Source organism: Crinia signifera, chromosome 3 (assembly GCF_055691185.1).
Source record: "Crinia signifera chromosome 3, ASM5569118v1, whole genome shotgun sequence".
Taxonomy (NCBI): domain Eukaryota; kingdom Metazoa; phylum Chordata; class Amphibia; order Anura; family Myobatrachidae; genus Crinia; species Crinia signifera.
This window is the reverse complement of record NC_139219.1, coordinates 87,826,630-87,898,718: the sequence shown is the minus strand read 5'-3', so window position 1 is coordinate 87,898,718 and position 72,089 is coordinate 87,826,630. Positions and strand designations below refer to the sequence as shown.

At 46.7% G+C, this 72,089-nt stretch overlaps 2 protein-coding genes across 3 annotated transcripts in view; one reads left to right on the top strand and one right to left on the bottom strand.

Moving 5' to 3' along the window:
• The first annotated feature begins 12,502 nt into the window (after positions 1-12,502).
• On the top strand, positions 12,503-40,245 carry LOC146062885 (sulfotransferase 6B1-like). Its single transcript, XM_083174891.1, has 7 exons — positions 12,503-12,704; positions 23,016-23,131; positions 24,509-24,595; positions 31,139-31,265; positions 32,410-32,504; positions 37,408-37,549; positions 40,064-40,245. Exons 1-7 carry the CDS (start codon positions 12,503-12,505, stop codon positions 40,243-40,245), a joined length of 951 nt encoding a protein of 316 aa, XP_083031017.1.
• Positions 40,246-59,609: 19,364 nt separating this feature from the next.
• LOC146063616 (sulfotransferase 6B1-like) overlaps positions 59,610-72,089 on the bottom strand; it is a 41,221-nt gene continuing 28,741 nt past the window's right edge. For both annotated transcript variants that reach the window (XM_083176172.1, XM_083176171.1), the window contains exons 6-8: positions 68,616-68,710; positions 65,004-65,160; positions 59,610-59,809 (exon numbers count right to left, since the gene is read on the bottom strand). In XM_083176172.1, the coding sequence (XP_083032298.1) occupies positions 59,679-59,809; positions 65,004-65,160; positions 68,616-68,710 (383 nt within the window). In that variant the 3' untranslated portion in view covers positions 59,610-59,678. The remainder of the gene's footprint in view (positions 59,810-65,003; positions 65,161-68,615; positions 68,711-72,089) is intronic.

The window sequence follows — 72,089 nt, the reverse complement described above, 5'->3', positions numbered from 1 at the left end:
TTTATATACTCGTTGGCAGATTGCTCTGCCTCCTGAACTCTGATCCCCTAGTGCCCAATACCATTTGGTAGATGGGATTCTCTAGTTTTAATTCCATTAACATCTAAGAAATCTATTTCTGGAAACTGGAGATATCCGCAGTCAAGCAAGCTGTCCTCCCACCAGAAAATTATGAATAATTAGCCCACTCCACTATACACCCCTCCTCTGCACAGGGGCGGATCCAGGATAAAATGACAGGGGGGGGCACCATGATAAAGAGGGTTTAGGTGGGGGAGGGGCGGTGTTAGTGTTGCCAGTGTACATGCTAAGAGAGCGGCAGAGAGAGGGTGGGAATGGGATTAAAAATAGGCCCTGGCATTTAAAGTTCGCAGGCCCACCATGGTGACAAAAGTGAAGGATGTAGTTGTGCGCGCACCGAAGGCGCGCTCCGGAAAATGGGGTGTGGCCACTCAACAGGGGGCGTGTCCTTGAGTGTAGTGTACAACACCATATACAACTTCTACACATTATGCAACAAAATACTAGACCCCATTATACTTGCCCCTTACACATGATGCCAAATGGAATGAGCCAAAATTCACATACTGCAACACGGATTGTGTCAAAATTCACATAATGCCACATGGATTGTGTCAAAATTCACATCAAGCCACACGGATTGAGCCAAAATTCACATAATGTCACATGGATTGAGCCAAAATTCAAATAGTGCCACATGGATTGTGTCAAAATTCACATAATGCCACACGGATTGAGCCAAAATTCACATAATGCCACACGGATTGAGCCAGAATTCACATAATGCCACACAGATTAAGCCAAAATTCACAATACGTTTCATAAACAGGAACATTGTCCACCAAAGGCGCACATTAAACATTTACACTCATTGTCCATTACACGTTAAGTTACACGCCATTATGTCCATTATGTATTATGTCAAACACCATAATGCCTATTAAAAATTATGCTACATAAGTGCTGCTTATCTACATGCTCATTGCCAGAGGTTCCATGCTCATTGCCATGTGGGATTACATGCTCATTGCCAAGGGGAATACATGCTTGCGGTAAATGGGGGACAGCCGCCAGACAGAAGTGATAGCCACTGACAGTGGCAGAGCCTGGCTGTTTTCAGAACACTGCAGGTCCCGGCTATTTGAAATAATACCCCTTTCACACCAGAAAATGCATTCCCAGGTTGGCCCCTTTTACACCAGCCTAGTCCCTGCATTTTCTGGTGTGAGGGGGAGAGAAAACCCCCTCTTTAACCAGATAGCTTATTTAACCGGCTATATCTTCGGAACCAACTGATCCATTTACATGAGACAAGTATCATATTGAGAACTTTTGAGTGGGCTTTGAATGATTTTGGTCCAGTGAAACTGGAACATTTGGTTCCAGAGTAATCTGCTCTCAACGAACATGAACAGCCATGAAATTACATTTCAAAAATAAAAAAAATAGTTTACACGTAATATCTCTGGAACCGATTGACCGATATGGACCAGCCTGGTATCATATTAAAGGTCCAGCGATTTGGAATTGAATGAGATCAACCACAAGCTTCTGTGATGCCAGGGGGGGAACTGGAAGCTGTCGGAACCGGGTGGTGGTCGGAATTGACGGGTCCCATATTATCCTATGGGGAAAAAACGTTACAGCTTTGCCAGGCGATATCTCTGGTTCCAGGGGGGCTAGAGACACGGGGCTGGTGCCCGGGCCCCCCCCCCCTGAATCCGCCACTGCCTCTGCATATTAAACATCCTCTACCACCCTGGAAGTTATGTATCAGGGCCCCTTCATTCAGCCCAATGCCCACTTCTCCCACCCCATCTCCCACCATCTGTACAGTAAAGGGGTAATTAGTGGAAATTACTGATCCAGGCCCTACATGCTGAGCGGTTGATATAATACCCCTACCACCCGCGAGACATTAAAGCTTCCGCTCATAGCACCCCCTACCGCTGGAGGATCGGTAGGGGCCCCAATACATTGCTATGCCCAGGGGTCTACACTGCTGTTGACGCCCCTGTATGTATGTGATATATAAATATATATATATATTTTTTTTTTTTATTATTATTTATATACATTTGGTCTATCTATAATACTTTAACTGACCCGGCATTTACTGGGTCACCTAAGTGTCCATCTCCGTGCTTTGCTCCGCCCCTCTGGAAACCCCCTTCTGAAAATCCTGCGTTTGCCCCTGCGGCATCATGTGTAATGGGTACTATGGTGCGCGGCATCATGTGTAATGGGTACTATGGTGTGCGGCATCATGTGTAATGGGTACTATGGTGTGCGGCATCATGTGTAATAGGTACTATGGTGCGCGGCATCATGTGTAATGGGTACTATGGTGTGCGGCATCATGTGTAATGGGTACTATGGTGTGCTGCATCATGTGTAATGGGTACTATGGTGTGCGGCATCATGTGTAATGGGTACTATGGTGCCATCAAGCAAGTACCCCCTAGCAATGAGCACGTAGGTAAGCAGCACTTATGTGGCAAATATGTAATGGGCATTACGGTTTGTTATATAGTATGTAATGGGCATCATGATGTGTGGCGTAATGGGCATTATGGTGTGTGGCCTTATGTGTAATTGGCATTACGGCGTGTGGCTTTATGTGTAATGGGTATTACAGAGTTTGCTAAAATGTGTAATGGGCATTACTGTGTATGGTCTAAGGTGTAATACCACACCCCTTTTTGTGATGTCACACCTCCTTCCCATGAGACCACACCCCCTTTTTGCCGCGCAAAGGTCCACCTGCTATTATGTCTAGATCTGGGACCACCCATTACCATAATTCTAGATTTGCCTATGATAACAGTTGTTTACTAGAACACAAAACCAAAGGGCTCACCATGATTTAAATTAACGTTATTCCGGGACTAATTCAGCATGGATCTCTAATCAGAGAATTTGCAGTGGACTGTGAGGAGAAAGCCGCTCAGAAAGAAAAAACGCCCCTTGCAAAATGCGAACTAATTGCGAATAGACCTGTCACAACTGAAGGGCTGGATGAAGTCGTGTGGTGTGTAGCAACCGGAGGCGGACCAGAGGAGGAAGGATTAAATCGTGCAGGTTTAATAATAGAATTCATAAATGGAAAACAATGCACACTTGAATACTTTCTTTAAGTGGCAGTTAGTGGTAAATAATACTTGAGCCAGCACGGCACTTTGGAAGAAGAAAGTTTATTTAAACAATGACAGTTCAAAAGCACTGAGGACGACAGGCTGGGTCTTGAAGAATAAGAGGGTCCGGAAAGAGAATGTACTTGATGGTAAATGAAGGATCCTTGAAGACTGGAAGAAGATGAATGATGAATGAAGAATCGCTTGGAAGCAGGAGACTTGAAGAGCTAGACCAGGAAGCTCAGGGATACAGGCAGAGACCAGACTGCGGACAGGACTGGCAGCGATGGGGTTAAGCAGTAACCTAGACCAGCCACAGCGCACAGAAGCAAGGCACCAAAGTCAGGAGAGGTGAGTCAGAGAGCCGGAGTCAGCTGGGAGCTGTGAACGCCTCTGGAGACTCTTTGTACTGACACTGAACAGCCCTAGGCAGATCCCCTATATCCCTAGAGGGCGGCTGCCATTGGCTGTCAGGTCAGTATGGGCGGAAACCTCAGACCTGGGCCAATCTGTTATTTGCCCTTAACCAAGATGGCGGTGCCGGCCTCCCGGCACCACTACAGCACACACTGCTACACCTGCCGGCGTCCCACGCTGCCTGTTGCCCACCAGACTGCCGCTGCCTGCTGCCGCTGACCCGGAGACCACTACACGCTAGCCGACGGCGGGCGTGAGCGGGTGAGTAATATGCCTGCCGTGCACTGCCGCGGCTGCGTGTGACAGTACCCCCCCTTTCTGGGTGACCCCAGGGCACCTACGCACCTTGTGTGGGTTCCTTTGGATGAATTGTCTCACCAGTCGGGGAGCATGGAGATCTGCAGCATCAACCCAGGAATTCTCTTCAGGACCGAATCCAAGCCACTCTACCAGATACTGAAGATGGGTATTACGACAACGTGAGTCGATGATGCGCCTCACCTCGAACTCTGTCTCTCTCTCTGAGCCAATTTTGGGCGGTTTGGGCACCTTCTTCTGATATAACTTTAATCTCAAGGGCTTTAGAAGAGACACATGGAAAGAATTTGAGATCTTCAGGGAAGAAGGAAGCTGTAGTCTGTAGGCAACCGGGTTAATAACTTGAGTAATTGGGAACGGCCCGATGAACCAGGGAGCAAGCTTCATAGACGGTAACCGAAGGCGTATATGGCGGGTAGACAGCCACACTCGATCCCCAACCTTCAATTTAGGAGCCGCTCTTCTTTTCCTGTCCGCCATCCTTTTGTATCGAGCAGATGCTTTGAGGAGAGCGGTATGAACGTCTGACCAGATTTTTGCAAACCATTGTAGGGAAGAAGCAGCTGCAGGGACATCGGGCGGAGATAAGTCTGAGAACTCTGGAGATCGGGGATGTTTGCCAAAAACAGTAAAAAAGGGAGTGGTGCCGGAGGATGAATGATAGGAGTTATTGTGCGCAAATTCCGCCCAAGGCAGAAGGTCTACCCAGTCATCTTGAGAAGAAGATATGAATAAACGAATAAAGGCTTCCAAGTCCTGGTTGACATGTTCCGTCTGCCCGTTGGTTTGTGGATGGAAAGCAGTGGAGAACTTGAGCTTGACTTGTACAGCGGAACAGAGAGCCCTCCAAAACTTTGCAACGAACTGCACTCCACGGTCAGATATAATCTCTTTGGGCAACCCATGGAGTTTGAAGATTGTGGAAATGAAGAGCTGAGCCAAAACTGGAGCGGATGGGAGGCCTTTCAATGGGAAGAAGTGCACCATTTTTGAGAACTGGTCAACTTCCACCCAGATTACTGTATGCCCTTTGGAGGGAGGAAGTTCGCAAATAAAGTCCATAGACAAGCGGGACCATGGTTCCGTTGGTATGGCTAGAGGTAGAAGAGGACCGGCGGGAGATGTTCTGGAAGACTTGTGCTGGGCGCACTTTACACAGGAGGTGACAAAGCTGGTTACATCGCGACAAATGGTGGGCCACCAGTATGAACGTAACAGGAACATTAGGGTCTTCTGTGCACTAGTATGTCCTGCGAAACGTGTGCCCAGGACAGCACTCTCTTGCGGAGATTGAGGGGAACGAAGGTCTTGCCAGGTGGGGGTGAAGACTGGACCGTTACTTGAGCAAAGACCAGAGGATTGAGGATTGGTCGAGGAGGAGTCTCAAGGTCTGCCGGAGTCTCAAAAGAGCAGGAAAGAGCATCGGCCTTGGCATTCATCGTCCCGGGTCTGAATCTGATTTGAAATTCAAAACGTTCGAAGAACATGGCCCAGCGGGCATGATGAGCAGTAAGACATTGGGCGTGCTTAAGGAATGAGAGATTCTTAGGGTCAGAGTACACAGTGATCTTATGTCGTGCCCCGTCCAGGAGGTACCACCACTCCTCCAACGCTGACTTGACCGTTTGGAACTCCTGCTCCCCAATGGGGTAATTCTTCTCCGCTGGAAGAAACTTCTTGGAGAAGAAGGCACATGGGTGAAGTTCCTGGTCCTCCCCTCTCTGCGACAAGTTTGCCCCTACTCCCTCTGAGGATGCGTCCACCTCGAGAATGAAGGGTTTGTCAAGGTTTGGCTGAAGAAGGATTGGAGCAGAGACAAAAGCATTCTTTAGTTGTTGGAAGGCTATAGAGGCCTCGGATGACCACTGACTTGGGTCTGCTCCCTTACGGGTTAGAGCAGTAAGGGGTGCAGCAAGGGTAAAGAAGTTCTGGATGAAGCGACGATAATAATTTGAGAAGCCCAAGAACCTCTGTGTCACACCAGGGGACTCAGTCGACAAGACTGAGACCTCTGGTGGGGACCTGGACCGGTACCTGAACCGGGAAGGTTGGAGAGGACCCTTGCGCATGGAGTGCGCGACAGTGCACCCAGAGCCAATAAGCAGTCAGAGGTAAAATACAACCGGAGTTTATTTGCAGATGGTTGTAGTATAACAGACAGTAAAGCATGCAGGATAAATGACAGAGTTCATGCAGATTACAATACTTTACAGATGTGATGATATGTGGGATCGATGGTGGAACATCGGATGTGAAGACTGTGGGTCCGGAATGACGGACGGAAGACTTGAGCTTGACTGTGGGTCCGGAATGACGGACGGAAGCTTGGTTTGGAGATCCGGAATATCGGACTATCGATGATGATGTGGGAACATCGGATTCGGGTATTGGATATGGAAGGAGACTGTGGGTCCGGAATGACGGACGGGAGATGAGACTGTGGGTCCGGAATGACGGACGGAAGCAGGAGATCCGGAATATCGGACTAGCGATGAAACATTGATGGCGGATGATGCTGGAGCATCGGAAGGACCAGAGTCCAGGAGCTAGGCTTGGTCGCTGGGCTGAAGAGGCAGGATCACAGGCGATGGAATAACCTGGACTTCACAGGAGATGGTACAACCTGGAAAACACTGCAGCATGGAAGACAACACCAGCAGAGAAATACACTTGCACGGAGACAAGGACAGCTGACCATACACTGGAGACAACTGAAGCACTAGCAATGGTTCTGAGAGCTCCCAGCATACTTATCCCCACTGGGTGGCCAGGATTGGCCGAGGAAGTATGACAGGGAGACCAGAACCAACAGGATTGGACAGTACAGACATGTGACTGGGAAGAACATGGCAGCCCCCATGTCTGCTATGGCGGGAAAGTGTGTTTGTGCACACCATGCTGGATACTGGGAGCAATGGCGGCGGACAGGTGGATTGCCGTGCACTGGGGACTGTCACTGGGAGACAGGACGCTGGCAGAGATGACGTCTGGACCGCAAGCTGAACCTGCGGAGGCACTTAGCCGGTAAGAAAGTCTGTCTGACAGCTCGGATCGTGACACTCTGGATGCCTTTGAGCGTGGTGGGCGCTGTCCAGTCTAGGATGGCTCTTACTTTTTCTGGGTCCATCTCTATCCCAGTGCTGGAGAGGATGTGGCCAAGGAATGTAATGGAAGTGGCCTCGAAGACACACTTGTCTATCTTGCAGAACAATTGATTTTGCCGAAGGCGCCGCAGGACTTCAGATACTGTTTGACGATGGATATGGAGGATAGAGGAGAAAATGAGGATATCATCGAGATACACCACGATGGAATGATACAGTAAATCCCGAAATATGTCGTTTACAAATTGTTGGAAGACGGCCGGGGCATTGCAAAGGCCAAATGGCATCACCAGGTATTCGAAGTGGCCGTCTCGGGTGTTGAAAGCCGTCTTCCACTCGTCTCCGGAATGGATTCGGATCAAGTTGTACGCCCCTCTCAGATCCAATTTATTAAAAATAGAAGCCCCTCTGATCTTATTGAATAGTTCGTTGATGAGGGGTAATGGATAGCGGTTCTTGATAGTGATATCATTCAGACCCCTATAGTCGATACATGGCCGGAGAGTTCCATCTTTTTTTTTTACAAAGAAAAACCCCGCTCCGGCTGGCTAAGTTGATGGACAAATGAACCCTTTATTCAAGTTCTCACGAATGTAGTCAGACATAGCCTTGGTCTCAGGTAGAGACAAGGGGTAGATAAGACCCCGAGGTGGAAATTTCCCAGGCATCAACTCTATCGGACAGTCCCAAGGTCGATGAGGAGGCAGGGTATCGGCACCTCCTTTGCTGAAGACGTCAGAAAAAGAATATGGTGTGGGTATAGACAAGGGTGAAGCTGGTGAAGACGGAAGACTGGAACCTCCTTCTTCTTGAGGATTAGTTTGATGGAGTGGAATGATACGAGGCATGCAAGTGGTTAGACAGTTCGTACCCCAGGCTTTGATCTCCATACTGGTCCAATCAATATAAAGATTGTGTTTAGCGAGCCATGGTAGGCCCAGGACCATCTGGTTTGACGACTGAGGAAGGACCAAAAACTCTAGAGCCTTTTGATGTAAAGCACCCACAAGCACTGTCACTGGATTGGTTTGAAGGGTGATTTGCCCACTACAGATGCGACTACCATCCACTGCTGTGAGAACCAAGGGATGGACCAAAGGTTGTACTGCCAAGGTATGTTGAAAGACGAAAGAAGATGAAAGAAAGTGTCCTGCCGCTCCGGAATCCAATAGGGCCTGGATTTTGATTTTCCCCTGAGGGCACACAAGGGTAAATGGAATGGTGGAAACAGTTGAGGAGGGAGATGAAAGCAGGACTCCTAACCGGGCCTCCCTCGGGGAGGTTAGGATCGGTCGTTTCCCGGACGCAATGGACAGGAGGACAGCAAATGGGCGGAAGAACCGCAGTACATGCAAAGATTCTCTCGTCTACGGGATTTTTCTTACAAGGAGAGCCGAGAGCGGTTGATCTGCATGGGTTCATCTGGTGGTGTAGTTGTGGAAGGGCCTGGTCTAGGAACAGGAACAGCATTGGTGGTGAAATGAGGGCGGAGGCGATCGGATCGATTTTTCTCTAGTTGGTGCTCCTGCATCCGTATATCTACTTTATTGCACAAAGAGATGAGCTCAACCAAAGTAGCAGGAGAGTCACGAGTAGCTAATTCGTCCTTGATACGACCTGCCAGCCCATTCCAGAAGGTGGAGACAAGAGCCTCTTCGTTCCATTTTAATTCTGAGGCCAGGGTCTGGAACTGCACAACATATTGTACCACTGATCGGCTACCCTGGCAAATCCTCAAGATCTCAGTGGCTGCGGAAGACACTCTGCCAGGTTCGTCGAAGATGCGACGGAAAGAGGTAATGAAAGCTTCATAGTCATTGAGCAGGGGGTCAGAGCGTTCCCAGAGAGGAGACACCCAGTCCAGAGCTGGCCCTGCCAGGAGAGACACAATATATGCCACCTTTGCCTTGAAGGTTGGGAAGTGAGACGACTGCAAGGTGAAATGAACATCGCATTGGTTTAGGAACCCACGGCATCCCTTTGGCGAACCATCATATTTGCTGGGGGTTGGTAATTGCATGTGAGGAGGAACTACGGGTCCTGGTGTAGGAAGAGGGACTGGAACCTCTGGTGCTGTTGCCACAGAAACTGAGGGAGCCGCCTGGGGCGGGGACAAGGCCTGAAGAAATTGAGCCACTTGGCGTTGGGTAGTCTCCACTTGTTTGAGATGAGCCACGATGCCTTGAAATACATCCACCATGAAAGCCTGCTCTTCACCCGACTCCATCGGGTCAGTACAAACTGTCACAACTGAAGGGCTGGATGAAGTCGTGTGGTGTGTAGCAACCGGAGGTGGACCAGAGGAGGAAGGATTAAATCGTGCAGGTTTAATAATAGAATTCATAAATGTAAAACAATACACACTTGAATACTTTCTTTAAGTGGCAGTTAGTGGTAAATAATACTTGAGCCAACACGGCACTTTGGAAGAAGAAAGTTAATTTAAACAATGACAGTTCAAAAGCACTGAGGACGACAGGCTGGGGTCTTGAAGAATAAGAGGATCCGGAAAGAGAATGTACTTGATGGTAAATGAAGGATCCTTGAAGACTGGAATGAAGAATCGCTTGGAAGCAGGAGACTTGAAGAGCTAGACCAGGAAGCTCAGGGATACAGGCAGAGACCAGACTGTGGACAGGACTGGCAGCGATGGGGTTAAGCAGTAACCTAGACCAGCCACAGAGCACAGAAGCAAGGCACCAAAGTCAGGAGAGGTGAGTCAGAGAGCCGGAGTCAGCCGGGAGCTGTGAACGCCTCTGGAGACTCTTTGTACTGACACTGAACAGCCCTAGGCAGATCCCCTATATCCCTAGAGGGCGGCTGCCATTGGCTGTCAGGTCAGTATGGGCGGAAACCTCAGACCTGGGCCAATCTGCTATTTGCCCTTATCCAAGATGGCGGCGCCGGCCTCCCGGCGCCACTACAGCACACACTGCTACACCTGCCGGCGTCCCACGCTGCCTGTTGCCCACCAGACTGCCGCTGCCTGCTGCCGCTGACCCGGAGACCACTACACGCTAGCCGACGGCGGGCACGAGCGGGTGAGTAATATGCCCGCCGCGCACCGCCGCAGCTGCGTATGACAAGACCGCTAAATGCTATCCATTCACAGTTCCCCAAACATTGAAGAGACTTTGCCATCTGTTGGACAGGCTGGAAGTCATTGCTAACATTACAAACCCACCTCAAAAACACCTGTTTTTTCAGACACACCCAGAAAAGGGCAGGTTCCACCCCAAACTGAATCTCATTTGCATTTACCATCACTATTTCCTCTCACAGATGCAGGCCTTGCAACTGTTCTGATCTCTGCACAGCATCTATTCACTATGAGAGAGGGGCTGGGGCATGGCCAACAGCTATCACAGTGATTGCTATGTAACCCCACCCCCCCACCTCCTCAGCACTGAAATGGAGGAATGGCATCAAAAGCATGGCAATTTCCTTTTGCAAGCCCACACCCCCTTTATGGGAGTGCACACTGCTCCTTCTTGCGAGAGTACCACATCTGTGAGTTAAAATGTTGGGGAGGTATGCGCATGTGAGCTGCGTGAGGTAGGCGCATGTGAGCTGCGTGAGGTAGGCGCATGTGAGCTGCGTGAGGTAGGCACATGTGAGCTGCGTGAGGTAGGCGCATGTGAGCTGCGTGAGGTAGGCGCATGTGAGCTGCGTGAGGTAGGCGCATGTGAGGTGCATGAGGTAGGCGCATGTGAGGTGCGTGAGGTAGGCGCATGTGAGGTGCGTGAGGTATGCGCATGTGAGGTGCGTGAGGTAGGCGCATGTGAGCTGGGTGAGGTATGCGCATGTGAGCTGCGTGAGGTATGCGCATAAGAGCTGTGTGAGGTATGCGCATGTGAGGTGCGTGAGGTAGGCGCATGTGAGGTGCGTGAGGTAGGCGCATGTGAGGTGCGGGAGGTATGCGCATGTGAGGTGCGTGAGGTAGGCGCATGTGAGGTGCGTGAGGTAGGCGCATGTGAGGTGCGTGAGGTAGGCGCATGTGAGGTGCGTGAGGTAGGCGCATGTGAGGTGCGTGAGGTAGGCGCATGTGAGCTGCGTGAGGTAGGCGCATGTGAGCTGCGTGAGGTAGGCGCATGTGAGGTGCGTGAGGTAGGTGCATGTGAGGTGCGTGAGGTATGCGCATGTGAGGTGCGCATGTGCAGTTGTTCAATAATCCTTCGATTTGCGACTTTACTTATTAGCGATTCATGCTGAATCAGGCCCTACTTTCCCAATGGGATTCTTAAATCCTTATATGAAAGTCGGATCTGCTGCATGGGCACAACCTCTTCATGGCACCTGGGACACGGGATGATCAGGCGAGGAGAGCGGGGTAGGTCCCCCGGAGACAGTGTGACAAGAGAACAGGGCAGCACAGAGATGTGGGTGAATGGGAGAACACAGCATCTATCCCCCAGCACTGCTGTAATGCTTCTCACGCTGTGGTGAATGAACAGTGGCGGGGTCCCTGCGGTGGATGGGAACTAGTTCCCATCCACCGCAGGGCCCTCGCTGGTGACTGTCCAGCCGCCACAGGGACCCCCTGCCCACCCCACACTGCCTGGACCCCAAGGAAGAGCAGCCCAGACCCCGCTGCCTGCCACCCACCCACCACCCATCTGGAGTGTGGGGGCCCCTGATGTGTGGGGGCCCCAGGGGAACCGCCCCTAGTCGCCCCTTGGTGGATCCACCACTGATGTGACATATCGGCCAATGTGTATGGGGCTTTAGTGTATGCACAAGATGCTTTGTCTTATGGGTGTGTTATAGGAGTGTCACAGGAATGCCGGTGAAATGTTTGTGTATACAGATGCTTAGCTGCTCACATGTATATTTATTTATTTATTAATACTGTAGTTACTGTTAAGACCCTCATATTTTGGTGAGAGATGAGCAGGTTTGGTTCCGCAGTACAAGTCTTCCCAGTCTGACTAATCTTCATGGATCTTGTATGTTTTGGTTTTCATAAAAGCCCATCCCTCATGAATTAGGCGCCATTTCACACAAGATGAGTGGGACTGTTGAATCTGTATAAAAAACCCTCACACAGCACACACACACCCATGGTAGTGACCAGAGGGAAAGTATGTGGGACTGTGGGCTCTGAGGCACTAAAATATATATACAGGACACACCATCGCATCAGTGACCAGCCTAAATCATAGCTTTCTCAGATTCAAGGAATATTATGGCAAGCCTATTTTGAGGGGACGTAATCAAGCTAATTACACAGAAGTAGTAAATGCAGTTATTTATTGATTATTCATAAAACAATCAATATTTTTTTCAATGATATTGCACATAATAATAATAATAATAATAATAATAATAATAATAATAATTGCATCCCTCTGATCCATCATACACTGCTCTGCTTGTATTATGCTGCAGTAAGCATGTATTAGTCAGCATTTTCTGACAGTGGAAACGGCAACACTCAACACTCCCTCAGGAAGCCTTGTATAAAAGGAAGGTCTTGTGGAACCTGTTAGTAAAGCTCACTTCAGAAAGATGTCTGAAACACAGGATAATACACAGAAGGAGGAACTCCTTGCGGTTAAAGAAGCCAGCAAGATGTCTCCAGGGGAACTACTGTTTACTTATAAGGGGATTCTGTACCCAACTGGTCGCTGCAATGAGGCCACATTTCAGAAAATAGAGTCTTTTGAAGCCAGAGAAGATGATGTGCTGATTGTGACTTATCCCAAATGTGGTAAGTGGGGGAAAGCATTATACGGTGTAACTACCATACTGTAAGTGCAGGGGTGCTCTGGCATAGGTGCCGATTTATGTTTTTGCTGGTGGGTGCTCAAGCCAAAAATATAGGGGAGTGGCTTCACGGGGAAGGGGCGTGGCCACAAAATAATACCAAGGTTATGATGCGATGTGGGGGTGTTTGGTTTAGGCGGTGGGGTGTGGGGGTTAGATTCAGGCTCTAGAGGGGAGGGATAGGTTCAAGCTGCGTGGGGAGAAGGGTTAGGGGGATTGGGGGAGAGGGTTACCCTGAGTGTATCCCTACCGTACACACACATATATATATATATATATTCTATTCAGTGACAAAAGTAGCCAGCACTCCAAAGAGATTTATCTTAATAATAAAACTCACATCATGTTGCCTACTGGTAGTTGGTGAATATACATACTGTACACCTGTACATACATACACACATACTGTATACAGTAGCATATACTGTATACACAGTATACTTACAATTTGTATACTTTTACTTACTTACTTTTTACAATTACTTATCCAATTTAATGCCGCAGGCAAGATTTTTGTTGGTGCCCCCTAAATACCATCAAGCTTTAGTGGTTAGACACCAAAAATAACATGCTGGTTAATGACATTTTATACATGTACATACCATGGGTGGGCAATTATATCAGCTGGGGCACCACTTAACACTTCCAGCAAATATTCGAGGGGCGCACTCCAGCAATAGAAGGTGTGGTCACTCAAAAGAGTGTGCCTTTAATGTATTGTAGCACACCATATACCCCTTTTACACATCATGCAACACAATAGTAGGCCCCTTATACTTGCCCCTTACATATTATGCCGCACAGATTGAGCCAAAAGTCACATTATGCCACACTGAATGTGCTAAAGTTCATATTATGCCACATAGAATAAGCCAAAAATCCCATGGAATGAGTCAAAATTCACATTATGCCACACAAAATGATCCAAAATTCAAGTTATGGCACCCTGATTGAGCAAAAATTCACATTATAGCACAACGAATAATGCTAAATTCTGTTATGTGGTGGGAGGGGGTCTCTTCAAGTGTAAAGGCCCCATCCACTAGTGCACTTTGGAATGTTTTCATCTGATGCAGAGCAATCAAATTAAAATGTAAAATGGAGGTAAAATCTACCTCCATTTTACATCCCCTCGGCCCAGGACACAGATAGCACCATCTTCTACCACAGATACTACACACACTGGCGCTATCATTCATACATACTACACACACTGGCGCTGTCATTCATACATACTACACACACACTGCCGCTGTCATGCATACATACTACACACACTGATGCTGTCATGCATACATAGTACACACACTTGCCGCTGTCATGCATACATACTACACACACTGCCGCTGTCATTCATACATACATACTACACACACTGCCACTGTCATGCATACATACTACACACACTGCCGCTGTCATTCATACATACATACTACACACACTGGCGCTGTCATGCATACATACTACACACACTGGCGCTGTCATGCATACATACTACACACACTGGCGCTGTCATGCATACATACTACACACACTGGCGCTGTCATACATACATACTACACACTGACGCTGTCATACATACATACTACACACACTGACGCAGTCATACATACTGCACATACTGATACTCTCATTCATACATACTACACACACTGCCGCTGTCATACATACATACTACACACACTGACGCTGTCATTCATCTATACTACACACACTGCCACTGTCATACATACTACACACACTGCCACTGTCATACACATATACTACACACACTGCCGCTGTCATTCATACATACGTACTACACACACTGCCACTGTCATACACATATACTACACACACTGCCGCTGTCATTCATACATACGTACTACACACACTGCCGCTGTCATAAATACTGCACACACTGCCGCTGTCATACATATATACTACACACTGCTGCTGTCATACATACATACATACTACACACACTGCCGTTGTCATACATACATGCTACACACACTGACGCTGTCATGCATACATACTACACACACTGACGCTGTCATGCATACATATATACTACACACACTGCCACACATACATACTACACACACTGCCGCTGTCATTCATACATACTACACACACTGCCGCTGTCATGCATACATACTACACACACTGCCGCTGTCATGCATACATTACGGCAATGTGTTATAGGCACCCGGTCCCTGCAGTGGATGTGAAGTCCGCAGCGAGGTCCCTGCGGCGGATGGGGACTAGTAGTTCCCAATTCCCATCCGCCGCAGGGACCTCGCTGCTGACCTCACATCCGCCAAAGGGACCCAGCGCAGCACCGATCCCCGCAAGGTACCGCCGGGGGGGGGGGGGGGGGGGGGGGGGGCGGCGTAATCACAGGGAGAGAGCCTCTTCAGTACTGCTCCTCCCTGGTTTGCAGAGGTTGTCCTGGACACCAATAGTAAAGGACGTTGCCGCCCCTAGGGCCTTCCCTGCACACACACACACAGGAGACACACACATGCACAAACAAACTTTAGCATACATACACACAGCAGGTGCACACATCCATACACACAGCTGCAGCATAAAGACTCACACAATATACATACACTACAGTACACACAGCCGACATGTACTTTAAGCTCACCCCTCCAGGATTAAAGATGCCCGCGCTCCTCCACCACCAGCCGCTATTCAGACCAGCTGTCAGTCAGGAGGATGTCTCTACCCAGCCTGCCTCTGCCTCCGTTCAGCCCAGCTTCCTCCAGCCAGCCCGTCTCTTCCTCCAGCCAGCCCATCTCTTCCTCCAGCCAGCCCAGCTCTGCCTCCGGCGGCGTCCAGCCCCGGATCTGCTGCTAAGCCCCATGGGAAGGGAGATGATGAGAGGAGCTGCGCGCAGCAGCTCCCTCAGCCTAGACGCCAGCCCTGTACGGACTCGGGAGGAGGGCAGCACAGGGCGGGGGAGAGGGAGGGGGAGCGCGGTGTGACGCCAGCGCGTCACATCAATATGGGTGGGCTGGCTGTGCGGCCAGCCACCAGCGCGGGCGGGCCTGGTGCTGGTGGGTGCTTAAGATTTTCTGTGGGTGCTCAGGCCCCAGAGCACCCACGGAATCGGCGCCTATGTGCTCTGGGACCCCCAGTTAAAGATGTCCTACTTTCTCCATCATAGGGACTAATCTTAGTTGCCTTCCCTCCTGCATTCTGCAGGAGACTCCCTGAAACTGTAGCAATCTCCCTCTCTCCCGGAAGAGTCTAGCAATCTCCCTGATTTCACCTTACCCACATTATGCAGCATGTTAAATTTTTGGTGGAAAAACGGAAATGAAATGATTTTTCAAAAGTAGGCAAGTATTGTTAATTTGCATTTGGAGTTTATTGCATAGGGGACATAGACACACCCCCTCAATGGGGTGCCTTGTGAAATTTTACTACCCACAATAATCTCCCTGAAATTAGTTTTCAAAAGTAGGCAAATATGGGCCTAAATCAGCGTGAAATCTCTAATTAGAGAATTTGCAATCCATTCAATCATTGAATGACTGCACATGTGCATCACTTGCATTGCACATGAAGGGTCGCAATTGGCGATTAAATATCATGCATAAAATTCGCAGTTTAATTGATGGATACGATCGCTGCTCAACAGAATGTAGGTCAACATACATTAGGATGATCACTAAAGGTCGACAGGGCTTATGTTAACTCATGAAATAGGCCAACATTCCTAGGGTTGACAGGATCAGAAGGTCAACACAAGCATTAGGTCGACAATAGGAAGGTCGACAGTCAGAAGATCGACATGAGTTTTAACGGTACTTGTTTCCTAGCACGACGCCCACTAAGCTAATTGCTTAGTGGGCTATTCTGCATAGGGAAATCGCATCGCATAGCATGGGCCATTTTCGTGCCTTGCGATGCGATATTTTAATGTAATTTATTCACTGCTCTGTGTGCCCCAGGGGATCACATCGCACCTCCCGCAAAATCGCACGTACCTCCCGCAAAATCGCAATCCCGAAGCGTGGCAAGCGCAGCGAGCCCCGCGAGGGGCGGCGGAATGCGTCCTCCGACTTTTTCATACCCCCACTATCCATGTCGGCGTGGAGTTGATTTTATACAGTGTGGCGAGCGCAGCGAGCCACCGAGCCCAAAGCGTGGCGAGCGCAGCGAACCCTGCGAGGGGCCGAAGAATACATCCGCGACCCCTTGCGGGGCTCGTTGCGCTAGCCACGCTTTGGGCTCAGTGGCTCGCTGTGCTCGCTATATAAAATAAACTCCACGCTGACGTGGATAGTGGGGTTATGAAAACGTTGGAGGATGCGTACCGCCGCCCCTCGCGGGGCTTGCTGCGCTCGCCACACTTCGGCGTGGCGTGGCATGGATAGTGGGGGGGGGGGGTGCGTAAAAGATCATTGTATGTCATACAATGATATTATTGTATAGCTAATGTAATGGCATCGCACACCCTATAAAAACGAATGCGATCGCATGAGATTTTGCGGGAGGTGTGATGCTATCCCTGGGGCATACAGAGCAGTGAATAAATTACATGAAAAAAAATCTCATCGCATCGCACTAAAATGGCCCATGCGATGCGATGCGATTTCATTAACATTTATTTTTCAAAAACAGGTGGTACGGTATTTCATACCCCACCATCCACTGGGGCGTGGAGGGAGAATAGAATAGTGTGCCTGAAGCATGGTGAGTGCAGCGAGTCATGCGAGGGGACCCGGTACACTGATACGGTGTCCATGTCGACAAAAAAGCTGGAAAATTCATGTTGACCTTCTGACTGTCGACTTTCCCCTTGTCAACCCAATGCTTGTGTCTACCTTCCGACCCTGTCTGCCTTAGGCCTGTCAACCTAAGCCCTGTCAACGACCATTAGTGATCAGCTTAATGTATGTTGACCTTCATGCTGTCGACCTAGCGTCCGTATCTGTCAATCGAACTGTGACCAGGTGTTTTTTGGGTGGGTCTATGATGTCATTGATGACCACTTGCGGCCTGGTTCTTTAGCAGCTTAGTGAAAGCTCCAGACTTATTTAGATGGAAAAAAAACTGTTGGATGGTTTGGTTTTGAAAATGGATCTGAAAATGCATCAGGTGGTTGTTCTTCCTTTCTAGCGATCCATGCTGAATTAGATCCATAGACCCATATGTATATTTGTGTTACAAACCTATGGGGCCCACAAAAGTTTTACTCCATTAAGTATTTAAATGCCTAGAGTGGCAAGTCCTAAAATGTGTAAGTTTGTCTCTTGTTTTATACATAAATAGGGGGGATTTAATTATGCGTGTTTATTTATTGTGAGAAAAAAAATAGGCTTTATTAAGCGTTTTTGCACAATATCTTTTTAGGGCAGATCAATTAAAGCCAGTTTTTTTTCTTGTAAAAAAAATCCCTATGTGTTTTCATGACTGAGCTTACAAAAATATGGCATTTATCTGGGATTTTGTTTTGGGGCCTCAGTGGGGCCAAAACAAATCCCAATACGGTAAGTGCTGCAGAACTTCTGGGCTAATTGAATAGCCCTGGGGTAGTTGTTTAATTAACCATGGCAATTTACTGTGGTTTATTGAATTCCCCCAATGCCACATTTGCATAAATATATATAGATGTAGTAATTGAATATATGGAATTATCAGTTAATGCAAGGCTGTTGTGGGTGTCCTAGGTATGCTAGGGGGTATGGGTCATTAGGTCGACATGCATTGGGTCGACTGCTAAAGGACGACATGACTTAGGTTGACACATTAAATAGGTAGATGTGGCTAAGTTCGACAGGGTTGGAAGGTCGACAATGGCAAGGTCAATGGCATAGGTAGACCTATAAATCTCCTCAAAAGAGCAAAATTGTGATCCTGCAATTAAAACCAAGAGTCCCATACAAGGATGCACGTATCTGCACATAGTCAACAAGGACTTGAAGACCCGTCTCACTACATAAGAACGCCACCCGGCAAATGTCCCAGGAAGAAAGAGGGGTTTATGAAAGATGGGAGTGAGTGGGTATGGCACAAAAGAGATTCCCAGCCTAGTGCATAGCTTTCTCCACACTGTCAGTACAGGGATTCCTATTAGATACAAATTGCCCAAAAGGAAATGTGGAAACTGCACTAATGTATACAAATCAAAATTTGATACACCATAGAGGAAAACTCATGCACAGCAATAAGAATGGAGACTGTTTCAAAGAGTAGAATTCATATACAATTTATTTTAGACATAAAAATACTTATAAATTAGGCGGCCACCTATTAATGAAAAAATATAAAATAATAATAAACAAACAATATATGTGTACACTTTAAGAGCAATATTTATAAAACATATAGAATATATATAAAAAATGTGATATTCAATGATTTATACAACTTTAAATTTTTTTGCCTGTAAAATTAATTTAAACTCACTAATAGTGACGATGAATGTTTGCCAGAATAATATCCGTAATGATGCCGAGCCGCGGCACAAAAGTTGTATAGGGAATAAGTTGACCACTTTTGAAAGTTGGATATTAAATGCTGAATAAGTCAGGGCATGGTATGCACATACTTCACCTGTGCTGCCGTGTGATGGAGTCCTACACGGTATGTCAGTGGAGTGACGGAGTGTCCCGTCTGATGAAAACTGACGGGAGGACCTTGATGGTGATAGCATATCTCTCACTTACGCTGCCGGCGATGGCGGTCCTGTATTAAGGCACCGTGTCTGTCACCCATGTGTGCCTGCTCCTAACGGCGTTCTCCACGAGGCTCCAGGAGGCGATGGAAGGTGAGCTTTGGAAGTACAGCAGTCCGTGCAGATGAATGACAATATCGTGGCAGTCGATGGCAAACGTCCAAAGGGTCTGTGGCAAATATGTATTGAACCAGGTAGCTGGATAACCCTAACGTGTTCTGCCCTCCAAAAGGGCTTTTTCTTTTAAAGCCTCATAAGCCTCATAATGCCCAACCCTAACGCAATGGACCTAAAGTTTACCAAAGCTAGTGATAAACTTGGCACCCCTTGCTGTTCCAAAAGTTTAGAGAAATAATGTGGGGTCATACAGAAAAGGATTGTGTGCAAGAATAAGCAATAAAAAAAATATTCAGGCTCTTGCTTTACTTTTACTCCATATGCTCTAACAATTAATCACCGTTTTAAAATCCCAAATTATAATTTAATAAAGTTAGTGATCACTAAGATTGAAGATGATGTTTATTTTTTATATATATATATATATATATATATATATATATATATATAATTGGAGAAGGGAGGTGCGCTGGTTTTTTTTAGGTTTCAAAGTCTTTCTAAAAAAACACTATACCTGAGTGTTAGGGTCTAGTCACAGTTCACAGTCCTTTCTCCGGGTCTGTAAAGGGGCACTAGATTCTTATTTAGAACCGCAGCTTCCAGCTCATGGGGAATCCCTGGATCCAAAGGGATTAAAACAATCTGCAGAAAAGGTACAGAGGGAAGCGCTTCTTAGTGCAACAACGTTTTTTATTTTAAAAGGCAGACTGCCAATTGATAAAAGATTACATAAATTACATATGCTCGTACCCCACTATTCATCAGTGTGGGCTTGAGTACCACATGATATGTATAACAACCAAAGACACGTCACCGTCGGAGTACACAGCTGGGGAACCGCGCTGGTCAAGATACACCGGATGGATGATTTTTACCAGGATCTTTTCAACGGCAGCAGCTCTCCCTCTCCCGATCAGTGTCAGTGCTGGGTGTAGGTTCTTGCGTCAGTTGAGGCACGCCCAAACGCGTTTCGTCGTCATGGACTTCGTCAGTGGGCTGTCTCACCAGACGCACGGCTCACAGTTATACATCTCCCTTCATTAGGAATTACATTCAGCTGTTCGCCACAGGATTTGCTCATCAAGATACTTAATTGCTTTCCAATCATTGTTACAACAATACATCCACATTACACAAGAAGACACATACAAAAGGAAACATAAATTTACATATACACAGAATGTAAAAACAAACAAATCCCTAATTAGTATGCATCGTGGTCAGAACTAGTGAATCTCAATCCACACTTATATTAGAGGACAGTCGGCATATTACTGCGGAATGATTTTGCTCTTGTTCCTTCATCTCAATAATAGAGGAATTATACCTGAAGGCACAGGGATAGGGGATAAACGGTAAAAGTTAATTAGAACATTTTGATCATGACAGTCTGAAAAAAAACTTGGTCTATCAGATATTAGTATCCAACCGGGCATAGAAGTTAGATGAGGTTCATAGATTTTTTTTAAAAAGAGAATTTTACATGTACATTTAAACATATTTTCATGAACATATAAATGAAGCCGCAGCTATAGTTGTGACAGTGTATTTTTATATAGACTCTTTTTCTGTGGCTATATTTACATAGGAAAGACGAAGCGTACCCTAAAGCTAAGGATATTAGAACATACACGAAACATTACAAACAAAATTTTGAATCACAGCATACCAAGACATTTTTTAGAACACCATAATGGTGACATAAATGGTCTGAGATTTAAAGGTATAGAAGTAGTACCACAAGACAAAAGAGGTGGAGATAGGGATAAACAACTGACAAGGAGGGAGACACAGTGGATCCTGACCCTTGATACGATTATTCCTAATGGTTTAAACGAAAATTGTGAAATTACCCCTTATATCAATAATATGTGACACAGACAAAAGATATACTGTATAAAATCTGGTGGTTGAATTAACTTGATACAATCTAATAAGTGCTAATAATATGAAGCTGTAAACATATTTCTATGAAGGGACAAATTTCAGCTAAAAACTGTGTAAAAAAACTGTGTCAACCTTTCTGTGTATGTTGACTGTGAGAAACAGGTAAATAGGGGTAATTGGATCCAATGAAAACAGTAAGAGCTCCCCCCACTCGCCCTGCTCCCCACTCTGTCCCACATTGGATGGCAGACTTACTAAGAGTTGTCTGGGTCTAATGTGTATTTATCGGGTAACCAGAAAAATAGTAGTCTGGCCACATCAATTGAGGTAGTGATGTTGCATTCTCCCACTCCCTGTGCTGACGGGGCAATGGTAGAGAAGTTTACTCATTCCATTGTGCTAGGGGTGCAAATAGGGACCGCTTTAAAGATCAGGAATATGTCTATATATATATAAGGATTATATGCATTATAGTGTCGCTAAGGTCCGCATTATGCCAATATATGGGCTTTTTTGCGGGATTACATCATCTTTTTTAAAAAAGAGTCTATATAAAAATACACTGTCACAACTATAGCTGCGGCTTCATTTATATGTTCATGAAAATATGTTTAAATGTACATGTAAAATTCTCTTTTTAAAAAAAATCTATGAACCTCATCTAACTTCTATGCCCGGTTGGATACTAATATCTGATAGACCAAGTTTTTCATGATCAAAATGTTCTAATTAACTTTTACTGTTTATCCCCTATCCCTGTGCCTTCAGGTATAATTCCTCTATTATTGAGATGAAGGAACAAGAGCAAAATCATTCCGCAGTAATATGCCGACTGTCCTCTAATATACAGTAAGTGTGGATTGAGATTCACTAGTTCTGACCACGATGCATACTAATTAGGGATTTGTTTGTTTTTACATTCTGTGTATATGTAAATTTATGTTTCCTTTTGTATGTGTCTTCTTGTGTAATGTGGATGTATTGTTGTAACAATGATTGGAAAGCAATTAAGTACAGTATCTTGATGAGCAAATCCTGTGGCGAACAGCTGACTGTAATTCCTAATGAAGGGAGATGTATAACTGTGAGCCGTGCGTCTGGTGAGACAGCCCACTGACGAAGTCCATGACGACGAAACGCGTTTGGGCGTGCCTCACCTGACGCAAGAACCTACACCCAGCACTGACACTGATCGGGAGAGGGAGAGCTGCTGCCGTTGAAAAGATCCTGGTAAAAATCATCCATCCGGTGTATCTTGACCAGCGCGGTTCCCCAGCTGTGTACTCCAACGGTGACGTGTCTTTGGTTGTTATACATATCATGGGGTACTCAAGCCCACACTGATGAATAGTGGGGTACGAGCATATGTAATTTATGTAATCTTTTATCAATTGGCAGTCTGCCTTTTAAAATAAAAAACGTTGTTGCACTAAGAAGCGCTTCCCTCTGTACCTTTTCTGCATATATATATATATATATATACTTTAATGAAAAATATATTTCAAAATGTGAAGTTACTTTTACTCCGTAAATTAGTAATTAATCTACATAATCACTTAATTGCTTGTATTCTAGGAACAACCTGGGCAGTAAAGATACTTCATGAAATGCTGCTTGCAGTTCATAATAAGGAGCCCACAGTTGGACTTGGTATGCTTGAATTTAATTTTGGAAAAGGAGATAAATATGAGGTTTGTATAAAATGTAAAATTTGGGATATATTTTGCACCTTTTGTTAATAGCAGTACACAACTTTTTCCTCTGCTCTTAATTGCATACACTGCAAAATACATACAATGCTTGGCCAAATGTATGTGACCACCAGTTTGGCGTACTATGTTTGGCCATTTTAGCCATCCTCCCTGCTAACAGGTGCATAAAATCACACATACAGCAAGACTATCTCCATATTCAAACATCCTTACATAGTATAAATGAAAGTCCTTGAAACATGTCTGTCTGAATACACTAATCTCTAAAATGGCTGGACGAACTTTTGAGCAATTTTTACTATTATGTAGTGCAATTCTCGAGGAAGGCTTTGGTATATTAATCATGGCTCATATGGGAGCCAAGCAATAACGCTTTAAGTGAATCAAGTTTCTCATTGACTCAGTGCATACTGTAGGTGCTGATTCCATGGCTGCTTAAGGGCCCAAGCACCCGCGGAATATGATAAGCACCCACAGGCCCATAACATCCCAAGTCCCACCACTGGGCTGCCTCTCATTTACTTGCTGATTTGCAGCCGCTTCACCGGCACCGCCGGACCCGCTGCCAGGCAGATGGGAAGCAGTTTACTGTAATTTGAACTGGAAATATGTAGTAGCAACAACAGCTCAATCATGAATACGTAGGGCACAAAAGCTCAGAATGAGACTGCGGAGTCCTTAATTGCAACACTCACTACAGAGTTCCACACAGCCTCAAATCACCGTGCATAAAACCAAATACTTTCTAGAATAGTGAAGACACATTTTCTGTACTCACAACTCATGCTACACCATTGACCAATGAATCTGGGTTTGACCGATACCGAGAGTACGTTCCCTACCCACATGCATGCTGTTGACCGTAAGTTCCAGAGCCTGATTCAAATTTGTACGCAGCTGTGCATTTATCAGTAGACTGTACTACAATCAGCATAAAAAAATAATGCTATGGTTTATTTGAGGGAAAAGGGCCCCAAACTGGTATCTTGCTCAGGACTCCATGAGGTCTAAATATGCCTCTGCCAGAACCAGCAAGGGCAGGGGGAGGGGGTTGGTTTTGGTGGATATAACATTAGCATTGTGCGCATGGCCTAAGAGCATCGATTTCTGGATGCAGCAACACCTCCTGTGTACATCTTTCCTTCTGCTTTCCTACCACTTCTCTTTTCTGACCTGCTTAATGTACTGTACCTGGTCCGCATGCTGTTGCATGATCTTATACAGTGACAAAGCCACTAAGCATTGCTTCTTCTCTGCACTGGGTCCAAGTCTACCTTTCCCAATGCATTCTAATAACTATGTACTATGTTGGTCAAAAATATGTACTGTATTATTTTTGTCTATTTTTCTCTTAAGCGCCTGGCACAACAACCGTCACCGCGGGTCATAGCGTCACATCTGGATTATAATAATATCCCTAAATCTTTTCTTGGAAAGACCAAGGTATAGTACCTGCTTTTCTATAACTAGTTCTACTCTTGCATGTATAATTTTAATATAAATGGTTAGTTATTTGTGCAAAATAAAGGAAACCACAATCTCTTATGATGACCGTTTTTAATCTTTATTGACAATGATAATCATATTTATACTAGTTAAAAGTCCGTCAAAATGACGGCTTAGTCTCTATCTGCTCCTACCGCCAGTCTCTGTCTTCACAGTTCCCTCTGTCCATATCCAGCAAGTTTGACACATATCATTCTGAGTTCACTTTTGTTAAGTAGTAATTTGGTCCACGGTTGGCCTCTAGGGGTCACTGGCGGTACTTCACCTCAAAAAGGTATTTTTATATATACAGGTTGAGTATCCCTTATCCAAAATGCTCGGAACCAGAAGAATTTTGGATAACGGATTATTACGTATTTTAGAATATTTTTATATTTGAATGATGTATTTTGAGGTATCTTGCATTTAAGTTGTACAAACACAACACATGAAAACCACACAGATATATTTTATTTGTGCATGAAACAAGGTTTTAAAAGGTGAAACAAAGTTTGTGGACTACCTCAGGTACTGAATTTGAATGCCAAGCAATCATTTTCTTGCACATATTTAGTGCCAGTTACATATCATGTCCCCAGTAGTGCCAATTACAGATGTACCCAGTAGGTTTTTATCAAAACATAAAAAATAAAAGTGCATTTTGGAGACAAGTTTTTGGAATAATTTGGATAACGGATACTCAACCTGTGTAGTAACTAGTTGAGGTACTCGGTGTTGTTTGGGTTTCGTTGTGCAATTAGCATTACTTGAAATTTATCCTTCTTTTGTTTTAAGCTTAAGGGCTCGCCTGATTGATAGTCCACTGATAAGAAATGACTTATTAGGTAGTGATCCAATATTTGTCATTGGCTCAGTGTGCACACTTCAGTTGGAGTTTAGTACACTCTATATGGATGTCAATAAAACAGACTCAGTGGTCTGTTTAGACAAGTATTCCTCTGATCCAGTGGCTGAAATATCATAGTCAGGACAGGCAAAACTTGAATAATGGCTGCAGTGAGCAATTACAAGCCAGAGTACCTGGATACTTTAGAGACCATACCGTGGTTCACAGTCCAGAGTCCCATGTGCCAGCCGGCGTTACGTGGATGGTAGGGTAATCAGGAATTGACGCGTTTCCCTGCCTTCATCTATCGGTGGCTTTTTCAAAGATCAAGTGTCCTTGATCTTTGAAAAAGCCACCGATTGATGAAGGTGGGGAAACGCCTATATATTTTAGAATTTTTTCTTTCTTTGCACTTTTTCCAAAAACAATATTATTTATATATTTTTCTTTTTATTCACATTTTTAATATTTATGTTTTTTTCCGCTGTATCGGCCGGTACATATTTTTATACTCATTAAATGTATTATTAAATGTAATATGATTTTTATGTATATTTATTTAATTAACTATAAATGTTATAATAATTATAATCCACAATTTCGTTGACTGGCTTTTATTATCAATAATATTAATATTTGTTCCTAGCGCTATCTCTGGGATCCTCTGGGATCTTCCCTTCCTCCTTGAAACACGCTCTTGTCTCCCCAATTCTCTAAAAAACAAATCTGGACCCCAACTCTCCATCCAACTACAGGCCCAATGTTCCCTCTAATTTTACGAAGTCTGTGTGCAGCAAAAGATTTTGGTTGTGCAACTCTGGAAGGAAATTAAAATTTGTGTGCGTCACTTATATATAACTGGAAAATGACATTCAGCATTTGTGTTAACTTTACTTCAAAATGATATTAAACATTTAAACATTCAAAACACAGCACACAATGTAGTTAATGGGTGAAACACACATTCATTGAGTCCACAACTGCAAAAAGGGACCACTGCTGCTTTGTGCGCTCTGTTGTAATGTCTGTGCGCACGCTCGGCGAGTTGTGTGCGCGTGCACGTGCGCACAGCTTAGAGGGAACACTGCCCATCTCCCTCCTCCCTTTTGCCTCCAAGCTCCTAGAACGTCTGACCTATAATCATCTCCTAAGCCACCTTACTGCCAACTCCCTTCTAGACCCCCTCCAATCTGGGTTCCGCCCTTTACATTCAACTGAAACTGCCCTGACCAAAGTCACTAACGATCTACTATCGGCTAAATCCAAAGGCCTCTTCTCTATCCTCATCCAGCTTGATCTGTTGGCTGCCTTTGACACTGTTGACCACCCTCTCCTGCTCAACACCCTCCGCTCCTTTGGCATCACTGGCACTGTCTTCTCCTGGTTCACCTCATACCTCTCCGAACGCTCCTTCTCCGTCTCCACTCCGAGCTCCTCCTCTCCTACTACCCCGCAGCCAGTCGGTGTTCCCCAAGGGTCAGTCCTTGGCCCTCTCCTCTTCTTCCTCTACACCACCTCTCTGGGCACCCTCATCAGCTCCTATGGTTTTCATTACCACCTTTATGCTGATAATACCCTAATCTAATGCAATATAGCAAGATATTAAAAGGTCTAGCATATATATTTAGTGTGCACCTGCAAACTCCTCCTCCTGCTTGCTGCACTACAAGTCTCAGCAGGTAGCACCTCATATGTCCAGGGTGTGCAGTTTAGGGCCCCTCCCCCTATGTACTATATATTGTGTATTCATACACACTGGAAGGAACTAGAGACGCCTTCCTCCTTAACTTGCACCCCACCCACCTGTCCCAAATTGATTTTAATTAGGTTGGAGTCCCAACATTCAAGACTGCACACCTCAGCTTGGCACTATGAGGGTAAGTCCTACTATACATATATGCTGAGTGTTGGTCTGTGGGACTGTGTTTGGGGCGCAGGGCTCTTTGGGCTGCTGTTGCTGGGCTGCTCCATGGCATCATATCGTCAAATGCAATATAGCAAGATATTAAAAGGTCTAGCATATATATTTAGTGTGCACCTGCAAACTCCTCCTCCTGCTTGCTGCACTACAAGTCTCAGCAGGTAGCACCTCATATGTCCAGGGTGTGCAGTTTAGGGCCCCTCCCCCTATGTACCCTAATCTATCTCTCCTCCCCCGACCTATCCCCATCACTCCTGTCCAAGGTCTCGGAATGCCTCACGGCCATTTCAGCCTGGATGACCCAACGCTTCCTGAAACTAAACATGGCTTAAACTGAACTTCTAATCTTCCATCCCCCGAACATCCCCTCTTCTCCCACTATCTCCATCAGCATTGGTTAAACAGAGATCACCTCCACCGACCAAACGCTCTGCCTCGGTGTCATCATTGACTCCTCCCTCTCTTTCACCCCCCACATTCGTGCTTTCTCACAGTCATGCCGCTTTCACCTACGCAACATCTCACGCATCAGACCATTCCTCTCCACTGACGCGACCAAAAATCTCATTCACTCTCTTGTCATCTCCCGCCTTGACTACTGCAACATCCTTCTCTCTGGGCTACCTCTCGCCTTGCACCTCTCCAATCCATTCTTAACGCTGCTGCTAGGCTCATCTTCCTCTCCCGCCGCTCTACCTCTGCCTCCCCCCTCTGTCTATCTCTTCACTGGCTCCCCATTCCCTTCCGAGTTCTCTTTAAACTCCTCACCACCACCTACAAGGCTCTCTCCTCCTCCACCGCTCCTTACCTCTCTTCACTGATCTCTATCCACACTCCCTCCCATCCTCTTCGCTCCATCGCTGACCGCCGACTGACCTCTCACCTAATCACCTCCTCCCACTCCCGTGCCCCCCTGCACTGGAACAACCTCCCACCACCCATCAGGCTTTCTGATTCCCTTACCTCCTTCAAGCGCTCCCTCAAAACCCACTTTTTTCGACTAGCCTATCCCTCCTCCTAACCTCTTTTGATCCTCCTATCCTGCCTCCGTTCCCATCCGTTCCTACTTTCCTATTGCTTTTCGTTCGTCCACCCACCTCCTTTTAGTATGTTAATTCTTATGAGTAGGGTCCTCCTGCCTCACGTACTCACCCTACCTCTTTACCTCACCTGTGCTCCTGTCCTGTTCTTTCCTTCCTCTACTTCATCCTCAGTCTCCTCGACAATTTTGACACCTACTTCTGAACTGATGCTGATTTTAGTTCTACCAGCTATACCCCTATTTATACTGTATTTTTCAACACACCCTGTACGTTACCTTGTAATTTGTTTTTTGTTTGCTATGTACGGTGCTGCGGACACTTTGTGGCGCCTTATAAATAAACGTACGGTACTCTTTACCTAGAAGGGCGCCCGTCGCGGGCATCGCGGGTACATTTATGTATGGCCGCGACGCGACCGACGCGATGCCCGCGATTTCCCATTGAAACCAATGTTAAACATGGAAATCGTGTCGGTCGCGTCGCGGCCGGCCATAAATGTACCCGCGATGCCCGCGACGCGATGCTCCCGATTTCCCATAGGAATCAATGTTAAAAGGCGCGATGGACCCGATTTTACTGTTAAATGGCTCAATCCACCCGATTTGGCCATAGGAATCAATGTTAAATGGGCCACAGAGCCCATTAACCCTTAAATGTCCCCCCAAATTTTTAACGCCACCCCACGATCCACGCCAACCCGAAGCGTGGCGAGCGCAGCGAGCCCGCGAGGGGCGGCGGTACGCGTCCTCCGACCTTTTCATGCCCTACTATCCACTAGGGCGTGGTGTGAGAATATAATAGTGTGGCGAGCGCAGCGAGCCACCGAGCCCGAAGCGTGGCGAGCGCAGCGAGCCCCGCGAGGGGACGCGGATACCTTCACAGTTATGCGCGTCCCCTCGCGGGCTTCACAGGTGTCCGTGGCGAGGCGGACACCTGTGAAGCCCGCGAGGGGACGCGTCTACCTGTGAAGGTATCCGCGTCCCCTCGCGGGGCTCGCTGCGCTCGCCACGCTTCGGGCTCGGTGGCTCGCTGCGCTCGCCACACTATTCTATTCTCACACCACGCCCTAGTGGATAGTAGGGCATGAAAAGGTCGGAGGACGCGTACCGCCGCCCCTCGCGGGCTCGCTGCGCTCGCCACGCTTCGGGTTGGCGTGGATCGTGGGGTGGCGTTAAAAATTTGGGGGGACATTTAAGGGTTAATTTGGCCTATTTGGCCCCAAATCGGGTCCATTGAGGCATTTAACAGTAAAATCGCGGTCAATCTGCCGTTTTAACATTGTTCCCTATGGGAAAATCGCGGTGATCGCGGTCATCGCGGGCATCGCGGCCATCCCGATTTACCCGCGATGCCCGCGATGCCCGCGATGACCGCGATTTTTACCCACGACGACCGCGATTTCAATCGCTGGCGCCCTTCTAGGTAAAGAGTACCAAACGTACTACTACTACTACTACTACTATCTCTATTTATTTTTTTCTTCCATGCCAGTGGCAGTTGCAGAGTTGCAGGGCTGCAGCACAGTCTAAAATTCAGATAGGGGAGCCCCACCAACTGCCACCCCAAACACCACAGTCTGGGACTCACTGTGTGGCTCCCCTATTTGAACTTTGGACAATGGTACAGTCACACCTCTGCAACTGCCACTGGCAAGGAAGTCCAGGAGCAGAGCATTTTGTCCCTCCTGAAATGGGTCATGTTGGGAGGTATGCGCTGTAGTGAAGCAAGATGCAGTCTGTGAGACTGCACTGGCTTCACTGTGACTGGCAGTGACTTCCTACTGGAAGTCCGACCTGCTAGTCACGATGGAAGTCCCATTGGGAGGTGTTTCCCTGCCTCCGGAATGCCATTCTGCGGGCTGCCGATCAAAATCCAAGATTGCACATGCGCAGTACCTACAACGGTACTGCACACGCGCTGGTCCCCGTGCCTGTCATTTGTATTCTACAGGCGCCAGGACCATGATTTCCTTCTATGGGCTGTTGCCGAAGCAGCCCATAAAAGCCGGCCGCATGCGCAGTACAGAGGTTTGTACTGCGCATGCGCCATTCCCAGGTCCTGTCATCATAAGATATACAGGGATGGGGTCCTGGGGTGCACACAGGTGCCTGGAACTCTGTGGGGACCAGGAGGATAGGCAGCGGCGACAAGGGGGGGAGTTGCCTGCATTTCGGTACCCCCACGGCAGCTGTGGCCAGAGACCAAAAACATAGGTGCCGCCACTGATTTTAACCATTGCAGTGAATGGCTAACAGGCTCCATAGGTAGCATTAGCTGCAGCTGCAATCTAAAATACACAAAAAGGGGTACCACAGGAGTGTAGTACCACAACTGCGCATGCAAAAAGGCCTGGCTTTTATAGACTGCCTCAGCTGCAGCCCATAGAAGCCAGCTAGAGCTGCAAGATAAGGCAGGAAGCCAGCTCTTATCGATGACCAGTCTGGCAGTCCCAGATGGAGGAAACACCTCCCAATGGGACTGCCTTTACTGTGGGTGATTTCCAAGTCACTGCCAGTCACATTGTTGCCAGTACAGTGTCACATACTGCATCTTTCTTCACTGACACTGAGCAGGGTGGCTGATTTTACTGGTGGCTGAAGTTCATAGGTAAAATCCACCACTAGTCTAATCCAACCACAAATTACAATGAATCCTACTGTACTGAGTGTCTGTTATCTCTCTCGTTTCAGATCTTGGTGATTCTTCGGAACCCAAAGGACACAGCGGTGTCGTCTTACCATTTCTCTAACAACAATTCTGTGCTTCCTTCATACAGCTCTTGGGACTTGTTTTTCCAAGATTTTATAAGTGGAAACAGTAAGTTATAAAGAATAATAATAATAAGTATGTGCTAAGGGTAATCACTGATACCCTATGTTATTATACATATACTGTGTATACATATGGGGCACAACTACAGTGGCCCAATTCATTCATTCTAAAACCAGGATTTTCCCTTTGTAAGTTGGCATAGCTATTTTACATGCAGTTAGAAGCATTGAGCACCTTTGGAATGTTTTAATAGATCATGGCTGCATGCTGGTTCCGGTTTATAGATCTACAGTGTCTAGATAGACAGTCAATAGATCTACTCCAAAAAGTTTGACATGCAGTAGGGTCAAAATGTCGACATGAGAAAAGTAGAAATGCAATCGGTTGACACGTTCAAAAGGCAATGGTGTCAAAAGGTCAACATGAAAAAGGTAGATGCATGATAAGGTCGACAACTGAGTTTTTCATATTTTATTTTAAAAAACGGTTTGTTCTTACTTCACCATCCATATCAGCATAGAGAAAGAATGTATTAGTGTGCTGAGCAAATCGAGGCACCGAGTCTGAAGCATGGCGGGCAAAATGGGCCATGCGAGTGTACGCGTTACACTAATTGGGGGTCCATGTCGACAGTTGTATTAAGTTAATGATCTGAAGGCATCAAACACTACTTATGGTGCTCATACACATATGCGATCAGATGCAATGCAACATCTCAATGCGATGTCCCATCGCATTTGATTGCATCTTATGGCATCTTATGGTGCCCAAAGCGCTTTTTTCCAGCAACCAATGCCATCTGCGATGCCACATCCGATACTGGGTGAGGGCTGGTGCCAGGTGTTGTTAGAGCGCAGCACTGTGCAGGAACGCTGGGGGATGGTAGGGTCATCGGTGGTGCCAGAATTTAAAAAAACTATTTAAAGCACTGGGCATCCCTCTGATATATATCAACGTGACATTCGACCGGTGTGCCTGCGTATCACATCATGTGACACATTCAACATGCATATAATCCTTTGATTGATTGCACAGATGCGGTCGCAATCAAAGGATTGTATGCAATATCACTCTAGTGTATGGGCACCATTAGAATACACATCAAAACCATTGGGACTAAATTGTTGTTGACCAGTGTTATCTGTTCAATCCAATATTAATGCACGTTTTCATGTTTCCCCTATTACAGTCATTTATGGGTCATATTTTGATCATGTGCTTAGCTTGGAGAAACATATAGACGATGGGAATATACTTGTACTTACATATGAAGATCTGAAAACGGTGAGTGTCTTCTATACGGCACAGTATGTATTTTCTACAACACTACTAAGCATAATAAATGATTTCATGATTTGAGCATAATATTTATTAGCTTAGGTTTGCTGTTGATGTCATTGAGCAGTCTACATACTGTCAAAAGAACCCCACGACAGCCTCAAAATATGTTAGATGAAGATCCTCTTATCCCATATATATTTATATATTTTACTCAGAAGAGTGATTTTCATTATTCCTCTGTTGAACTCAAATGGTTACACAAAAGTGTTACCCACTACTCTTGCTGCTTTCACATCTCAAATGACGGGGCACACCTGGGATATGGACACGTGTCCGTCCCGGGTTCGACCAGGCATTTGCGCTACAGACTTATTGCCAGATTGCTGATGTCATCTGGTGGGCTGGGCAGAGCTGCGGTGCATCATGTCGGTGAGGATGCAGCACTAAGGTAAAGCTGCTGCCTCCTCCATAGAAGTGAACAGGGTCGCTCGACCAGGGTTACCCGTTCACACTGCCCAGCAACCCGGGTCTGACACGAGTAAAATCCTTCTTTTTACCCGGGTTGGATTGCTAGGTTGCTGGACCCGGTATTTTTCAAAAGGCCCTTTCACACCGGACAGTGACCTCGGTTGTCCCGGGTTATTTGTGCAGTGTGAAAGAGGTATAGAACATACTATAGGCCTAAAACAACCACACAAGAAAAGGTAAGCACTATTGTGGGTGCACTGAGGATCCTATAATCATGATAAAATATAACCTTTAGTTTAATGATTAAATAGGTGAAATATTTAAAATACAGTAAGTGAGAATAGAGAAGAGAAAGTGTATTTAAATAATCTATGGCCACTAAAGGCCCATACAAACTTGACGATTTTCAGCTGAAAATCGGTCAGAACAGCCGGTTTGAGCGATTTTCGGCTGAAATCGCCTAGTGTGTATGTGAGATTGCCTACTAGCGATGATGCGCATCATTGCTTGGAAAGTGGTTCATCTGCTGGTTTTACCACGATGATGGATGGTTTTTCATCCATCATCGCCGTGTGTGTATGCCTGCCGGGCTGAAAGATTAGCCACTTTCAGCCCTGCGGACCGCCCCGCTGCCTCCACCTGCCCCCCCCCCCCTTCGCCTGTCATACTCACCCAGCTGGTCCGCGCCGCGCTGCCCCGGCTCGCCCCGCCCTGCTCAACACGGAGCAGACAGCACTGCTCCCTGCCCAGCTAAACACCCTGCTGTCCCCGCCACCCTGGCCACCAATGTTTATATTTTTCTGCTGCCCACTGCCATCAATGTATTCATTTAAATGCACCAATATATTATTAATAAAAAAAAAAATATATATATATATATATATATATATATATATATATATATATATATAAAGGGGGTTGATACTGATCGCACTTCCTCTACAGAATCTCCCCTGTTAGTGGGAGATGAAATAGAAACAAGAAGTAGGAGCGTAGAGGGAGAGGGTGCTGTTGAAAGTACCACCTCCTTCAGTTATTAGGTTAAGGTGAACAATGATACAAGGATGTACAAATCAATAACATTTATTAAAAATGAGAAGACATCTGTTTGATTCCAATTCAATTCAATTGATGGATACCCGCAAGGACAGAACACAATGCGTTTCGTCTCCGAATAGACTTCCTCAGGGGTATACAAGGAGAGCGGTATGTCGATCGAATGAAATCTTTAAAAACTCGTGAAAGAATTAGGTGTCTCTATAGAGATCCGATATGAAATAGCATCAATAACGGCACTTGGATTAGGTGGGGGATTTTGAACCAGCATACAAAACAGAGCCTAGTGAGTCCTCCAGCTTCTGATTAGAAGTGTTTCTAAAACTGTATGTCATGGCACCTAGGGGTGCTTCGGGACACTTGCAGAGGTGCCTTGGGTTGGCAGTGCAGGACCAATTAGAATAATTTATAGTCGATTTAATCGGCAAAACCTCTATTTGTAACTTCCAATCCTGAAATAGGTAGACATACAGAAGTAAATCTTGTCCCTGACCACATATCCGACCTAAAGGATAACATGTATACACAATTTACTTAATTTAATATTTATCTCTTAATTTCATAAGATACTTTTGGCCTAAGAAAAAATACTGATTCTCTACTATGTGAATGTTCAAATATTCTCTGTAAAGCGCTGCGGATTATGGATGCGCTATATAAGAAACTGTTAATTAATAAATAAATAAATGGTACTTGTTTCCTAGCACGGCCACAATCGCGGGCATTGGGTGTCATTTTTAGTGGTCTGCGATGCGACCGACGCGATGCCCCCGATTTTCCCATTGAAATGCATTGAAAAAAGTCAATATCGCGTCGGTCGCGTCGTATGCGGCTAAAAAAGGCTTAAATGGTCCAGATGCGATGCCCCCGATTTCCCCATAGGGAACAATGTTAAAAGCCTCAATTTACCCAAATCATCATAGGGAACAATGGTAAATGGGCCAGAAAACCCAAAAAACACCCCTGAACAGTGAAATGTCCCCACAAAAGTAGTTGACGCCACCCCACGATCAACGCGAACCCGAAGCGTGGCGAGCGCAGCGGTACGCGTCCTCCGACCTTTTCATACCCCCACTATCCACGTCGCGTGGAGTTGAGAATAGAATAGTGTGGCGAGCGCAGCGAGCCACCGAGCCCGAAGCGTGGCGAGCGGACGTGGATACCTTCACAGGTAAACGCGTCCCTTCGCGGGCTTCACAGGTATCCGCGTCCCCTCGCGGGGCTCGCTGCGCTCACCACGCTTCGGGCTCGGTGGCTCGCTGCGCTCGCCACACTATTCTATTCTCAACTCCACGCCGACGTGGATAGTGGGGGTATGAAAAGGTCGGAGGACGCATTGGGTGCCATTTTTAGTGGTCTGCGACGTGACTGACGCGATGCCCCCGATTTTCCCATTGAAATGCATTGAAAAAAGTCAATATCGCGTCGGTCGCGTCGTATGCGGCTAAAAAAGGCTTAAATGGTCCAGACGCGATGCCCCCGATTTCCCCATAGGGAACAATGTTAAATGCCTCAATTTAACTGCGATGCCCCCGATTTCCCATTGGAATCAATGTTAAATGGCTCAATTTACCCAAATCATCATAGGGAACAATGGTAAATGGGCCTGAAAACCCAAAAAACACAGCTGAACAGTGAAATGTCCCCCCAAAAGTAGTTTACGCCACCCCACGATCAACGCGAACCCGAAGCGTGACGAGCGCAGCGAGCCCGCGAGGGACGGCGGTACGCGTCCTCCGACCTTTTCATACCCCCACTATCCACGTCGGCGTGGAGTTGAGAATAGAATAGTGTGGCGAGCGGACGCGGATACCTGTGAAGCCCGCGAAGGGACGAGTTTCCTGTGAAGGTATCTGCGTCCGCTCGCCACGCTTCGGGCTCGGCTCGCTGCGGGCGTCGGTACCATCGCACCCGATTTTTTAGTGCATGCGATGGCCGCGATGCCCCCGATTTTTCCTCACGATGCCCACGATCATGATTGTTGTGGCCGTGCTAGGAAACAAGTACCAAATAAATAAACTAGGGTGTTGCGATTAAAAAAACAATACATTAATCTAATACAAGAAAGGAACAGTGCACAGACATGAAATCCTTCTTGCTGGAAAGGAAGCAGGTTCATATTGATACAAAAAAAGATACACTACACCCTGATTGTTAAAACCATTTATTATAAATACAGATACAATTTGTGGCTATATTTAAGTATCTGGTCATGGATACTAAGAAATAAACATAGATACAACAATAGTGACAAACCAAGCCTTACCAATAATATGTGACACACATAAAGCAGATAGATGAAATTTACCGATATATATTGATGTTGTACAGGCAGTGGCCATAGATATTTCAATAAACTGGGTGAAATTGGATAGGATGAGAGAATCAGAAAGTGAGCGATTTGGCAAGAAATCTCCAGTATTTTTTAAAGCGCTAATCATTTACACTGCAAAACCAGTTTGATTTTGAAGTGTAAATGATTGCCGCTTTAAAGAAAAAATGGAGATTTGTTACCAAATCTCTCAATTTCTTATTCTCTCATCCTTTTAAATTCCACCCACTTTCTCCTCTCTGTTCTCACTTATTGTATATTAAATATTTCACCATACTTTCTTTTCCGGTGTACGTGTTTTAAGTCAACATACTGTGCCTGTGTCCTCAATCCTTTATTATCACCATTTCAGATCTTTTGTCATTTCATTTTCAGGGTCACTTTGTTGTTATTATGGTGGTAATATAAGAAGCTTGTGCAAGTTATTGGTCTCAAGTAACGCTGGAAATACAGTAAACAAGGATGTATTGGGCAGTTGGTCAATCTTGAATAAAAGACATAGGGGGTCATTCTGGTTGGCTCGCTAAGCAACAAAAGTTTGCTGCTTAGTGAGACCTCTAACACTGCCCGTTGGGTATATAAACCCACCCACCCCCGCCGCCGCGCTCCGAACATCCCACCGCCTTGCGTATGTTTTTTTTCATAAAGAAATAATCCATACACAGGGTAGCGCCGACCATGGAATGATTTTTTTCCATGCTCGCAAATCTAAGTCAGTCTGGGCTGACTTAGACTTGCAGCATCCAGGACCGAGAACTGGGTGAGCAGCTGACATCCTATGACATCAGCGGCCCACCCCCGGAAGGCAGGTGCCCCCAGCATTTTCATGGGTACACCCAGGAAGCGCTGGGCATTAGCATGCTAATGCCCTCTGCCTGCCTCCATCACACCCCCCCTGTGCGAGCACCCTGGGAACTATGCAAGTCACGGAAGGCACCCGTGCAGAAGCAGTGCATATGCGAATATGTGCATGCACAGGACAGAAACTAAGGAATTGCCTCTAGAAATAATTCATTCATTTGTTCAAATCATTTGTTTTTTGTTTTAAAGGACTTCCCTACAGAAATAAGGAAAATAGCCGACTTCTATGGGCTGTCTATGACAGATGAGCAAGTCCAGCACGTTCAAAACAAAACTACTTTTCAATCTATGAAGGACAATGCCAGTAAAGGAAGTGCTTTCTTCCGAAAAGGTTGGTAACATTAGGAGATGCATCCTTCGGAACATATAAAGACCCCCAAACATATATATTCTACCACACTCGCCATTCCTAGGAATGGAGTGCACACCTGCACTCACCACAGAGAGCTCAGCACTCACCATAGTAAACTCACTCACCATAACACATAAATAATAAAAAAAAAAAATGTGGTTTTATTTCATGGATTTATCAATGCATTCAAGCTGGTGAAATGTGGTGTAATCCTATGTGTGCACTGGTGCAGTGCGGTGTATCCATACGTGTGCTGGAAAATGTGTGTTGGAAATGTATGGTGTGCTGTTGCTGTATAATGTAATTGTGTGTGTATGTGTGTAAGATGAGTACAGGCTGCTTTCTTTATATTCATTGTGGATATGATATAGTTTTCTATTTTATCCCATATAAATGTTACACCACATAGTAGTATCCCCTTATATATGGGGCAGTACAGTAGAGCCGCTTATACACATTAAATCACAGAAGCCCTTACACATTATACCATAGTAGATCTCCTCATCCACATTCCTTTTTCCCTTCCCTACACTTCACCAGAACACACACATACCCATCCACACAGGGTTACACTGCATGAGCACATACAGTACACAGGGTTACAATGAACTGCACACTAACGCAGGGTTACACAACAATGTAGCAGCACACACTCACAGGGTAACATCACACATTTACAGTACCCACAGGGTTACACCATGTTGCACCAGCACACAAACAGAGTTACATCACACATTTATTTTTACACTATGTATAAGGGATACTGCTTTGTGGCGTAATGTGTATAAGGGGACTTCGGTGGTGTAACATGCTTAAGTGGCTCCAATGTGTGGCATAACATGTATAAAGTGCTCTTCTGTGGTTTAATGTGTATTTGTGTTGCTGCTCTTCCACTTAGTGTCACCTGCCAGCTTGCTGCAGACTTTGGACAATATTGGTGAAATGTTAAAATCAATATTTTGAGCTGTGAGGTGGTAAAAATTGACTGGAAATTAATGTTATTGAGGATTATAATACTGGAGAAACAAACAAAATTATGTTATCCCAGTCCTTTCAGCACATTCAGAGAGAAGGATGTACATCATGGAACAACCTCTACTAACACTAGCATAAAGTAGCAGATACAACTTCGAATCTGCTCCTGGGTGTAGTTATTAAGCTTGCAGTGCATGGTAGTTTTCTTAAGTATCTCAGTTCTCTGTTTAAAAAATACTGGACCTCTATTATGAAATTTATGTAGCTTCTAATTACATCCAGGTAACCTATTTCTCACATGCCGCATATGTGTGAAATACCTTATCTCATCTTCCACCCTACCAGGCAGTGGCTGAGCTTCTGAGTTGTGAGCCCAGGTGCAAAAATATAAATTGGGCCTCCCTCCTCCACCTTAACCGAATTTCACAATATGTAACACGGCAATGGGTGACAAGGAGAGGCAGAGGGTAACAGGGAGAGTCAGGGAGAGGCAAAGTGTGACATGAAAAAACAATGGGTGACAGGAAGAGGGCAGCAGTGGGCCCCTTAGGCCTGATTAAGTGTTCCAGCCACCATAAGCTAAAACAGAAGTGCCCCCTCCCCTTCCCACTACCAATTTTTTTGCTCATATTTAGCTAAAAATCAGGCTCAGGCCTTCGCTCAATTCATATTGGCACTTACTGTACCTCCCTCTCAGAGGATCTCTTCTTCCCGGTGTCCCTGCCTTGCTAATGCCGGCAATCCCAGCAGGCACTGCTGCTCCCACAGTTCTCAGGGGAGATCTTACAAGACCTTGCTCGGTCTCAATTCCAGAGGCACCAGGAAGCACTCCCATCCCAGCGCAATCTATTGTGCCGGCGCTATGCTCCCTCAGGCTGCAGCCTAATCATCCTGTTGGTTGGATCTGGTCCCTGATATGCCCAAGTAGCACTTATTGATATGACTCCTATTCAGTCAAAATTGGGGAACTTGGACCTATATAATTGAGTGATGTGGGGACAGGAAGTATAATACAAGTTGGTAAGTGTACTGTGGGAACACAGTACAAAGGGAAAGCAAAGGGGTCATACTGTAGTACAAGTAGTGGAAGGGGAGAATAAAAAAGTAGGGGATAGGAGTGGAACATAATGCATACCTCCCAACTTCGATTCAGGTGCTGGCGGGACAAATGCGTGTGCCTCCCGAAATATGGAGACATGATCTTGTGGCAAGGGGGCATGACTTATGATTGCTGCACTTTCTCAAGTCCATGCCCCATTCTCACCGCTGTAGGGAGAAGAACAGCGCTCTTTGAGCCATGCCCCTCTATCACCCTGTTATAGATTCTGTGCGCATGGACAACATAATAATAGCTGGGGAGTGGAAACATAATACAAGTTGTAATATAGGTTGGGATGTTTCCCTATATTTTCTAAGGACATGTGTTTGTATGCTATGGTGCAATACACCAATAGGGCAGCTACTGGCATTTCTCATATACGGATTTCATTGTAACTCTTTCCATGTATAATTATTAAGGAGAAATTGGGGACTGGAAAAGTCTTTTTACAGAAGAACAGAGTAAAGAAGTGGATGCCAAGTTCGAAGAGACCCTCGCAGGGACAAAAGTTGGAAAGAAGATCAACTATACAAAATACTGTATTGTACATTTTAATAACTGTGTCATCCCCTCCCCTCCCCCCAAGTGGAATGATGTTTAATTGTATTAAATAAAATTATCACACAGCTACAGATGTGTCTGATATATTTGTATATGTCCATCACATCTAAATATGCTGATATTGTGTAATACCCTGAAACTGCAAGGGTTAACAGACACGGCAAGAGTTAACAACTATGTAGCTTTATAATGCATAGCAAGGGCTAGTACTGTGCATTGATTGGGGGAGGTTTGGAGCTCAGCGAGTTTTCATGTGCAAGCCTCATACAGAGGGGAAAAACAGTGTAAGTTAGAAAAGAGCAGAAGTGTGGAGTGTAAGCTAGGAGAAGGAGCATGTTTGCTGGGACCATGGGATGGCCAGCCATCATTTCCGTGGTCCCCAGCTTTGAAAACCACTGCCATGAGCTGCATTACTTCTATGGAGAGAGCAGCAACACATGTGGATTGCTGTGAATGGAGTCCATTTCTGAAGAGTAATATGAGGAAAATGCAGCCTCAGTGATAGCCCCTCACAGAACATGGGGGGAGTGCTGCCTGCCAGTCACAGCCAGGCACCTGACAGAGGGAGAGACCAAAGTGTAAGTGCAGCAGTACTCCGAGTCCAGTGAGAGGGTGCTGCCCACCTTTAGGGGTGCCCTAGAAGAGTGTGCTAGGTGTGAGTCTCAGGAGAGAACGTATCGGGGTGAGTGTATCTGAAGCAATGCGGTATGCTTAGTAGCCCCCATTGATAAGAATCCTCATTATGGATGAGAGAGACTGTAACCTGTGATGTGTAGCACTACTGGTCGCAGGATGTCCTGGTACGTGCTGCTCTTCACCATATTTATGCTGCTGCAATTAAGTGATGCGATGGAGGAGGTGCACTGTTGTAACCAATGCGATGAATGTGCAGGAGGAGTCGGTGTGATATATGATCTAATGTAACCACTATGCTTTGTGCTGGAGTAGATATTCAGAAGTCCTGCCTGCTACAGTATATCCCTGCTTTTATGTTAAATAAACTGTTTATTCTGTTTTGTGAGATGGCCAGGTGCCCAATTCTTTCTGCACTGCACTGACACCTGTAGTCCACTCCCCCAATGCAACTGTAATTAAACACCTGATTAGTCAGAGGACCCTCTGGTATCTGTGCCTTACCCATGTCCAGCTGGAGGAAAGTAAGTGCACCATACATTGGCCCTTATTCTGATCGGTGCGTACTTTCCCGAATTCTTTCGGATCGCGTTTTTTAGCCGTCTGCGCATGCGTGGGGAACGCCATGCGCATGTGCCACGCATGGTCTCAGTACTTGTTCTCACTAATACCGTACAGAAATGTGCACCGCAATCACTCGGCCAATATGGGTGTGTTATGGGCGTCATGCGGAATGACACAGGGGCGTAGTTTCAAAGTGGGCTAAACTGGGCGGAAACATGGGCGGACACGGGGGAGTACACATATTTTGGTAGGCGTGCATTCGGACAGCACGCCGAATGCACGCGAACAAAAAGGCAAGAAATGTGCGGTGTCCAAAAGGCTAGTATTGCTTAGCGGACACCACTCGGTCATGCGCTAGGCAATCGGAACGCCTAATCAGGACGTACGCACCTCAACCAATGTCAGCTGAATACAATACAATCACCTACTTTACTCATTACTTGTTAATTACACGCTTCTCACTGCTTCAATTATAACCATTGCAGCTTAAAGGGAACATTACATGCTGCACTTGTCACACACTTTTACACTGCAAATAATGAACACAACTTAATATTAATAATACTAATACACATGTCACTTCTGCATGGATCAATTAATACAGACATTTGTGGGGCCAAAATAACATTTATTAAAGAAACGTAGAAAATAATTTCGAAACCATCACAAAATAAATGGTACCATAACAGGACTAAAAGTAAATAATATTTAATAAATAGCCACAGCAGAATCATTAGGAACACATCAGGTGGCTTCACAACAAAAGTAGAGCACCAACACTTCAAGTACAGCACACAGTAATGCTAGCCGAAACTGGGCAACAGGGGAACCAAACATGACATTTGAACCGCGGGCAAATGTGGTGACCCTCGGCACGGATTTTGACACAGGATGCTGACACACACAGCTCAATGGAAGATTTGGGAAGACATAACGGTGGAGATTAATGGGGACACAAGTTCATTTGCGGGCACGTTTGCCCCTGGCAGGCTCCTTGCCACGTGCAGCAGCTCTTCAGCCTCGCCCACGGCCAGAGTCAGATGGTGGGTCACGTGGAGCACATGCTGGGGAGGGGGTGGATCTTCTTCCCCCTCTGGCAGCAGGGAGTGATGATGGTGGTAATGCACCAGAAGCGGGTGACATTAGGACCCTATTGGTGGTAACTAGCTCCACCATAAGTTCATTATGGCGGAGGAGGAGGTCATTTTGCCGCAGGGCTTGATCAGCCAGCACCTGCAGGCTAGCAGCAATAGCCTGCATGCTCGCAGCAATACTCTGCTGGCTGGGGGTCAAACCCTGCAGCACCTCCTCGGCCCTACGCACCCGCTCTGATGCCGAGTCTCCCTGCTGCACAATACTTTCTAGCACATGCCCCCACGTGGCCAATTCTGCCGCGGATATTGCCGGCTGCTGCTGCACGGGCCTGCTACTGGGGCCAGGTGGCACAGACTCCACAACCTCCTCGAGAGATTCTTGACCAAGCGGTGGGGATGCTGTTGAAGGCAAAAATACCAATTACCACACATTCCATGCAAAATTCAAAACATCTACTTATGGGCTGGCAAATAATTACCTTCAAGAGTAGAAGCCATTACTTCCGCTGGGGACTCGCTGTCTATGGTGCTCACCCCCCGGACCTCCTCCACTGCAATGCAGCACTGTGCCATCTCTTCCAGGGGGGTGAGCTGCAGCTTTGATGGCATGGGGCCAGCCCCAGAGGTGTGGCTGTGTTCCCACCGCTGGGTCAATTTCTTCTTGAGGTTGCCTTTGAAGTCGTGCCACCTGCAATCAAAGTGTACATATTAATACATGTCACTCCTCATGTTTGCTGTAGCACCCATTGCAATCTGAAACATAATACAACATGTGCCTACTGACACCAAACTTAGATTATATTCATTTTTAAAAACAACCCTTTAGAAGATACAATCACAGTCACCCTCCAATAACTATCAATTCAATGTCATGGCAAACATGTCTGTGCCTCCAAGCAACGTGAACACCCATTGACCAACTCCATCTAATATTGAATGTAAACATTACTGGACTTGTATTGCTCAAATGTAACACACATGTACTTGCCTCTTCTTAACGTGCTCCGCCTCACGAACTTGTGGAGCCACTGCATTAATCTCCGCCGTTATCTCCTCCCAGATCTTCCATCTCCTTGTGTGTGTCAACTTTACCGCTGGGCACTCTATCAAATCACGTGCCCGGGTCACCAGGATGTCAAGCTCCTGCGGTTCATATGCCATGTTTCTTGTGGTTGGTTCCTCTGTTGCCCGACTGCGGCCACGGCCACTGGCACGGCCACTGCCACTGGCACTGCCACGGCCACGGCCACCGGTTGCTGTACTTGAAGTGCTGGCCTGGCTACTCTGTTGGGAAGCCACCTGCTGTGTTCCCAATGATTCTTCTGATGCTGAGGATGGGCCAGCTGCTGATTGGCCTGATGTTGATGGCCCATCTGGCTGCTCTGGGTTGAGGGGGACATAGGTGGTGTTGGCCTCCATGCGGGACAAGAGATTCTGCACCACCTGTTCTTCCTCTGACTCTGAGCCAGCCATGTTTCCAACAAGTGTTTGGCTTTTTTAGGACAACTTTAAATACTATTTCTGTAATTGGCGTTAATCAGCTGCAACCTGCGTTCCGTACGGCCGCGTTCTGTACGGCAGCGTCAACCGTGCGGCGCATACGGCACGCCCCTTGGTGTGGAAAAATATTTCACAAAAACCTGGCAAACTGAGTAAGTCTGATTTAGTAGCTAAATGCAGATTTCAACACCAAAGACCAAATAAAACTGAGGTCACACATGAAATGTATATTTGAATGTACATCTGTACTGTGCACTTGTTTGGTATGTAGTACAACTGACACTACCCATTCCATATGTAAATCCAGTCCACCACTTAGCCACAAGTAATCAGTGCTAGCATCCAAATCACATGTGAAAGCACTCCAAATTCAGCCTGGATGCTAGCTACTTTTCATTCCACATCTGTAGTATGGGCCAGCAGGGCTGCCAAGAGAAATCCTGGGCCCCGGTACAACAGCGTCACGGGGCCCCCCTGGAGTGGCGAGCAACAGAAAAGAGGTGTGTCCATTAAAGGATATAGGGGTGTGTACCACACCATATACCCTTAATGCAACACAATAGTAGACCCCTTATACTTGCCCCTTACACATTATGCTACACAAAATTCAAATCCATTACTTGCCGCCCCGTTCGTATGCAGCAGTGTGGAAAGAAGCGTGGGGTGGTGGATATGGGTTGCGCCCATGGGAGTAAGGGGTCGTGGCCACGGATGGGCAGATAGCGGCAGGGTCCCTGCGGAGGATGGGAACTAGGTAATAGCTCCCATCCTCCGCAAGGACCCCACTGCTGTCTGCCCATCCGTCACAGGGACCCTCTGCCCCCCTGCGCTGCCCAGACCCCAATGCCATACAGCAGGGAAGCCAGCCCACGGCTCCTCTCTCCAAGATCTGTGGCTGGCACGATCATCCCCATTTGAAGCGCCGCCTCTGGAGTATAAGGATCCCAAGCTCACACACTCAGCAGGGAAAGCGGCAACAGTTCTTTCAACCTGCTGGCAAGAAGCAGCAGATGCCACTACTTGCAGTATCGCCGAGCTGAGCTGCCGGTATCTGCTGTTTCCCTTAAAGCTACAGATCCGGCGCCAAGAGCAGCTGCATTGTGATGGCCAGCGGTATGTGCGGCTGGAGGGAGAGGGGGGATTGTGTCCATTAAACCTCTTTAATCTCATGTGATCCTGGGCACTATGGTCCCACCCAGATCGCATTCCATATATGATCCGTCATAAATGGGCCCCATGTAGCCTATTCCCTTCACACACATTGGAGGTCATTCTGATTGACCACAAAGCTGCAAAATTTGCAGCTTTGCGGGTCATCTAAATACCTCAGATTTCACGCATGCGAACGGATGTTTTACATCATCATCGATTTGCAGCTTGTGTGCAGGGTAGTGCGGTCGCCGACCATCAAATGATTTCTCAAGTGCTCGCAGATCTAAGTCTCTGCTGTCTTAGATCTGTGGCGCTCCTGTACGAGAAGAGGGTGGGCAGCTGACATCCGGTGACATCAGCTGCCCTCCCCGGCACCCACGTCATGGGAGTTCCCATCGGCGCAACCATCCACCACCCCACGCTTCCGTCCACACTGCTGCATGCGATCGGGGCGGCAAATATCGGTTTGCCGCACCCGCTCACACAAAGTGGCTGCACATGCACAACATCGCTCCCCTGTGTGACCGTGCGGGGGAGCAAACCAACCTGAATTAGGGCCATAGCCTGTTACACACACACATAGCCTGTGCCTTCACACATACAGTACATAGCCTGTCACACACACACACACACACACACACACACATATACATACATAGCCTGTTACACACACATATACATACATAGCCTGTTACACACATACACACATATATACATACATACAAAGCCTGTTACACACACACATAGCCTGTTACACACACACACACACACACACACACACATATACAAAGCCTGTTACACACACACACATATACATACATAGCCTGTTACACAAACACATATACATACATAGCCTTTTACACACACACACACACACACACACACACAACCTGTTACACACACACACACACACACACACATATACATACACAGCCTGCATCTTCACACATACAGAACATAGCCTGTAACACACACACACACACACACACACACACATAGCCTGTTACACACACACACACACACACACACACACACACACATATATACAAAGCCTGTTACACACACACATAGCCTGTTACACACACACACACACACACACACACACATATAGACATACATACATAGCCTGTTACACACACACACACACACACACACACACACACACATAGCCTGTTACACACACATATATATACACATACACAGCCTGTTACACACACACATATACATACATACAAAGCCTGTTACACACACACACACACACACACACACATAGCCTTTTACACACACACACACACACACACAAACACACACACACATATATACATACATACAAAGCCTGTTACACACACACATACATAGCCTGTTACACACACACACATATAGACATACATACATAGCCTGTTACACACACACACACACACACACACACACACACACATACACATATACAAAGCCTGTTACACACACACATATATATACATATATACAAAGCCTGTTACACACACACACACACACACACACAGCCTGTTACACACACATATATCCATACATACACAGCCTGTTACACACACACACACGCTTTTTGTCTGTTCCCCCTGTCCATAGCCATGTATTGCGGGCGGCATTACCTTTTGAACCAGGAACTTGGAGCAGGAGCAGGACAGTCATCGCTGACCGGGCTTAGGCAAATTCGGGGGCGTGGTCTAATCGCGGACCCGTGGCCACGCCCCCTTTTTTTAAAAAACTTCTTTTTTTGTGTGTGTGTGTGTGTCGGGACCCGGGCCCCCCTGGCAGGCCCGGGCCCAGGTAAAATGTACCCGCCCCCCCTGCCTCTCGGCGGCCCTGTGGGCCAGTAGAAGGTAAGTGTACACATGACAGCATGGCCTAATTTTGGCAGTGTCTAGTGATGCAGATTATTTCACCTGTTGCTTATACCCATGTTTGGTGAATGTTATAGATTATATATAATGTGTTTCCATCTTAGTTTACACTGTCTGTTTAGGATGGGTGTGCGATGCAATGGGTTAGCCGTCTGTTCGGGCGCATACACGCTGTTAGTGTAAAAATGAACAATAAAGTTAATACCAAATATCACTCTGACCAACCAATGACAGCACATGATTGTTTGATTTGTGCCATTGCTAAAATGGCTGCCTACCAGCGAGCACAGCCCTTCTCCACTGCGGAGCTGATGTCGCTGGTGGCAGTGATGGAGAGGAGGCTGGGGCAGGCAGGCCCCTTCATCACGAATCGGGACAAGCGCCGGGCATATGTTGCGGCCCGGCGCCGCATATTCGCCCGCACTCATGTGCGGAGGACCATCGCCCAACTGGAAAGGCGATGGTCCGACCTGCGGAGGCGGGAGCCGGAGCGGCTGCAGGCTCTGAGGCGGCGTCTTCAACGCTGTAAGTATTTTCGCACAATACATATAATTGACAGTGGCCAGGATTCAGTCTGCTTCAAAAGTGATAAAATGGAGAGTAATAAACAGGCAGCCAATCAGCTCCTACCTGGCATTTTTCAACTACAGTCTGTGACATGACAGGAAGGAGCTGATTGGCTGCGTGTTTATCACTCTACATTGTATAACTTTTGAAGGCTAGTGCATCTAGGCCAGTGAGTGTTTGCATTTTCACATTATTTAATATTAATATTACATGAGGTCAATTGGGTGTTGATGACATACAAATGCCATATACTATATGTGTGATATATAACACATATATAATGTGGTTATGATATGTACTTGTTAGAGTGATTTCAATGTCAAATGACACTCACCCATTTTGTTTGTTTAACCCACAGCGCGGGAGAGAGCCAGACAGGCCCGTGAGGAGGCCACACAGGAGGCCCAGGAGGTGGCCAGTGAGGAGGCCACACAGGAGGCCCAGGAGGTGGCCAGTGAGGAGGCCCAGGAGGTGGCCAGTGAGGAGGACACAGAGGAGGCCCAGGAGGTGGTCACCGAGGAGGACACAGAGGTGGCCCAGGAGGTGTCCCAGGAGGTCGGCCAGGAGGTCGAAGTGGAGGAGGAGGAGGTGACCCTACCCCTCCCCGATTTGCCACCACCTCCCAATGTGGAGGATGAAGAGATGGTGGAGCTGGCTGGCAGGGGTAAGTAGACATAATGCATCATTACTGACTTAGGTACAGTTTGTTATGTCGCACAGCTGATGAAATTTTGATATAATATAGTAAAGAGTAGTCAAAAAAAATGGGAAACAACAGACACACTTTGGCCTTATAGGGCCATGCTGCAAACGTGCAATCTGGATGCTCATGTAGGTGATGAGTGTTTATTTATGGAGGGTCTTTGTATAGAAGCAACAATAAAACATCTATGGAATATGGGCAGGCCTGATTTATACTGGAGTCCCAAGTGGCCAGTTTGCCTGGGCCCCCCTCTAGCCAGTGGGCCCGTGTTGTTGTCATGTATTTTTGAAAGGTATTATGTAGGATGGATTGACCTTAGAAATTGTTTGGTGTATGGAAGCGGATTAGTGCTGCCCTTTTACCTATCTGGCAATGTGACAAGGAATCATGAAGTAATGGGTAGAGGGACTAGGCTAGCATATTAATGTGGTATCTATTCTATCTCTCTCTATCTCTCTCTCTCTATCTCTCTCTCTATCTATCTATCTATCTATCATGCAGTTTAGCTATTAAGCAGTAACATGCAGGTATATATGTATGGGTAAATGTGGCATGTTGTAGTGGGTGTATGTTTTGAGTTGAGTGAGGAGTCTTTGGCCAGGACAACTGTGAGTGATCCTTAAGTGTGGTTGTGTTTTTGATATATAGATTGTGAAATGTATATGTCACACAAGTGTGTATGTGTGTGTGTATGTGTGTGTGTGTGTGTGGTGGCAGCATCATGATCATATATTTGATGCCATTACATACAAGATTGCCTAATGGTGTGTACACACGTTAGATGTGCCTTAAGATCCTATCCACGATCTGACCAGATAGGATCGTGGATAGGATCTTAAGGCACATCTGATTTGCATCCTATCTTGACTATATAGTGCAGATCTGCACTATATAGACAAGGCAGCCAAGACTTTCTGGCTTCCGATACGTGAACGCGCATCAGGATCGGATCGGGATCGCAAGGGTTAAAACCCTTGCGATCTGCATCCGATGTCTATCCGATGCCGATCCGATGTTGACTATATCGTCAACATCGGAAAGGAAATCGGACCGTGTGTACACAGCATAAGTATTTGTTTGTATGTATGATTTCTCATGGTGTAGGTACTTAGGATTGACTGTACAAGGTGTACGTGAGTAGCATAATTAATGTTGTACCCCCTTTCTCATGCACACAGATTACCAGGAGCCAGCCCAGGGTGTTAGAGGGGCCCTCATGAGGTTGCGGGAGGACCTCAGGAGGATGACAGCACATGTCGAGGACCTATGTGACCTGCTCCTGGAGTAATTTTTTTAATTTTTGTTTGTTTGTTAATAAAAGTTCCCCTTTATTTAAGAAGTTGTCTGTGTGTTATTTTAGTATTTCACATTAAAAGTATAAATAGCATTTAAAACAAAAACATGTTGATGTTTAGATATGTACGCAGCAAAAGGGTAGATCACATTTTTATCCCCATAGGGAATGTTAGGGTTAATGTATAGTGCTTGTAAGTGTTTAAGGATCAATTAGATAAAGAACAGATGACCAGGAGCAACAATCTGTTCTCAAAGTGGTTTGATAATTGCCTAAGTGTGTCATGTGATCTATTTGGGAACTCAGATAAGAGTAGTCTGTTTTTTTGCGTAAGTACACCGCATCTGTGCGTAGTGGCCGGCTCGCGTGCGTTCTGACACGGGAAGGCCGTGCATACGCGGTCACACCGTGCAGAATCGGAGTGTTTCCCCCGCACACGCATGGTTTGTATGTCGTCCGTAAACACGCCCTGTTCTTAAAGAGTGAGTCCGTCCGAATGCGGAGGACACGTGGGCGTTTCTACGGATGTTGGCCGTACGCCACCGCACAGCGTGGCGTGCGGACCGCACCGAAAGAATTCGGGAAAGTATGCACCGATCAGAATAAGGGCCATTGTGACTGCAGTCAGGGCCGCCGAGAGGGGAGGGGGGCGGGTACATTTTACCGGGGCCCGGGCCTGTCAGGGGGGCCCGGGTCCAGACACACACACACTTTTTTTTTTTTTTTAATTGGTCGGCAGGTGTGCAAGGCGCCGGGTCTGTGAGCAGCTGTGTATCGGCGGCGGCGGGAGCGGCCAGGTGCTGGGTATGAAGGACCTGGGGGCAGGGTCCTTACTCACGTTCGTCTGACTTCGGGAGCTGCAGCGGCGGCAGCAGCATTCAGTCCGCCGCTGCGGAGCTCTGCAGTGACACTCTCGCTGATGTCGGGCGGTGCCGTCTCCCGCCCCGGCTTCCTCCTCCTCCGTCCTCCGTCCGGCTCCCTCCTCCTGCGTCTGCTGCGGCTGGGCTAGCGCGCACACGTGTGTTTGTGTGGCGCAGCAGCCCAGCGCACAACAATAATACTGCTCCCCGGCTCAGCTCCTGCCTCTGGTGACACACAGTGCTGGTAAGTGCAGCAGTGAGAAACAGTCTCACTGTTGCAGACAGTGCCTGGCTTTCCAATTGCTTTATATTCTTGACCAGCACCCTCCCCAGTGCCAGCCCAATCTAGAAATCGAAATGTAATCTTTCCCAGTGCCCAGCAATGGCTTTTATTAAAAAAAGGCTGTAATCTTTCTCGGTGCCCTGCCCAGTGCCCAGCAATGGCTTTTTTTTTTTTTTTTTTAAATGCTGTAATCTTTCTCAGTGCCCTACAGGCCCTGTAGGGCACTGGGCAGGGCACTGGGAAAGATTACAGTTTTTTTTTTTTTTTTTAAAGCCATTGCTGGCCAATAGGCAGGGCACTGGGAAAGATTACAGCGTTTTTTTAAATAAAAGCCATTGCTGAGCTGGCCTGGCACTGGGCAGGGGCCGTGCCCAGCAATGGCTTTTATAAAAAAAAAAAAAAGGCTGTAATCTTTCCCAGTGCCCTGCCCAGTGCCCTACAGGCCCTGTAGGGCACTGGGCAGGGCACTGAGAAAGATTACAGCATTTAAAAAAAAAAAAAGCCATTGCTGGGCACTGGGCAGGGCACCGAGAAAGATTACAGCCTTTTTTTAATAAAAGCCATTGCTGGGCACTGGGAAAGATTACATTTCGATTTCTAGATTCGCCTATGAACAGAGTATGTAACTCCATGGCAACTAGCATGTTAACCTCATGGCAATGAGCATGTTAACTCCTGGCAGAGCATGTAACTCCTGACAGAGCATGTAAACCCATGGCAATGAGCATGATAACTCCTGGCAGAGCATGATAACCCCTAGCATCAAGCATGAAACCCATAGCAATGAGCATGTAGTTAAGCGGAACTTATTGTATGTGGCATAATATGTAATTATGGCGTGTGGTATTATATGTAATAGGCATTACAATGTGTATCATAATAAGTAATGGGCATTACAGCGTGTGGAATAACATGTAATGGGAATTATGGCGTGTGGTAAAATATGTGACAGTTATTTCAGTGTGTGGCATAATGTGTACTGGGCATTACAGTGTGTGGCATAACGAGTAATGGCCATTATGGCATGTGGTATATTCTGTAATGGGTGTCTGACATGTGTAATAGGCATTACGGTGAGATTTTTTAAGTGCACTGTCCCTATTTCTGGCTCTTTCATTCTGTATCCTACATTTTAAAGAAATTTAGCGACAGTGGCAATGCAATAACTGAAACTCAGTAAGCTCCCACCGCAGACCGACGGTGGCATGGGGGAGCCAGTGCCGGCAGATTGTGCATGGAGCGCCCTCCGTGGGGGCCCCGGGAAATTTTTGTACCGGGGCCCAGGATTTCTCTTGGCAGCCCTGACTGCAGTTATGCATACCTAGTGCCAGTGGGATTTTACATTTGCATACCTCCCAACTGTCACGATTTTAGAGGGACAGTCCCGATTTTCGGGTCCTGTCCTGCTGTCCCACCCGCGGCAGGCATTGTCCCGCTGCAGGGGGTGGCAGTTGGGAGACCCCCCAATCTAGTAGAATAGACGCTGTGTCTATTCTCGTATGAAATGAGGTTGCGGCTAATTAGCATAAGCCGCACCCTAGTTTGCATACGCCCCGCCCCTTTTCGGGCGCTTGCGCGGCTTCGCCACGCGAGTGTCCCTATTTCTTCAGGTCAAAAGTTGGGAGGTATGCATTTGCAAATGATGTAAAATAAATAGCTGGATTACAATTAAACAGCATCAGGATCTATAAAATATGGAGAACATTGTGTGATCTTATTAAGTAAACACAATACACATACTGTACACAGCCAGTGATAGAGCTACTGGCAGGAAGTGCAGAAATTTCTCCCTGCTGTGTTCAGAACATGGAGCCTGGAAACTACATTGTCACTGATTGGACCCGTCCCTACCAAAGTTTTCTTATAGGGCCAAACAAGATACTGTCCTGATATTGCACATAATACAATATTTTTGTGCTATGAGAATTGTGAAAAAAAAATAGTTTTAAATCATACTTGCCTACTTTTACTTTCACTTATCTGGGAGAAGCCCGGAGAGGCAACCCATCATGGGGGCGGGGCAAGGATGACATCACTGTGCCCCACCCCCTCCATGTCGGAAAAACTCAGTGATTCGTGGGCCGCGGCAAGGGGGTGGGACTTAAATGACTTGAAATGCAGCGATAGCGTCTTTTAAGCCCCACACCCTCACCACGGACCCGCAATTTGCGCTAATTAATCCAGCGGGCATGGGGGTTGCGGGGGATGTGAAAAATAAAAGACTAAAACGGGAGACTTGCCCACCTTCCCGGGAGGCCGGGAGTCGGACCCGATTTTCGGGAGGCTCCCGACCATTCCGGGAGGGTAGGCAAGCCTGTTTTAAATAAGCAAGTTACACACAGTGGTGTAACAAAACACTGCCCACCCCCCTAAACCCCGACTCACTCCTCCATCTGCCACCACCGGGTCTGTAGACAGGACCTGTAAATCTACTTGTCTGCAGTCCCGGCGCTCCTCTTGCTACCATAAAAACTTCTCTTGCAAAATAGCCGCCACCTCACAGCAGACCAGGGTTGCCTACATTTAAAGTCTCCTCTCCGGGAGAAGCCCAGAGAGGAGACTGTCGGCAGCACTTTTGCACCGGCGCGGCCTAATGTAGAAGTTATCAAGCTCCGCTCTCATTACGGCAGATGTGCCAATTTGCAGGTCTTCTATGAGGGGGCTAGATGCACGAATTGCTGTAATTTACTGCTTACATCTTCTTCTGGACTCCATCTTCTCAGCCACACCTTCGGGCCCAATAAACCCCCTCACTTCCCTGCTGGAGCCCGGGCTGTGGCCTGTAAACATGGCTGTGAGGATGAGCTTACTAATGGGCTGTGAGGAACAGGTATCTGCTGCGGAAGAGATAGTGTGAAGGAGTTGAGATGAGCGCCGCTGGACAGGTGCATGCCATGCCGGACTGACACCAGTTCACCCACACACCACTCACTGTACCGCAGGGCAAGTTTATAGAGACACTTGAATTGTAAGAAAGTGTTTCTAAGTTTCTTTACGCAGCAGGCTCTTATATCCTCCATGTAGCAATTCCCAACAGCTCCAGACCAAGGTGTCACTATCTTCCTGACCGCTACACTACTAATGAAAACTTAGTTGAAGGTTTCACAGAGACCTCTGCCAATCTTCAGTCAGCAGTCACTATAAATGGACTTCCTGAAGCACTGACAGGTCACTTGGCAATGTCTCTCAAAGCCTTAAGCATGTGAACACTCTCTTTATTCCCCAGTATGGTCCATCTGAGTCTTCTTCTGCTGTATCTTGTTAAAGCCTTGTTCCCGGAACCTCTGGTTACAGCCTACTATTCAGTACCACTGGTTCCAGTCTAGTGTTCAGTATCACTAGTTCCAGCCCAGTGTTCTGTACCATTAGTTCCAGCTTAGTGTCCTGTAACACAAGTTCCAGCCCGGTGTGAAGTACCTCCAGCCAAGTGTCCCATTTACATACCACTGTTTCAAACCTTTCATACCATTGGTCCCAGCCCAGTGTCCAGTACCATCAGTTCCATTCTGGCATCCACCTCAAGTACTGCATATCCTAAATTAGTGTCCAGAACCATCAGTTCCAGGCAGGAGTTTAGTTCAAGTGTCATTGTTTACAATCCAGTCTACAGTACCATCAGCAGAATTCTGGATTCCAAAGCCTCCAGTACTTGTCTGGCATTCAGTACTTTCAGACTTTGCCTAGAGCCAAGTTCTGCTGTCTAATCTGAAGTCTCCAGTACCTCAGACTCTGTTAATACCAGGTGGTAAATGTAATAGTGTCCAATTTTCTGGGGGTCTGGGATTTCTATAGAATAAATAAGTGCATCAAGTAGTGAGGTAAAGGATAGAATTAAACCTTTTTTGTAGGTTAGTGTCAATATACTCTAAGGCCAGTATTCAATGCTCCCGATTCACCGTTTTTTTCCGGCGAATCAGGCTGTTTTCACTCCATGCGGTGAATCTTATTCACTGAAAATCTGATTCACCCTATTCATTGTTCACTGTTTGCCAAAAGCCACCAGTGAATGCCGGCCAGTTCTCCGTTTCATGCTCGCTGCAAGTCGCTGGTGTATTTCAATGGGGTTTTCACTGTGATTCGCCGAGAGTGTATTCAATGCTAGGATGGCGAATTGCTTTCAGCATGATTTTCGCCATGATTCACCGTTTTGCATTCAACATCTTTTTAAGGTGAACTGGAATGTGTTCTTTTAAAATAAAGGTTTTTTTTTTTAATTTTCAGTGTCAAAAAATCAGTAAATTTATTCTGTGAAGGGGCATGCTATTTTTATTCATGTGCTTGCAGCACATGAATATATATTTAATTTTTAATTAATATTTGTTTTTTACATATTATGCCAGCAGCGGGTGGGGAGCCGCTCATTAGATATTCACTGCACACTGGTTCCGCTCATTACATATGCACGATCAGGACCAGTGCATCGGCTCCCTCCACTGCGTCCCCTGCCAGCTCGCCAGGGGGGAGCAGCTTGTGCTGCCTGTGTCTCCGGGAGCCCTCCTTCTCTCCCACACATTTTGGGCCAGGCAGGGAGGCTTCCATCCCCCTGCCTGCCACTGTCCCCAGCTCCCTGCGGCATTCACCGCAGGATTTAAAAATCGCCATCAGGGGCAGTGAGCCCCTGAGGCGTTGAATAGGGTGAGAGGGAAGGCTGGCAGCAAATGCTCAAGCCATCCGGAACCCTACGAATGTGCAGCGAATCCTAAACAGGATTCGCTGCACATAGCGATAATGCTCATTGAATACCTGCCTTAGGGTTGCAGTTTTAAGTTCATAAGGAGAATATATATGTACAGGAAACTGTGTCAAATATTAAGCAATCATAAAACTGATGGGGGAAGCAACATTTCTGTCTGTCTCTGGACTCTTGATATTGATGAGGTTCAGAAACAAACAGAGAAAAGGAGAAAACAGTGATCTCATTTTCAGAAGAACGTGAACAATAAAGTCGTCAAAAGTCATATGTAAATACCAGACCTTTATGTGTACAATTAAAGAGAGGTTATGTGTAGTGAGCCTAGGAATTTCCAAAGCCACGGATTATGGCTGTTCCAGAACATTTCCGGACATACCACTATTATGCAGTAGGTGCGCGCCAGTGGTGTCCAGGTGTGCACCCCTGGCGCACCACATCTAGAGCACCCCCCCTCCTGTCATACCCCCAACACCCCCCCCCCCCCCCCCCCATCACCTCCGCTCCGGCGATCGTACGTCGGAGGGAGCTCCCCTGACACCTGCTGCTTCCCCAGCCACCAGGCACCATTAACTTTACAGCAGTGACGAAGGCGGCAGGCTCGGGGATGTTTGGAGCAGCTCGGGAGCGCTCAGGAATTTAGGCGCCCGAGTCCTCCCAAGCCACTGCGAACATCCTCGAGCCTGCTGTCTGTGGTCACTGCTGTTATTGGTGGCTGAGGCAGCGGCTGCAGGGGAGCTCAGACAATTGCCAGAGCGAAGGTGAGAGGGGCTCCTACGATCTGTGGTAGGTTTTGCTGGGGCAGGACAAACCTGCCCTGGTATGTTTGTCTTGCCCCAGCAAAAGCCACCACTCAAGGGGTTAACCATGCTAATGTGGTTGTTTGAATATGGGTTCTGTGTACTAAACGTTTGAGAGAGAGAAACTGGATGGTTATAAAGAAACAACCAACAAGCTGCTGACATGTTTCAAGCAAGGCCTGTAACACAGCAGTTAGGATACATGCATACATACTGAGCGGCTTTCCCCCTGCCCAGTGCAGAGCTATGCAAAGCCGTCCTCAAAGCCGCTTTTCTGCTGGTATTACCAGCAGATGAGCAGCTTTCCCGGTGGTGATGCGGGAGCGTGCAGCAGCGCTCACCACTCATCGCTGGGGCATACACACTGGGCGGCTTTGAGCTGAAAGCCACTCAAACAGGCAGTTTTGAGCGGCTTTCAGCTCAAAGTTACCCAGTGTGTATGGGCCTTAAATCTAACTCTCTGCACATTTGTCCAATGGCATAACTATTAATTGTGCGCCCCTCTACCAAAAATTTTGCTAGCACCCCCCACCCACCCAAGTAGGGTTAACAAACCCCCCCATTAGTGTAAACCAACCCTCCCCATAAGGTTAACCCCCCATCGTGCGTCCGGTACCTCCTGCCGTATCTGTCTTATAAAAAACAGTGACATTTGGAAAATGGCTGCTCCCATACTGCAGAACGTTTTTAAGGTTGCTAGAGGAGGCCTGCCGCCTCCTCTAGCATCCTCAAAAACTGTCTTTTGTATGGGGGCAGCCGTTTTCCGAATGTCACTTTTTTTATAAGCAGCAGGAGCCGGGAGAGCTGGGACCCGCAAGACAGAATTACCGGCGGCAGGGGCACTGCATTTGTCCCACCTGATGTGCAAAATGGTTTTGCCCATTTGAGAAAGACTTTGCCCTCAACTGGTTCAGGTCCATTGTCCTAATGGAGCACATATATAATTTTCTATATAGCTATTATCTCAGATTTCTCTTCATTTGTACATACAGTGGTGGCACAACTTTTTTCTATGTCAAACAGTCTTTTAGTATACAGATGGAGCCGGGCTTGTCTTTGCAGTGGATGGCGATGGCGACGCCAGCCGCCATCCCCCGCCACCTGTATCTGTGAAAGGGGACGCACGCGCACGAGATGTGCGCGTGTCCTCTTCCGACGGCTTCCCCCGGGTCCCCACCGGCTTTTCAGCGGTCACCTGGGGTCCCCACCGCCTCCCCGCACCCCCCTAACCCTGTTCGTCTCCCTGAAGCGGAGACGGACAGGTTCCCGTCGCCCCGCTGCACGGGAACTGAGACGGGCGTCTCAGTCAGATGGAGAGCCGGGCTGCTAGCGGATCGCCAGCGGTGACAGTCTGGTGATTCGCCAGCAAGAGGGAGCCCGGCTTCTTCTGTAGTATGTTCTTAATTTAGATGAAATTTGCATAATATTCTGAAATGCAGAGCCTGGGCGAGATGTAATAGAGTGTGATTTTTAGGTGTCTAAAAAACAAAATCGCACATGTAATTCACAAATGTAATAGGGTGCGATTATTTTATTATTTCATTTTTTTTTAAGACAGAATTCACTTGCGATTTTTGGCGTTTTCTAGTAATGGAAATGTGCAGCTTTTTAGACAAGTGCGGTTTTTAGTATCGTGCATGTGTGATTTTTTTTTTTTTAGTAACAGGAGTGTGTGGATAACCTGCCCCAGGCTCATTGAGCCAGTCCTGGGGCAGGGGGGGATAGTGCTGATCACCTGTATTTTAATCCTTTGAGTCCTTTGAGTGCCAAGCGAGTTTGTCAAAATAGGTGTGAAAATTGCCAAGCAAACATTTTTATTCATCATAAGGACCTATAATGTTTACCTTATATAGGAAATATAATCTTTTTTTTTTTTACACATTTTTTTATTTGAATTTATATAACAAATGTGAGCGACACTGGCATTTTTAGCCAATATCTTGAACATCTCACATAGATGTTGGCACTCAAAGAGTTAAGAAACCAGCACTGGGCTCTTGGACTGGTCCTGGCTCCAAAAATACAGGGGCCCGCTAGTTCGTGTAGTTCTACTGTGAAAACAATGTACAAAAAAAAGAAACACACACATAGAAGAGTCAAACGTGAATATACATTACACACACACACACACATGCAGACATATTCACCGCACCATGATCCCAAGACAGATACAACGTCACCATGATCCCTCTCCCATACAACGTCACAGGGATTCCCAGTGACCTCCATCACAGGGACTCTGCTCAGCCCTGGCTGGCTCGAAGCATTTCCATGGAGATGCCTACAGCCAATTAGGTCTCAGCTTAGGCCTGATTGGCTGTAGGCATCTCCAAGGAAATGCTTAGAGCCAATCAGGGGTGAGCGGATGCCCTGAGATGGAGGTCACTGGAAACCCATGTGACGGACTCCGTACAGGAGTGGAGCAGCTCCGTCCTGGGTTCGTTGTACGGTGCGTATATGTGCATGTGTATTTGTGTGTGTATATTAAAATTTTACTTTTCTATTTGTGTGTGTATGTGTCTTTTTTTTTTTCATTGTTTTCACATTAGAACTACAAGAACCAGCGGGCTCATAAATGCCCCAGCATGCAGAGGATGCCTTGTGGGACTTGTACTTCTACTGGGAAAACCCAATGTATTTTTAAAATACGTCCAGGAATGGCGGGAACAGCCCCAGGCTTCAGCCCAGGATGGGTAAAGCCTGGAGGGACCCCTTTATTGGGGTGTCCCCACTCCCTCAGGTACCCTTGTCCATGGCAGACCAGCCATGGTAGTCATGGTTCGGCCGGGGGACCTTGCATAAAAGTGACCCCTGGGTGTTACAGCCCAGAACTGGTTCCAAAATATGGGGGAGCCCCGGTATTTTTGTCCCCTGTATTTTTGGAATCAAGAGCATGGTGCTGGTTATGCTTGGTGGGAACCCCACACCGTTTTTTGTTTTTTTATATATATTTTTTACGTGTAAACACTTTATTGGATGTCAATGATCTGTGGATGGTTCTGTCAAACTCGCAAGCCTGGACCTGGTCTATTTTATTTGCGATTTTTGGTAACGTTTAATAAAATCGCACCATATTACATTTGCGATTTTTATGTTTTCTATGAGAAAACACCTGGATGTGATTTGTAATATGTGATTTTTACCATGAAACATGCCATTTTTCCTGCAAATCTCATACATTCGCGATTTTTGGAAACGTGGGATTTTGGATGTTTTTTACCTATAGATCACATAGGTATGTCAGAAAATCGCACCCTATTACATCTCATGTTGTCAGCTTGTAACCAAAAGGTTTTCTGAATATTTGTGAACTGGATAATTTTTTTGCAAATTTTTTTTACGATGGGCTGACTTTACCATACACATGTAAAAAACAATTCTGTATCTGTTTAGTAACTTTATATAACAGAATTATGCAACATTTAACTTGCAAAACTATATGTACTAAGTAAGCTAAAATGTACAATATTTTGTATAGTTGATCTTCTCTCCCAGCTTTGTCCCTGCGAGGGTCTCTTCAAACTTTGCGTCCACTTCTTTACTCTGTTCTTCAGTAAAGAGACTCTTCCAGTCCCCAGTGTCGCCTAAGAGAAAATTAAAAATAATGAAATACATTTTGGTTTTCAAGTATCACTAAAATAGTATAAACCTCTATTAACTAGACAGGGGCGTAACTACCATAGGTGCAGGGGGTGCAGCTGCTATGGGGCCCAGAGCTGAAGGGGGCCCATCTTTACTGTCAAACTAATATGTTTTGCATACATTTATCACCATCAGTTGCTAAATAGGGGCCCTTACAAACTTTTGCTATGGGGCCTACGAATATCTAGTTACGCCTCTGTAACTAAATGATGAACAGTCCGATTGTTGGCAAGTTAAAGGTTAATGTAACAATATCAGGGGCAAATGCAGGATTTCTAAAGGGGGTTTCCAGATGTGTGTTATACAAAGGGGGTGCGACCCACACCCTCCTCTCACTGCCGGCACTAAAGGAGATACGCAGAAGCAGACGTGGTGAGTATCAAGGCCATTTTTACAGGGGGACAAGCTGTGTAACTTCACTGGGCACTGCACGGCTTGTCCTGCTGTTGCACGGCAGCTGACACCACTCTTACAGAGTCTGTCACTGTTTGGAGTGGGAGCAGCGGTGTATCAATGGGAGGGTGGAGCTACACAGAACTCAAAGCTACCCTGGCTCAGGTTCAGGATACTGTTTGCTCTCGTTGCTGCTGCTGTCAGGGAGACTGTGCCAGGGTTACCTCCACTCACTGAGTGAGTGGAGGGAATAATGTGTGTGTATTTTTCTTCTGAACTTAAGTATGTGAGGTAGGTTAGCGTTAGGGTGGGGGAGGGTTAGATTTAGGCACTAGCAGGGGATATAGAGTTAGGGCTATTTCACACACTCCGGCTCCTGCTGGACGGCGAAATCCCGCACGGCCAAAAGCCATGCTGTGCAAAGTAGTTGTCAATGGACACTATTGTGTCTATTCACACGGGACGGCCACGGCCCGGCCGTCTGGTTGCAGCTGGATCCCACCACTGGAAGGGACAGCTGCCGGGCTGTGGCCATCCCCTCCATTCTAAACTTCTATGGGCTATTTCACACACTCCGGCTCCAGCCGGGCGGCGAAAACCCGTATGGCCAAAAGCCGTGCCGCACACAGTAGTTGTTAATGGACACTATTGTGTCCATTCACACGGGATGGCCACGGCCCGGCTGTCCGGTTGCAGCCGGACCCCACCACTGGAAGGGACGGCTGCCGGGCTGTGGCCATCCCCTACATTCTAAACTGCCGTGTGCTGCACGGCTTCCTGGCCGTACGGGTTTTCACCGCCCAGCAGGAGCCGGAGTGTGTGAAATAGCCCTTAGTGCGGCACGGTTTCCTGGCCATGCGGGATTTTGCCGTCCGGCAGGAGCCGGAGTGTGTGAAATAGCCCTTAGGCTGCTGGAGGGGGTTTAGAATTAGGCAGTAGAAAGAGAGGGTTAGCTCTCATAGGGCCTTATTTTGGTTCGTTCTTTCTGACAAAATCCTTCTTAGATGGGCAAAACCATGTGCACTGCAGGTGGGGCAGATGTAACTTGTGCAGAGAGAATTAGATTTGGGTGGGGTTTTACTTCAAAGTGAGATCTATATTGCAGTGTAAAAATAAAGCAGCAAGTATTTTCCCTGCACAGAAACAAAATTACTCACCCAAATCTAATTCTCTCTGCACATGTTACATCTGCCCCCCCTGCAGTGCACATGGTTTTGTCCATCTAAGAAGGATTTTGTCAGAAAGAATGAACCAAAATAAGGCCCATAGTGAGGGAGTGCGTCAGTGTGATAGAGTGCAGGCCGCAGGGTGAGAGCACGTCAGTGTGATAGAGCACAGGCCGTGGGTGAGGAAGTGCGTCAGTGTGATACAGCGCAAGCTGCAGGGTAGGGGGTGCGTCATTGTGATTAAGTGCAGGCCGTGGGGTGATGGAGTGTGTAAAGTGTGATATAGCACAGGCTGCAGGAAGAGAGAGTGCGTCAGTGTGATGGAGCGCAGGACGTGGAGTGAGTGTGTCAGTGTGATATAGCACAGGGAGAGGGAGCGCATTAGTATGATAAAGCACAGGATACAGGGTGAGGAAGCATGCCAGTATGATAGAGAGTAGGCCACGGAGAGGGAGCGTATCAGTGTGATAGATAGCAGGCCGCAGTGAAAGAGCACACATCAGTGTGATACAGCACAGGGTGAGGGAGTATGTCAGTGGGATAGAGAGCAGGCCACAGGGTAAGGGAGCGCATCAGTGTGATAGAGCATAGGATATGGGGTTGGAAGCATATCAGTGTGTTAGAGAGCAGGCCACAGGGTAACGGAGTGCGTCAGTGTCACACACACCCTGGAGGTTTATTCTTTTAGTGGCGACCGATGTCTGGTCGTGCACGTTGCAAAAGTGGGGTGTAAGGTCATTTTTTTTCCAGCTAGGCTACGCCCCTTTTTGTCTTCAAAACCACCTTGTCTAGGGGGGGAGACCGCGCATTTTCAACTGTTCGCACTGGGAGCCAAATTGTATAGAAACGGCATTGGTGAGTATTACCTGGGACATTATATATAGGGGGCAGTACGTATATGGCACTATGGGGAGGGGGAGTACGTATATGGTACTATGGGGGGCAGTACATATATGGTACTATGGGGGGGCAGTACATATATGGTACTATGGGGGCAGTACGTATATGGTACTATGGGGGCAGTACGTATATGGTACTATGGGGGCAGTAACTATATGGTACTATGGGGCAGTATATATATGCACTATGGGGGAGCATTATGTATATGGCACTATGGGGGGGGCAGTACGTATATGGTACTATGGGGGGGCAGTACATATATGGTACTACGGGGGCAGTAACTATATGGTACTACAGGGGCAGTAAGTACAGTATATGGTACTACAGGGGCAGTAAGTATATTATGGTACTATGGGGGAGCATTATGTAAATGGCACTATGGGGGGGGCAGTATTTAAATGGCAGTAATGGGGCTTCACGTAAACAGCATTCTGGGGAGCAATATGTACAGTATATTGCACTAAGGGTGAGCATTCTATATTGCACTAGGAGTGGGCATTATGTATAATGCCCTACAGGGGGGCATCGCGTAAATTGCTCTACTGGGGGTATTGCGTATATGGCACCATGGGGGATACAGTCATTAGGTTTACAAGCATTGGGTCGACACCATAAGGTTGACATGCATTAAGGTTGACATGGTCATTAGGTCGACACAAGCATTAGGTCGACATGGGGAAGGTCAACAGTCAAAAGGTCGATATGGGTTTTTCTTTCAAAATGTTTTGGCCCATCATCGCTACGAATGCCAGTTTACCTTTTAGCGATTCCTCCCTGATGCCCTGCTATTCGCAAACCTTAAAGATTGACTTGTCAATGACGCTGTATCTACTTCTTTTTAAATACAAAACCTTTAGGTTGTTCCCGCTGTGGTTGTGTTACATGCCAGTTTATGTTGACAGGCAACACATTCCAACATCCCCACACTGGTAAAAAAAGAAAAGAAAAATTTGACATAGTGTCACCTGTAACACCAACCATGTTGTCTATCATATTGTCTGCCCATGCGGTCTGCCTATATGTTGGAAAGACTGAATGTAAACTTAAGGACCGTATGACAGCAAATTGATCCGCCATACGATTAAAGCATTAATTGCTGGCATCAATGAGCAGCCTGTTGCCCAAATGCAGCATCCTTTGAATTTCTTATGTTAACGCATTATTTATTTATTAAAACTTTCCACATCGCTTTACAGAGAATATTTGAACATTCACATCAGTCCCAGACTCTATATGCCGTATGTCATGTACATGCACACACATTCTAGGGTTATTTTTTGTTAGGAGCCAATTATCCTACCAGTATATTTTGGATTGTGGGAGGAAACCGGAGTACCCGGAGGAAACCCACGCAAGCACGGGGAGAATATACATACTTCGCACAGTTAGGGCCATTGTTGAAATGGAACCCATGACCTCAGTGCTGTGAGGCAGTAACGCTAACCATTGCACCATCTGTAATGTAATTGTTCACTAAAATTATTATAAGTGGATTCATCGGTTAGATGTGGTGTTCCCAAAAGTCTTAAATTATAGCATATCTTATGCGTGCTTCATATAATCCTATTTTCATTGTGCGCATTTCTCCGTTTCAGCCTCTATCTGTTTCTATGGTGGTGCAACATAATTTTGAAGTGACATGCATGCGCCGATGTGTGATGGCATCCCCACAGGCCGCTGAAGCCGGGCGGGATCTCCATTGAAGGGGTTCTCTCAACTGTTCCCCCCACCCCCACTGTGGTATACTGGACAGTCCCAAAAAAACAGGGCACTCCAACGAAAATCAGGGCAGTTGGGTGGTATGCATTTGTGAGAGAAAATAGGGACTGTAAAAGCAAATGAAACCCAGTTTGTTAGTTGAAACTACAGTTTTCCTAGCCAGGAGGCATGGCCTATGGTCGTGGCACTCCTGTGAGGCTACTCCCCCATTTTTTTACACTGTTGGGGTGATGGCCAGCACTCTGTGAGCTGCTGGCCATGACCCCAGTCCCTATGTGTCTCTGAATAGACGCTGTGCACCGTGTCTATTCACCGCTGCTCTGCTCAGTAGAGCACTGGCAGGCAGGGGGGACTCCCAACTACCTAACCCCTCCCACCGCAGGACACTGCCGGCCCCTTTGGGTGCAGGAAAGTCCCAAAGAAACGGGACTGTCCTGCAAAAATTGGGACATTTGGGAGGTATGCCTCAAATGTCCCTTCATATACAGTGATAAAGTAAAAAGATACTCTACCAGCCAACAGCGCTTAACTGCCATGATACAGGCTGTGTTTGAAAAATGGCATTTGTGAGCTGGTTGGCTGGTAGTTTGTCACTATCCACTTTATCACTCTTTTAGTAAATCTCACACAAAACAGTTCTATAAAGTTATACATAATTAGAGCTGGTTTGTTCCACTTTATATACCCTTTGAGCTTAGTACATCTGGCCCTTTGTGAGCTTCTGGCATGCTCCCAGTCCCTTCGTCTGCCATCAATAAATTCCGTTAACATGCGCACAGCATCTATTACCTGCTGCTAAGCAGAGCAGCGAATGACAGGGGGACTCCTAAATGCGCTCCACCCCATGCCACTGCTGCCTGTGGTTGGGGCAGCGGGACAGTCCCAAAGAACAGGACTGTCTCAAAAAAATCAGTACAGTTAGGATGTATGGTTTATCTACATGTTTATTATTATTTACCTTTTCGGAAGAAAACGTTTCCTATCGATCCATGAGTATCAGTCGACTTGTCTTTCATAGACTTAAAAGTGGTTTTGTCTTGAACCTGCTGCATTTGCTCATCCGTCAAAGATAATCCATAAAAGTCAGCTATTTTCCTTACTTCTCCCATGAAGTCCTTTTAGAGAATAATTAAACAAAACATTCATGAGTAAATTAAATAACAAAAATGAGAACAAGTAAAAATAATACATTACTGTAATATACGCATGTAACAAAAACTACAGATACTGTATAACCAATACATCAGCATATCTTCCAACATGACCTATCATACTGTACATGAGGGAAGTCCAGGAACAGAACCTTCTGTCATTTCTGGAGAGGGTTATGTTGGGAGGAATGCAACAGGGATTGCAGGTATAGGTGTGCGGAGCACATTTTATTAGGAGTGCACAGTCAAATGGGTGTGGCTAGCACTGTGTGTCTTATACCCCTTTTACACCAAGGAATAACCCAGGTTGGACCCAGGTCGGACCCAGGTCAGCGTTGGTGTAAAAGGGGCCAACCCAGGTCCAGTAACACTGGTCTCCTACCCAGGTCCTGACCAGGGTTGAACACTGGTTGGACCTGGGTTGTGGGCGGTGTAAATGGTCCTAACCCAGGTTGGGACATCCGGGTAGTGCTGCAAGGATACCAGAAGTGCTGGACGCCCTTCCACAGTGCGCTGTAGTGGCAAAAGACAGCAGCCAGGAAGGATACGGGCAGTGCACACAGAAATCATAATTGGATGCATTATAATTTATATTTTTTTTTTTGGGGGGGGGGGGGAGGAGAGCACATGGGTGATGTTGCACTTTTATACCGCTATGTGTGCTTGAGAACTGAATAAAACGTTTTGAAAAATATTTCACAAAATAGACAAACAAACATTTTTCAATGCTAACTTGTCATGTCTTTTAATTTTTATTTTAAATCATTGAGGGAAGGTTGGCTGGCAGTTTATCAGTCCTAAAATGGACATTTTTAATGTCATCCATAGGGAAAAGCAGGGCTGACCCAGGTTCAGTGTAAATGGCGCAGACCTGGGTCTGACCTGGGTCACAGTGCTGTGTGGGGTATGAAGCTGGGTCCAACCCTGGAAACTCCTGTGTTCAAAGACCAGGGTCCGACCAGGGATTTTGGTGTAAAAGGGGTATTAGATTGACCATTGGGTATGTCTATCACTGCCAATCAGGCGTGTCTATTCTGTAAAAAACAAAACGTCTCTCAGCCACACCATAATCTCCTGCCTATTCCAGTTTTAATCTTTTAATTACTCGGTGTAACAGTACATGCAAACAAAGTGAAAAACAATGGTCTAGTACAATTAATAATGCAAAACACATGTAATTGATTGATGGGGCTTCCTTCAATAGAATACAGTTCTAAAAAGCAAAAGTCTTTGGTAAACAGTATTGCTGGCGGCAAGGAGGTGTTCATAAGGGTGTGCACAGCATTAGGCGGTGCCTGTGGTATGGGTAAAAACCAAACCAGGACAAGACCGGGGGTGGCTGCCTGTGACACCTGTCACCAGGGAGAGGAGGAGGGAGAGAATAAAGCCTCCCTGCATGGTCCGGCCATGTAGCAAAAACCGGACCCAATGGGGAGGCTGTAATCTCCCCTTCCCGATGTCCCCCTGATGATAGCTATCACAGGGATCCCCGGATAAGACACCATAAGACACCCCCCGGACCGGACACTACAAGCTCTGGACTGCAGATTTTTATGTCCGGTTCGGCAGTCCGGGGTTTAGTCTGGTTCCGGTTTTTACTAGGGATGGCCATCGTTGCCAATGTCATTGATGTTTGCAATCCTGCAACTGGCCATCGATAGCGCTAAGTTATGCAATGGACGACCATCAATATTTTTACATATCGATGGTCATCCATTGAGTTTGATTGATTAGCCTATTGGGGGCATTCTGTATCACCAGCACCACTATTGGGGGCATTCTGTGTCGCCAGCACCACTATTGGGGGCATTCTGTGTCGCCAGCACCACTATTGGGGGCATTCTGTGTCAGTAGCACCACTTTTTTGGGCATTCTGTGTCTGCAGCACCACTATTGGAGGCATTCTGTATCGCCAGCACCACTATTGGGGGCATTCTGTGTCGCAAGCACCACTACTGGGGACATTCTGTGTCGCCAGCACCACTTTTTTGGGCATTCTGTGTCGGCAGCACCACTATTGGGGGCATTCTGTGTCGCCAGCACCACTATTGGGGGCATTCTGTGTCAGCAGCACCACTTTTTTGGGCATTCTGTGTCGGCAGCACCACTATTGGGGGCATTCTGTGTCGCCAGCACCACTATTGGGGGCATTCTGTGTCACCAGCACCACTACTGGGGACATTCTGTGTCACCAGCACCACTTTTTTGGGCATTCTGTGTCGGCAGCACCACTATTGGGGGCATTCTGTGTCACCAGCACCACTACTGGGGACATTCTGTGTCGCCAGCACCACTATTGGGGGCATTCTGTGTATAAGTGGCACCTCATAATGCATTCTGCGAATAACATTACTCTGGCCATTATGTGTAAGTGACACTATTATCAGCATTATGTGTAAGAGTCACTACTCTGGGCATTATGTGTATCCTTCAGTAGTCTGGGCATTATGAATATACTGTATGGCATTATTGTGGGAATTATTTAGCAGCATTACTGTGAACATTATGTGTAAAAGGCACTACTATTGTTGGCATTATGTGTATAAGGGGCATTACTGTGTAGTGTAATGTGTATAAGGGGTTACTACTGGTAACAAATAATGGGCTCTATTGTGTGGTGTAACATGAAAAAGGGACACTAGTGTGCGTGAATTAGAAGCACTACACGGTGTAATGTAAATAACATTGTGCTACGGTTTGGCATCATTTTAGAACACACTCCTTGTGATAATACATCCCTTTTTTTGGGAACATGCCTCTGGCTTTAAAGGGAGGGCACAAATTAATAGTTTGCAGGGGACACCCAACACCCTTGCACCAGCCCTGGTGAGGAGGTTGGTATGGATGAGGATGAATGACTGCTATCTTATGGGGAGAGTTCAGCTTCCAGTTTTATTTGGAGAGCAGAGCTCCCTGCATTTCAATCATTCATGTCTGACTGCAACTTTGAGGACTAGGATGTGTAGTGGGCATTATGGCATGTGCCATAATGTGTAGTGGGCCTTATGGCGTGTAACAATGTGTAGTGGGTCGGGTGGGAACTGGTGGCAGCCGGCTGGGGTCAGCACCTTGCTATGAGGAATCTCCAACAGTTTGAGGAAGGTAGCCTGGAATCGATGGCTTGCTTAGGGCCCTATGAGGTCCTATGAGATCTAAATCTGTCTCTACCCCCCTACCACCATCACATGACACTGCTGCCCTCAGGTGGGATAGCAGGGCAGTTACAAAAAATCATGACTGTCAGGGCCGGCGCCACCACTCGGCAGCTTTAGGCATTTGCCACCACTTGGAGCAGCCCCTCCCCCAGATCAGAGGAGCAGCTCCCTCTCTCTCCCCAGCCTCCTCATGGAGTGATGCTGCGGCACATCGCTGCATCTCAAAGCACTGTATATAGTACATAATATAGCACAATTACTCACCATTTTCATATCTTCAAATGTTAGCACAAGTATGTTCAAATCATCAATATGTTTTTCCCATCCAAGAATATGATCAAAGTATGATCCATAAATTACTAAAAATAAAGAAAACAATTTGTCAAAATATTGTAAAATGTGCTCATGCTTTAATGTACTGTATTTAGAGCCAGATAAAGGGGGGCAAACAACGCCAGGGAGTGGGACTTCACAGGTGTTGGGGGCAGAGCTATTTGGTTACGGTGTGGCATAGATGGATGGGACTATTCTTCATCGTGCATAAACCATCCATGATTACCAATCATGGGTGGTCAATGGCCCTCCCTACCTGTTCTCCTCTCTTGGTAAGTGTGTGTGTGTATGCTCTGTTTGTTTGTTTGTTTGTTTGTTTGTTTGTATGTATGTATGTATGCATGATCTGTTTGTATATAAGTATGTATGCTCTATGGCCCTTATTCATATCTGATCACAGTATGAATTTATTCTCAAAATGGGCAAAACCATGTGCACTGCAGGTGGGGCAGATGTAACATGTGCAGATAGAGTTAGATTTGGGTGGGTTGTGTTGAAACTGAAATCTAAATTGCAGTGTAAAAATAATGCAGCCAATATTTACCCTGCACAGAAACATAATAACTCACACAAATCTAACTCTCTCTATACATGTTACATCTGCCCCACCTGCAGTGCACATGGGGCCTTATTTTGGTTCATTCTTTCTGACAAAATCCTTCTTAGATGGGCAAAACCATGTGCACTGCAGGTGGGGCAGGTGTTACTTGTGCAGAGAGAATTAGATTTGGGTGGGGTTTTACTTCAAAGTGAGATCTATATTGCAGTGTAAAAATAAAGCAGTCAGTATTTTCCCTGCACAGAAACAAAATTACTCACCCAAATCTAATTCTCTCTGCACATGTTACATCTGCCCCCCCTGCAGTGCACATGGTTTTGTCCATCTAAGAAGGATTTTGTCAGAAAGAATGAACCAAAATAAGGCCCATGGTTTTGCCCAACTGAGAACAAATTTGTACTGTGATCAGATCTGAATAAGGACCTATGTGTGTGTGTGTGTGTATGTGTGTGTGTATGTGTGTGTGTTTACATCTATGTATGTATACTCTGTGTGTTTGAATGCATGTATGTATGTGTGTGTGTGTGTGTGTGTGTGTGTGTGTGTGTGTGTGTGTGTGTGTGTGTGTGTGTATATATATATATATATATATATATATATATATGTATGTGGTGCCCCAGAACTGCCTAATGCCCACACAGACGCCCATGTAGTGGCCCAGGCTGGACTCCCTAACAGCACTCCCTGCCACCAACGTAGTTTGATTTACTGGGGAAAGGACATAAAGCCCCATTACCCCTCCGGAGATTGCTCCTTACCCTCTCACCCTTTGCACACCTGCAGCCTTCCGGGAGCTTGTTCTAGTTTCACCTAATTGGGGAGATAATCCTATTAACTCAGGTACTTCAGTCAGGAAACCTTACAAGTTAGGAAAACCCCATTTGCCTGTGATCAAGTTGGTTCAACTTTGGGAATACTGCCATCTTGTGGGCTAATTGGGGTACTGCTCCCCTACCACTCAGTAGGACCGAGGACCCTCTGCTTAGTGACCCTTCAGCCTCCAAGTGATCTTTTCTGCCAGAAGGCAGAAGGGGGGGCCGGAATTGTTATAAACGCTGGACCCCTTAATGGAACTGACCTATTCAGACCCCTGTGCACAGGTTGATTAGGACTGAGCCCCACGTAAGGTGACGTCACCTCAGTTATTTAGTTATATGGGTACACCGGTTGTCCCAATTATTTTTACTGTTATAATTGTTGTTTGTGGTATATCGTATCCAGTCGGATTTGTGTACATGCCAAAAGTATGTCTCCAATGTTGACGGTACCGCACCGACTGGCCTGATCCAGTAGTAATCTTAAAGTGGGGGTGTTTGACCCCGAGTGTCGTCACGGTACTCTGGACACATGGAGTTCGTAGGCCCAAGCGGGCACATGTGTAACTTGGTTAGGCCGCCTATTGTCGATGTTATTAAGTCTAATGGTCAACTAACCGCCTCAGTGGCAAGTTCCTGTGACCGATTAGTCCCTGTCATAGGTCCCACTGTCAAGGTGAATGTTCTTAATTGTTGTTAACTATTAATGTGCCATTGCTCCCAAGTACTGCTGCGCAGCGAGGGTCAGTGGGCATCAGTTGCTGTCATTTCATAATAAATCCGAGTTGCATCGCAGAACGTTGTCCCCTTTCACTGAAGAGTCTCTCTCTCGTCCACCAGAAGATAGAAGAGCGGACGAACCTGAGTCGCCATTGAAGCAGCAAGGTAAGGGGAACCTGTTCCCTTCGTGCACCGGCCACCACAAATTCTTTTGGCGTCACGAACAGGATCCGTGTGCACTAGGAGAGGGACAACTCAGTGAAAAATGGAGCAGCAACAAGGCGGAGGAGCGGCGCAGCAGGCAAATCCACAAAACCAAGAACAACAGGACATCCAAGACGCAACACCGGCTGCGGCTATAACCCTGCCGTACTACTTCGGGGCCCCGTGGCTCCCGACCTATAGCGGAGACGATGACCAACTACTGAAGACCCCATTTGCAGAGTTCAGGAACAACATAGAATCCACGTCCCGGATGTACAAACCAAGTGAGCAGCAGAAGGTGGAAATCCTGATTGGGCAGCTGACGGGGTCGGCACGCAGAGAAGTGGCCTCATGGCCAATGGAAGATAGAAAAAGTGCGACAGATATCCTGAAGAAAATCTTCACCACGTTCGAAACAAAGACCATCCCCGAACTGAAGATGAAACTGTACACACGCAAACAACGGCCAAATGAGACACTACGGGACTACGCTCTGAGTCTACAGGAGATGGTAAAGGCCATTAGAGCGGTGGACCCGGAAGAGGTACGAAATGCAGACGAGGCCCTAACAGTCCAATTTGTCGAAGGGGTGGCCCAAGAAAATGTTAAGATCCAATTGCGGCTGCTGAGGGCACAGATGCCAGGCAAGACCTTCCGGGACTTCAAGACGGCCGCCCTTGCCATCATCGGTAACCCCAAAAACAGGGAAGAGGGCTACCCAGAGCTGATTGGCTTCAACGAAGGAACAAACTCAGCCGGAGCTACGGCCAGTGGTACCGACAGGGCCAAACGGACTCCAGACCTGGCAGTACAGGGTGGCCAACAACCCGACAGAGATGCGATGCAGACACTCCAGAAACAAATGGAGGAACTGACCGTCGGAATGGCGGAAATGCAGAGGGAAATGCGCCGAATGGTGAGTTCACCGACACCGAGCTACGCAGAGCCGAGGTGGAGGGCCGAACGGCAAAGGCCAGCCCAAAGCAGGTGGGAACCACCCCGAGAGTACGGGCGGCGGTCTTCCGATCAGTTTGATGGCCAAGGGCGCCCGATATGCCGCCGATGTCAGGAAGTCGGGCATGTAGAAAGGAATTGCGAACAGGAGGA

Excerpts from the sequence above, each read along its gene's own strand:
- LOC146062885 (XM_083174891.1), top strand. The coding sequence starts at position 12,503 with ATGTCTGAAACACAGGATAATACACAGAAGGAGGAACTCCTTGCGGTT. Across the intron at positions 24,596-31,138 it reads CTTTTCTTGGAAAGACCAAG|ATCTTGGTGATTCTTCGGAA; the intron begins GTATAGTACCTG and ends CTCTCGTTTCAG. Across the intron at positions 32,505-37,407 it reads CATATGAAGATCTGAAAACG|GACTTCCCTACAGAAATAAG; the intron begins GTGAGTGTCTTC and ends TTTGTTTTAAAG.